Raw genomic sequence first — 72,089 nt, forward strand, 5'->3', positions numbered from 1 at the left:
AGTATTGGGTTCCAAAATGCATAAGCTCGTTGGACTATAGAATCCATGAGCTACAACTTTCTTCATAAATCCGTCGTGCCACAAGCAGAACCCAGTTTCCGTATTTCGAAACAAACGAGTCATTATGGAAATTTTGATTTCCTGAATAAAATTGACCACACCACCACCACCACAACAACACACACTTACAAAAATAGTAAGTTTTAATCAAAAACTAATACAATCAAATTCATCAATGTATATGTTCTTTTTGATAGGTACACTTGTGTGTTTGACAGTCCTGTATGCATTATATTTATTAAAGGCCTGAAAAGATGGCCAATTGAATGAGAAATATAAATTAAAAGCGATGGTAAGCTGGAAGATATATTCACTGATCAAATGTAACTACATTTAAACGGCAGAAATAATATATACGGTGTAGATACATCTTCAGACACTAATGATCTTGACTGAGTATCAATCCCATTTAGGATAAAATATAAGCCAACTCTGCGTAAGTAATTTTGTTTCGTCTATATTTATTTTTCATTTATTTACTTAGATCTGAACATTGAACGCGATAATGGCCCATATCTATACATTGTTTTCCTCTGTAGCGTATACATAGAAGGTATCTTCTCCTGAGGTCCTAAATCCTAACTGCTCAAGCTCTCAACGATCTTAAATCTTATATCGAATTCATAACTATTTTAATTCTTAATATAAGCTAATAGTTTATGAAGAGCAGATACAGGAACAACACAAAATCAATAAAATCGGCAGTTAGCAGGTTTCCTGAGGGGTGATACAATTTTTAATTTAAAAAAATGAAACTTTTACATATTTGAATCTCTTAAAGCGGGTTGGTTACTCTCTCTCTCTCTCTCCATATTTATTTCGTGTACTAGAAGTACCATTTGTTGTTGTTGTTGTTGTTTCCACTAGGCACTCTAATGTAACGATATCCGATATATGAAATTGGACTAAATAAAGATTAAGTTATAGTCGAAATTATGACCTGGAGACAATCGTACAGTTCTAAACAAAAAAGAATACTTGATACTACTGAGAAATGTATTCATGCTATTCTAACGTATTGAAATAAGAACAAATTGACGCTTTTTTATTTTGGAAAAATAATATTTCATTAAATTATTAAGGATTTCCTAATTTCAAATTGAAACAAAAATATGAATATGATTAAAAAATATCCATCAGGTGGAAGATTTCAAGGCTGTTTGTTTATATTATTATTATTATTATTATTGTTCTTGTTGTTGTTATATTATTATTATTATTGCTAATTTTTAAATCCTGAACGCGGTGATGAAGTTTGCCAACATTAGTTTCAATTTGTCATTTTATTATGGCTCTAAAAGTTGCATTTTATCAACTTTGGCGCACTGTCTTCATTCTCTTCTCCATTTTCGTAATCTGTAAGGACCCCACCCCCCATTTTTTCTTCTTTTTTTCAGTCATGGTTCTTGTTTCTTGTTTCAAATCTACAATGTTGTCGGACATAAGGTTTCCGTCTCCAATATTGAAGCAAAACGCATACGTAATTCGACCGATTGACGAAAATAACAATCTGCAATGCTTACCATTTGAAAAGAGGCAATTCTCACCAGAATATTCTGTTCAAAATAATATTAATTTTGGACACAGGGGATACCACCCCCGCGTTTTTATGACTCGCGATGTGTCGGCCTATTCTGCGCACAGCTTTGAAAAAATGTAATGTTTATCTATCGGGCTATGCTTAGAAATGAACTGCATATCTTTGGACTGTTTCTGTCAGCAGTTTGGTCGAGTAATTAGGGCAGGTTTATAGCTAGTTTTAAAAATTTCAATATAACAACGCCAATAAATGGCAAGAGATATTAAGCAAACTAAACCCGATCTTGTACCAAAATTGTTAAAGTTCAACATTTGTCATTTAAAAAAAGCTAGTATGTGGTAGAGAGACAACAATGAATAGGGTGTAATGTGCTTACAATCTCTTATCTATGGGGAAAAAAATTACTAAAGAATTTAGAAATAAACTATACGCTGGAGAATTATGTTCTATAAAAACAGTAGCAGACGATTTTGTACGTGTGGGATAAGTTCTTGAAAAATTGGAAACTTGGTTTAAGATGCAGATTTTTTTTTTAAAAGTATACATTTCCATCTTTTATAGAATGATTTAATTGTATGGTTCTAACAGATACACTGTAAATATGATTTTCTGGGTTACAGGTTCAAGATTGCTTAATTGATTAATTACTTGGATTTACGTCGCGTGCGCCCAAAAGGGCGTGTGTGACGGGTTTATTCCCGCACGGCGGGATGCTAAATGTTCCTGGGGGAAGGAATTAGTGCCACATCCCACAGGCGTTAATGTGCTCAAGTAACACTGCTAATTTAGCCGGCAGGTTGAAGATGGTCGTGGAGTCGGTCTTCATGTTGACATTTAAAAATCACATTTTCTTGTGCATTTCGAGTCGAAATGTGAGATATTTATGAACTTTTTGAACATCACTTTTCTTAATTAAAGTACGATCGTTCCTACTTGATACAAAATAGATTTTTGACAAAAAATAACACGTGATCCAATGTTTACAGCAATGACGCATCGTTGCGCAGAACTACACGACGCGCAGAATTGGCCGACATGGTGGGTATAACTGAAGCTGCACGAGTTGTATCCCTTGGTATAACAGCTGTATGGAGGAATTCTATCATTTGGATGAAACGAAGATAAAAGTAAATCTCCAGGGTTACATGAATTCTTTAGACAGGAATTACTAAATTTATCTTATTTTAAAGTACCATATATAATTTTCAATGTATTATATAGGACAAAGGCGTACGGTTAAATAATTGTTTTCATGATTAAATGTGAAACATAAATTCGAGGTTGTCCCGGATTTTAAAGTTAAAATTGTAGTTGATCGAAAGCTGTATGAGAAGAATGCAATTATAGCACCTTGACTGTGGTATTTTTCCAAGTTAGTTTTGAGATTTCCTCAAGATGGATTCGCAATATTTCATAATTTTTCACATTTCAATAAAAATATTCACAGTGATGTGGACATTCGGTGAGCATTTGGGATTTACCTGCTAAACATGCACGAACTTTGAAGATTGAAACTCACTGTTTGAGAAAAATCCACCATCCAGAAATAACTTGAGGTTTCTGAAATTGAAATTTCTTGTATGCTTACTGGGTTAAATGCATACCATTGATTCTTCTGAACATTTTCTTTAGAACCTGCAACGGGCATAAATGAGGGTGAGCAAAGAAAAATCCTAAGTAACTCTAAAGTTATTAACAAAAAACATAAGATCTGTTTCCTCTTACTCAATCTCTATACCTATATATATTCCTTGAAAATCCAAAGAATTTCATCGCTTATGAGATTGCAGTTATTAATACATAGGAGTTATTAATATTATTATAATTTAATATATTTTCAAACATTACTCTATGTACATCTTGATTAGGTTCAGGTTAATATTTGTTCCACCTGAGTATTTTCTGCATGAGTAGATTTACCTCATTCTATTAATTAATTTTTAACCTATATTCCTACAGTTTCTGTTTGTAGTAACATTCCTACCCATTTAAATTGCCTACCTTCGACTTAGACATATTCAATAAAGAATTTTGTCTACATCCATTAACATATAAAATTTTATGAAAAAGATCATCCTTGGATGAAAGAATTAAAAGTACTTGACTTAGAAGGCGCCATTCCAACTTGACCATTGCATTGTGACAGAAAAGATAGGTCAGGATACATTAGATTTCCAAAATCTGGTCAGGAGTCTTGACCTCAGAAGAGGAAGGATTATCATGGACTTTATATTTAGCATGAAGACTGACATAAATTACAACTATTTAAAAATTACATTTTTTATAATATTAAAATATACACATCATCATATCGAATTAGTCCTTCACAGTGACTTGTTGCAATTCATAATTTTTTTGTATGTACAGCAAGCATTTTTAGGACTTTTTAGGAGATCATTGCTCGATTGTATTGGCGACAGTCCTCATAATTGTTGATTTCAACACTTAGGAGATCATGTACTTTTACTAGATCCAGGTTTCCTCTAGAGTCAGCCTGAATTTTCCTCAAAAACAAAAAACGTCCTTTCAGTGTCTCTCGGTAAAATTAGATTAATGACTGCCTGCCTGAACTGCTCAAGATTGGTACTGTTTGGATAAAATGTTTTAATCAGGGGTCACACTACCAAGTGAAGTGGGTGACTAAACAGCCTAAACAATGAAAACTTCACCTTTTTCTGTTAGGAGAGTGAAAATGACTTAGCCATATGAATTTTTAGATGTACATTGAGTGACAGTATGCATTGATATGCTCACTCACCTTAGACAGTTATTTCCAGTGAAATGTAGCTCAAGGTGAAATGTAGGAATTAAGCTCTCAAATAGTTGGTGTTGATTTCAATTGCGCCAACAAACAAACTCTTGCACATTCACAGGCATCAGTTATTGATAGCTGATTGGCCACTAACCCCTTCCCAAAATAAGTTATAGCAGGGATGTGTTACATGTCATTTGTTATTGCAACAATCTGTGGCCGTTTTCTGCAGGTTATCATTTGATGATAAAAACATACAAATTTGTGTTTTGAAACTTAAAGAATAGATTATAAATAGCAATTTGTGTTTTAAGAACAGAATCGGTAAATGAAGATTTTAATTGCCGTGTGTGCATTATGTTTTTCATAAATAAGATTGAAACCGTAAGTGAACCTGTCTGGGTGAATTAATGGCAGACATCACTGTGTCTGGGAAGTACCACTTTGTTAGATTGTCTGTTTTCATAAACATTTGGGCAGATATATTAAGGAAAATATTCATTCCAGAATGCAGAGTCTAAATGCTATGTTATTCAAGATTTAGAATAAAAATGCAATTATGTAGGTCCCAATGTATGGACAATGCTGTTTTGTGGAATTAGAGAAGCACTGTAACGTCAAAGATGTTTTCACTCATTTTTGTGAAAATACGGGGTGGTATTATAGAAAGGTAGACAGATGTTCTTTTTAAATGTTCACTTTTTTTAAAGGGAAATATTTGTTGATATTTAGACAACTTTTTGGTTTTTGCTTTTTTCTGTTACTTAGTTTAGAGTCATACCAATAGATTTACATGAATTGATATTATTATTATTATTATTATTATTATTATTATTATTATAGTTGCACAATTAGGATTATGATTTATTATGAACAATAAAATATTCATAAAATAGTCACTATGTGAGTGGTTTTATCATTTACATGAGAACCTTTGCATGATTTTTGAGCCAAGGAACATTATTTTGACTAGATCTGAAAACATGCCTCCAGAAATCGGAGATTATGTTTATCTGTACACTTGGCAACTAGTGTTTCAGCATGTGTAACATTTTGATGCAGATTCTGCAAACATGGATTTCGGTGATGGCATATTTGTTGTTGCCTTTAGTATGCTTTCATGAGATGGGGTTTCTGCATGACACAGGATATCATTCTTAGATCTTTAACGTACATTAAAATCAGCTTTCCAGGAAGTGCAGAATGCATATTCATGACCCTTTGAACTTCATTGGAACCACTAAATTCACTGTTGAACCAGCATTCAATTTTGTGTGAGATTTTGGTTGCTTGGTATTTTGGCTTTGGCATGCTTAGGCATTTCAATAAACTTTAAATTTGAGCTCTTGAGTAATCCATCTGTAATCAGTTAACATCTTTAATACTGTCCCCATTACTTTTGATCATACATACTGTAGACCATAATCCATCTCAACAACTTTAAGCACCAAAGTAAAAAATATCCTTGTGAGAGAATCTAAGCAATGCATATTGTTTTATGCTGATTGAGCTCTTTAGTAACCCAACCATAATCAATTGACATCTATAATTCATTTAGAATTACCTTTGCTCATGGGGCCCTGGTTGGCCAAGTGTTCTGTAGTGTTCACCTTTACAGATCGCATCTCACCTCTGTCAGCATGGGTTTGAGTCTCTGGCTCTGCCAAAATGAGTATGTAAGAAGGCTTGCCAGTAGCTTCTGGTGGGTTGGTGGTTCTTAAGCGTTTTCCCAGGTTATTCCTCCATCAAATGTACTTGCTGCCATGTATAGCCTGTCATGTACTGAAAAATGGTGTTAAACCTATAACAGCCAATTGGTGTTTGCTCATAAAGTTTAATCAAACTCAACAAACTTAAAACAACAAAGCCAGCTGACCAAGCCAACAGGATCAAAGGTGAAATTAGCAACTGCATTGTCTTGCCATGCTTAAGTCAGTTCACAGTCATGTGGTCATTGGCAATATTACTGTACTAGAACTAAAATATGAAAAATTTACAAACAAAATTAATTTTTCATCAGATATTTGCATGCCTGGGAGACTTTAGTGAGTAACAGGAAGAACAGGAGACACCTATAAACTCTGGAGGAAAATTGTCTGATCTGGGAGATTGACATGTATGCCGTTACAGATCAACTCCATACATATGCATATTGAAGTGAGAGAATGACGTCATCACATGTTGTGATTAGTGTCCAGATTTTGTCTTGAGTTGACCATATGAACAGTTGATAAACACTTGAATCTAAAAGTGCTCTCAGAACATGACAGTTTGTATCTGTAGTGGTGAGTACAGGATAGTACCAAAGAACATTGTTAATATATTTTTTACCTTGCATTCCCTTTTCGGAGTTCATTGTGTACTTTTTTCTACTTAAGATAATAAAGTGAGCATTAGAGGTTCATTGATGTTTAGAAGATTCTGATGTCCTTTGGTTGCTATATGTAGGAAATTTTTTATTTCAGAAGCTGTCTAGACAGAACCTTTTATTCAGTTGAAAAAAGCTCAAAATTCAACCTCAGATCTCTGACGAGTGTTGCTTTTTGATCCCATATGGGACTTAAGCAACCCTATCACCCTTGCCCACATTTATTTCATATGTAGTTTTTACACTCACAGCACTGATTTCAGTCTTGCACATATCCTCCAGATATCACATAGATGGGATCTAATTCTTGCACATTGCATTGAGTAAGTTTTGTTCATCAACTTAGTTTTCAGGTTAGTTTAATTTATTGCTAGTGTGCTGTAGTCTGCATCCTCTCAGTTTAAGCGGATATTACCGATGTTAAACATGGCATTGTTACAAAAATGTCAAGAGCGCATCCCACAGGCTCTATATCAAATATTATTTATCCAGTAATCTTGAGTATTTTTCTTTGTGACAGTTTCCTATTCTTCATTTTTAGCTCTACTGGTGATAAACCAGGAAATCTTATAGGATGGTTTTTTGTCGTGTTATCAGTCATCTGTGCATCCATTAGCACAAATTGGTGATAAACCAGGAAATCTTATAGGATGGTTTTTGTCGTGTTATCAGTCATCTGTGCATCCATTAGCACAAGTTTATTATCACTACTTCTTCCAAACTGCTGCTTATTATGTCCTGTTGTTCCTAATTGAAAACGGTGCAAATATGGCATAAAAGTTTCCACCACAGCTGCAAATTTGAAAATTTTACTGTTGCTTAAGAGTATGGCTCAAATTCAGCAGTTAAAAGGAAGAAATAGTCTTAAATTCCAGGAAATTCTTTTTGGCCAATAGAGCATCCATTCCTCCAATGGAATAATACTGCATGACCAAACAATGGCCAGAGGTGCATCCTACACATTGATGGACTAATATTGGATATCCAAACCTTTGATAGAGTAATATTGCTTTTCCAAACGATGCCCAGTAGAGCATGCTACCCTTCGATGGACTAATATTGCATGTCCAAATGATGGCCAGTAGTGCATCCAACCCTTCAATGGAGTAATATTGCATGTCCAAATGATATCCAGTATTGCATCCAACACTTCTATGGAGTAATATTGCATGTCCAAACGATATCCAGTATTGCATCCAACCCTTCTATGGAGTAATATTGCATGTCCAAATGATGGCCAGTATTGCATCCAACCCTTCTATGGAGTAATATTGCATGTCCAAACGATGGCCAGTAGTGCTTCCAACCCTTCAGTGGAGTAATATTGCATGTCCAAACGATGGCCAGTAGTGCATCCAACCCTTCAGTGGACTAATATTGCATGTCCAAACGATATCCAGTATTGCATCCAACACTTCTATGGAGTAATATTGCATGTCCAAATGATGGCCAGTATTGCATCCAACCCTTCAGTGGACTAATATTGCATGTCCAAACGATATCCAGTATTGCATCCAACACTTCTATGGAGTAATATTGCATGTCCAAAAGATGGCCAGTATTGCATCCAACACTTCTATGGAGTAATATTGCATGTCCAAACGATGGCCAGTAGTGCATCCAACCCTTCTGTGGAGTAATATTGCATGTCCAAATGATGGCCAGTATTGCATCCAACCCTTCTATGGAGTAATATTGCATGTCCAAACGATGGCCAGTAGTGCTTCCAACCCTTCAATGGAGTAATATTGCATGTCCAAACGATGGCCAGTATTGCATCCAACCCTTCAGTGGACTAATATTGCATGTCCAAACGATATCCAGTATTGCATCCAACACTTCTATGGAGTAATATTGCATGTCCAAAAGATGGCCAGTATTGCATCCAACACTTCTATGGAGTAATATTGCATGTCCAAACGATGGCCAGTAGTGCATCCAACCCTTCTATGGAGTAATATTTCATGTCCAAATGATGGCCAGTATTGCATCCAACACTTCTATGGAGTAATATTGCATGTCCAAACGATGGCCAGTATTGCATCCAACCCTTCAATGGAGTAATATTGCATGTCCAAACGATGGCCAGTATTGCATCCAACCCTTCAGTGGAGTAATATTGCATGTCCAAACGATGGCCAGTAGTGCATCCAACCCTTCAATGGAGTAATATTGCATGTCCAAACGATGGCCAGTAGTGCATCCAACCCTTCAGTGGAGTAATATTGCATGTCCAAATGATGGCCAGTATTGCATCCAACCCTTCAGTGGACTAATATTGCATGTCCAAACGATATCCAGTATTGCATCCAACACTTCTATGGAGTAATATTGCATGTCCAAAAGATGGCCAGTATTGCATTCCAACACTTCTATGGAGTAATATGGCATGTCCAAACGATGGCCAGTATTGCATCCAACCCTTCTATGGAGTAATATTGCATGTCCAAATGATGGCCAGTATTGCATCCAACCCTTCTATGGAGTAATATTGCATGTCCAAACGATGGCCAGTAGTGCTTCCAACCCTTCAATGGAGTAATATTGCATGTCCAAACGATGGCCAGTAGTGCATCCAACCCTTCAGTGGACTAATATTGCATGTCCAAACGATATCCAGTATTGCATCCAACACTTCTATGGAGTAATATTGCATGTCCAAAAGATGGCCAGTATTGCATCCAACCCTTCAATGGACTAATATTGCATGTCCAAACGATATCCAGTATTGCATCCAACACTTCTATGGAGTAATATTGCATGTCCAAACGATGGCCAGTATTGCATCCAACCCTTCTATGGAGTAATATTTCATGTCCAAATGATGGCCAGTATTGCATCCAACCCTTCTATGGAGTAATATTGCATGTCCAAACAATGGCCAGTAGTGCATCCAACCCTTCAATGGAGTAATATTGCATGTCCAAACGATGGCCATTATTGCATCCAACCCTTCAATGGAGTAATATTGCATGTCCAAATGATGGCCAGTAGTGCATCCAACACTTCTATGGAGTAATATTGCATGTCCAAACGATGGCCAGTATTGCATCCAACCCTTCAGTGGAGTAATATTGCATGTCCAAACGATGGCCAGTATTGCATCCAACCCTTCAGAGGAGTAATATTGCATGCCCAAACGATGGCCAGTAGAGCATCCAGTCCTTCAGTGGACTAATATTGCATGTTCAAAGGATCTATAACACAGAGCAGATCATATTTCGTTGTTGTTGTTGTGGGGTTTAACATCATTTTCAGCACACTATAGGCTATGCATGGCGGCCAGTATTAATGGTGGAGGAAGAACCCAAGAAAACCCCGGGAAGAACCACCGACCCACGAGAAGCTACTGGCAAGCTTTCTCACATCCCCACATTGGCCGAATCTGAGACTCGAACCCACGCAGACAGAGGTGAGATGGCAGTGATCCGTAATAGAGAGAGCTTTAGACCACTTGGCCACTCGGGGCCCCAGATCATATTTCAGAATTATTGTGTTAACATGTGTAAAGCCCAGGTTTTTGATTTGTTATACTTGATCATGAGTTTTATTATAGTCAATTCTCTTTCAAGAAAGTTCTCCATTGTATGAATTTGTCAAGATTTTCTTATGAATTTCAGCAGGTAGCTAAGCAGACAAAATGTTGACAGCATGGCCATTAGCTGTTTTTTTGTTTCAGGGTTTCTTATGGAACATGTTTAGTTTCTGTAAATTCATATTGAAATAGTATCCAAGACATAGATTGTGACATTACATGAATGTTTCATATGGAAAATAAGTACCTTTGGAATGATTCCATTAATTCCCATGAAATTCTAAACTCATTAGAGAATGTGCACAACCTCATGTAGTTTCTATTGTTTTTTGTTTCAGTATTTGTTTTTGTATGATGAAGATTTATTCCATTTGAGACGTACACACCTGAGTCATGTCAACAGAGGTAGTACAGGCACTGTCCATTATCAAGGTCATTTGGTTCATTGCAGCAGGAGTCCTGGTAATTATTTTGCTGAAATGTTGATCTATATGAATTATGTATACTGCTACATTTAAATCCTTGTCGGGTGTCAGGAGTAAAAGTCAATCTGAAGACTGAAAAATTTTCTTTTTGTGTTTGGAAAATGTTTGACCTATCAAACATGAATGGTAATTTAAAAAAAAAAATGTCTTTATTTTCTGAGGATAATAATTAAGCACCTTCCATATTTTTCTAATGCTGATTAATATACATACTACATTCATATATACATCATTTTAACTTGTAGTCTTATCTAAAACTTGGAACATAATGACATTAAATAGTTGAGAAGGATTTGATGTAAAAGAATAGAAGAAGAACAAAATATAGGTTGATATCTAGGTTGGTTTCTGGGTTAGTTTTTAACATTACTTTCAAAACATTATTGGGATATATCTTGCAGAGGAATTGGGAGCTTAGTGTGTTTCTGAAGGACACACAAAGGTGACCTACCTTGACGATAATGGGAGCTAAGTGCCTTTCCCAAGAACACACTAAAGTGATTTGCCTTAACCCTAATAGGAGCTAAGTACCTTTCCTAACTATTCATGTACTGATAAACTAAAATTTGTTTAAAGTCTTTAAAGTTAACTGTCTCAACATTAAATTCTGCAAAAAGCCAACTTATTCTATACATACAATTGTAGTCCCATATCCCATCCAACATTGATCAGTGACCATCAGCAACAACACGGCACCAGAAGGAGAGTCAGCATATCACTTTGATGGATTGCAAGGCTTTGATATCTGATTTAAGATAAATCAAGACAAATGAAAGCAGTCCTCTTCTATTTCAAAGATGTTACTCTTATCAGTCACTTTCTGCTTCATTCTGTTTGCATTGAAGAATCTATAATCATGGCACAGCGATAGACACCTTCATTAAAAAAAAAATACAGGGCACTATAAATTGTTTAAAATACCATTTGTACTTTTACTTACTTTTGTTCAACAAATAAATTAATGTGTGTGTGCGTTTTGGATTTTTAACATAGCTTTAACAGTTTTTCAGTGATATCGCTACGATGTCTGCAGTGTAACAGTTAGTGATGTCAGGCATTGGGGCATAATGCCACAGACATGTAGCATGATGTCCCACCCAGTCACATTATCCTGACACCAGGCCGACCAGTCCTAACACTAACCTCTTAATTCTGAGCACCAGGCGAGGTAGCTGTTAGTACCATTTCTTAAAGTCGTTGGTATGACTTGGCCAGGGTTTGAACCCATGACCTCCCGCATCTGAGGCGGGCTTTCTAACCACTAGGCCGCTTGAGCGGTAAACAAATTAATAACCATGTCTCTGTTGGGGGTTGGGGTTGGGTGAGATACCAGCTTGGTTTGGAATTTTGCCAGTTCTATTTATAGGTGATTGTAAGTCATGTCATCTAGCAATGTTGAATTTGATGGCTTACACTCACTCAAAGCATGGAAACACATTAACTATATACTTTAGAAGTTGTTAATTATGTATGGAGTAAGTTGGTGACTGACTGTGACAGTATTGGAATGCAGTTACACTAGTTTGTTGTACAAAGTATCATGAATTTTATCCTATCTGTAATTCTGTCAATATTCAGGTTAGTGTCATTAAATGTAGCTAAAAGTACCTAATTTGTTTTAAATATTTAGTGTAAAATGAATTAGGTATATTTAGCTACATATAATGATGCTGACCTGATAATTTATAGAGTCACAGATAAGATAAAATTAATGAATCTGTGTGGAATGAACTATATTGTGATGGTGTTGACATATCACACTGTCCATTATGAATGCAACTCCAGTAATGGTCAGAAATGCATACACTCAATTTTCTTACTCTAAAGTATTGCTTACAAAACAATTTTCTCCACTCTATGCAAGTGATAAACCATGCATTAATAAGATTGGTTGATTAGCATTTGTACCGGTAAAAGTTGGTCTTGTACCAACTTTTTCTGTGCTTGCAGTGTAGTAGTGGAAACGCCAGATCATTCATTGTAAAATTTCTTTGAGATGGACATTAAAAGTTGCATTTCATCAAATTAAGTGGGTCCACATGTTACTTCAGACCGAAACTTATTCCTGATGTAATGGGGTTTTTGACTTAACAGGGGTCTAGATAAGCTGGGAAAAATTAGCATAACAAAGAAGGATTTTTATGGGACCAGACCAAAACACTCAAACGGGTTCTCAGGATAACCAAGGTTGAGATAAGAGGGTTTGACTGTACTAACCAGTCAGTAGATGTGGCTTTTGCTGAGTCAACAAATAATCCAGAATTATACCTAACAATGTGTTTTAATATTTATATTATTGCTGATTAACATTCAATGCATTCTGGATTGACATATGTAAGCATATGAAAGTATTTGTAAGGTACTCAGCTGATACCAAAATGACAGAAATTAGATGATGCAAGAGAAACTGCAATTGCAATATGATCAAGAAAAGAGGATACAAAAATACCAGAAAGACTGGGAAATGGAAAACAAATGGCTGTGATTTTGTGCATGATATACACCGAGTATTCAGAGAAATTTGAAAGTGTGCAAGGTATTTAATTTGTGAGTTTTGCCAGTGAAATACACTTTGGAGGGAGGTATATACCTTATCCTCCAGAAATTCGTTAAATTCCTGTGATAATTGACAAATCATCATCATATTCCTGTTTTCAAGCTCAGTGAGAAGAAATGGATCCTGGGAAGGCCATTAAATAAGTACTGGTACATCATGTGACTCAGCACAAGGAATGACAGAACAAGTCCCTAATGGGTGTCATGTCTGAACAATGAGAATTCTTTTCGTCTCTCCTTGGCCTCTAAGAGGAAGGGAGACTCATCACTCATACATGCTACATGCAGGGGATCATGCAGATCATTGGTGGTACATGTTGTTCTTTCCTTTGAAAGGAAGGAGGGGGGGTACACTTACCAAAATGATTAAAAGGGTACATAGGAAAGAAAGAGACATCAGTCCAATTTCCTATCATGGGACTAGGTATGAAAGCAGGTCCTCCTCCCACCCATTGCTGATGTTAATCAATAGCCAGATGTCCTGAGACAGAAGAAAGATGCACGTTAGAATATGGGCTGTTGATATAGATCAGACTGACTTGATGCATATATTTTAAGAAATTTCAAGAATAGGGAGTTGATTCATCCAGCATGGATGAGGTATTTTCATCTTGGAAAAGTTAGGCTTAATAATACTGATAGATAATTATTACATTATTAAATTATTAAATTAGTTTTATATTTTTGACCTTTATACTAGTAGACTATTAAGATTTGACATGTTTTTGTTATGTCACCATATACAACAGATAAAAGTATATGTACTAGGATTGGGGTATTGTTTTGTTTGACAAGTGGAAGCACTTGACTGGAAGATTTTAATCAAACTAAAAAACTTGATTGGAATGTTGATAAAAAGCATAGTTATGTTTATAAAGTGGTAAGCTCTGTGATTTTTTTTATCAAAACTCACAAAATCTTTTATAATAAAAGAATAATGTTTGAATGTATTATTTTCTGACTGGTATTTCACAAAAAGAGCAATGCCCAGTAGTCAGGATAACCACTTGACCTACTCATCCTGACTGGATACAAACTGGCTGGTTAACTGAGGGTTATGTAAAAGACATTGTTTACCTTTTTCTGACTGAAGAATAAATATTAAGATTATTTTCTTGGTCTGAGTCAAAGACATTGTGTTTACAATGTTCTTTAGTATTATTTTAGTAACAGGCCTTCTAATTATAAATAAAATTTTACCTTTAACATTTGGAACCTTCATGAATGAAATTTTCTATTAAGTAATAGTTTTTTTATTATAGAAAATACTAATTGTAAACTAGGTCAGTTCAATCATGTTTACTGGAAAAATTATTTATTTCTGCAATAACATCTGAAGCAGAAATCAGTCTTGTTGTTGTGTCCAGCAATTCAATTTTGGCTGGAATTTATTTATTCAAATTATTATTCACTGGAAATACAAAGTGCTAATGTAAAATAATGTTCTTGGAAACAGACTTAGATTTATAGTTAGATTCAAATAAGGATGTATTCTTGTATATTATTATTGTGATTCAACAGTGGACTGTTGGCACATCATTACTATTCAGGCCATCACAGACATATCAACACTTTCAGCATTGGCTTTATTTTGGAATACCACTTTCAGAACTTTATTCTTTAGGATTTGTGTTAGTAATTCTAGGATTATTTGTGGTTTAATTTGGAATACTAGTTTCTTTAACATTTTCACTTTGTATTCTAGAAAATAAATTATTTGTTGAATTTTACAAAACTGGTTGGATTTTGCTCTTTGCTCTTACTTTGTTTGAGATGATATATTCATGACAATTTTCATTGTCACAACTGATTCCCACGAACTTTCACAAAATACATACTATAGTAATCCATTTATGGAGCACAGTGTTGAGATAATAGTTGATTGGTCAAAATTTAATAGGGGGATAACCTTTATTAAATTTGTTTTGAAAGTCCTATGCCATGCATCTTGTGACAAAAGATAATGTTTTACAGAATTCCTTGTTTTTTTTCAGATTTTCTTCTTGATATTTTTGTTTGTCAAGAGACAGATTATGAGGTTCACATTTAAAGCAAGCTACACAGCCATTGGCCACAATGCTCCTAAGGTAAGGAGAATTTATATTTTTGGTAAGCAGCAGTAATGATCATGTATATTAACAGAGTGATACAAATTGAATAGTCCAACATCAGGGACTACTCTGTATTGGACAATTGTCTAATGGTATGAGTGTAGACCTGGGTAAGTGCATTTTCTCAAAAATGTCATTAATTTTGTTAGTTTGATTGTGCACCTCATTTTTGTTAAGGTTCTGTTTTGAATCTGGTATGATACTCTTTTGGATCAGCATGTTCTGCTTTACCATATCCTTTTCAGCATACTCTCTTGATTTGATTTTTAGTATGTGTCACTACATTGCATGTTGAATGAAGTTGGACTTAAAAATAGGTAAACGACTTGCAGAATGAAGTTGGACTTAAAAATAGGTAAACGACTTGCAGAATGAAGTTGGACTTAAAAATAGGTAAACGACTTGCAGAATGAAGTTGGACTTAAAAATAGGTAATGATTTTACTTATCAAGGCTGTTAACAAATTGATTTTATTGTAAGAAAATAGATAGGTCAGCTAATGTATATATTCAGTGTTTTTTTTAAAAAAATATGCAGCTGGCAGGACACTAGATATAGATCGATAATCTGCCTGTTTCCTTAAATTACAATATTGTTACTGATATCGGGAAAATCTTTATTTATTTTTGTTTGAAAAACATTGAGTAACTCCAGTATAGTGTCTTTTTCCTCAGGTTACTGGAGTATACAAATGTAAGATGATGTACATGACATATAAGCATTGTATTCTTTTCCTCTAAATCTGCATTGAAAGCCAATAGCTCATAACAATTTTACATACTATATTTGCTGACCTATAAGTTGATACTATTTTACTGGAAAGTCTGGGCTTCATGTTCTACTCTGAATCGACTCGTATATGGATAATGTCATTAAAATCATTTTAATATATGTCATGTACTTTTATTTATATATAATTTTTTCCTCCAAAGTATGAAAATATATTTTGGGGAAGAAATCATGTATGAAAAATTATAGGACCCAACATTGAGAAGGATTTTAAAATATTTACATGATTATCAGTATTAAATTTGCATGCATCAGATGTAATTGTGCTAACACAGCATGCACTTGTAAAATGTGTAAATTTGATTACATGTATTTGTATTAGAATAGACAAGTTAAAAAATGAATAACCTTGACAAAGACAGGTATTCCATTACATATTTCTTCTTGCACCTTGTGATCAAATAAAATAAGCCTTGATATGAGAAAAAGAGAGAGGTTTCAGGACGATTGTAATCTGTATTGTTCAGTTACCTGATCATTATGATCTTACTCATGTACAATGGCAATACTGTATTTCATGATCAATTAATACCTCTGATTAAACAATTCCTTCTAGTTTTAATTACAGTATACATTGTCCCAAGAACCACGTGACTTTGCAGTGTTATGTACATGCTAATTGAATATGTTACTGCTTTGGCCAGGCCATTCCAGCTGACACCTGTTTGGGGGCAAGATTTGGTAGACAAGATCAAACTAGTGAGGCTACCATTAGAGAAATGATGCTGCCCATCGGGTATTGTAATTACAATACCATGTAATGTCAGCTGCTCAGCTAGTGACACCTTTTGTTTTTGCTGATGGAAGTGTCGGAACAATTCAAAGTAACTAGTATAAGCAAAGATCAAAACCCGATGCCACCTAACTACAGGAAGTGTACATGCTAAATGGTCATTCATGGGATTTAACCTAAATGGAATCTATATGGGTATAAATCTTGTGAATATTTAAACTTTGAAACTGAAGGAGTATGGTATATATTTTAATAGATTCCAGTTATTATTTTATTACTGTTTTCTCTCTTTGACAAAAGCTTCAGCTAGACAGGGCTAGTAAGGTACAAAATAGCATGAAGAAGAGCTGAAATCTCTCTCATATTGGGACATATTTTATTCCAGTCATAAGGTGCAATAAGAAAAATGCAATGGAATACATATGCTTCTCTCTTCAAAACAAAGCTATGGAGAAAAAGCATTTTAGCATCAGTGATACAATTTCTCTATTGCTGGTAATCTGCAATAGTATACAGTGATACCATTATATTATTCATGAAATCAGAAGTTACCAATGAAAAGACAAAGCCATGGTATTGATCTGGACTCATCCTATACTCCACATCAACTTATATATGGATGAAGGATGGAAAATTTACAAAAGAAGTGTTTAATGTAAAGAAATCTTATAATATTTAACTCCAGGTCTTTATTTCATTTATTTTTAAGTGATAGGAATACTGGTCTCAATGCTTTCAGTGGAGAAAATAAAGAGTTATTGTAAAGTTAGTGAAAAATAAATCAACTTATCTTTTCCTGCATATTGAAGTGAAATCATAATTTACCTGATCGGCCCTCATACTAATGTTGACCCTCAATATCAAAATTAAAAGTTCATTATAGCAGACCTAGTTGTAATTCGTTACTGTTTGATTTATAAACTTTTCATCCTATTCTCACATGCTGCATGATGCAAAATAAAATATTCTTATGTAATTTAAACTGTTAATCTCCAAGAATTATAAAATTATGATTAAAGATAAATATAAAAATAAAATTCTGCATAATAAATTATTTTAAAAATCTTGCTTTTTTGTGATATAAATTGAATAATTGTGAAGTATATTGGAACTAATTTCTTAGCACAAACCTAATTTGACAAGATGAATCAGACTTGCATAGAATTTTTATCAAACTATATGTTTTGATAGGACTAATTTAGATTTAAAAAAACCTAGGACAAGCCAAAACTTCTTTGCATAATGATATAAGATTTGCTGGTAATTTTAAGTAGAATGATTATTGATTCAGACGCATTGATTATTTGATAACATTTTAATTCAAAAGTTTCAGTTTATATCAGTCATGAAATGTGGCTTATACTTGTTTTCTTTGGAAGACATTACTCTTTTGTACAACAATATTTATGTTGCAGAGTCTGACACTTTTCAAATTAAAAGACACTGCTTTAATAGATAATGCATGGGAAGTAATTCATAGTCAAGAAACAACTATTCAAGTTGCATTGATTCAAACAGCATTGTAATAAAATACTTTACCATAATTCTCCTATTTGTTCAAATTACATTTATTGCTAATTTGAAAAAAATTCTATATCAAATTTAATTATGTATTGTTGGCATGCAAATGTTTAGTTAGAGTGCAATGGAGTTGAGTTTTGTGAAAGTATGACCTGTTCTTGATAGGATCATAAGAAGCAAATAAGTGCAGATATGATTATTTTATCATGCTTCCACATTTGCCCCTAATGAATGTAATTTCTTTTATTTTTGAAAAAGAGATTGCAAGCATGACCTGTCTGAATTATTTTCATATAAAGTTATGAATCAGAAATGTTTGACCACTGTCTTGTATTTGCTCAAGTCAGATAGAGGTTTTAATTTTGATTTTCTTGGGTCCAATGCAGGTTTTTGAGCATGTGTTCAACAAATTACTGATTTGTCTTGTATAGTCACATGGTGTCAGTCAAAACATTTGATTGGACTAAAATTTAACATGTATAATTAAAAAAGGTTACTTGGTTATCTGTTCTTGCTGAACAGTTGACTTTCAGGGTGATTAAATTGCTATATCTGTAATTATAAATTAATCAATGTTTTGTAAGGATTTGGACCTTGGAGTAGGAACCACTTTACCAGCACATGGTGGAGCTGGGTATCAAACCGGGGACCACTTAGGTTAAAAGTACCATGTTACTATGAAACTATTCAGAGCTTATATAAATATTTTATTCCACCATGATTGTACATGAGCCTAAAACTGTTATGGGGTTTGATGCTTAAACACATGCCAAGGAATAGAGTGTATGCAATTTGTACTTACTTTACCACAGGTAGAATATGTCATGTTTCACCTTCAGCAAAGTTAAAACATTTGATCTATTCTTGAGCCAGTCAAAAGATTCTCCTTCACCCCCTTTTCAGATATTTTAGTACATAGAGACATATTTCAATAATACATTTCCCATTCCAGAAGCTTCAGATGGAAATTCAAAGGCGTCTTGAAAGGGTTAGTTACATCAAAGGGGAACCCAAACTTCTCACAGGGAAGATAGAGGAGATAGCCAGAACAAGTAATGTATCAAAATGGATTTTATTCTAATCTTCCCGTATACTTTTTTTTCTATCAGACCCAGTTAGATACAGTGAATCTTTATGTCATAGATAGGACAAATAATTTGATCCAAAAGGGATAACTTATTTTTCTTAGGAGCAAGTCTGTGACACAAATCTTAACTGAAAATGAGGAGGGTCCCAGAAATTAATTGACAAAAATGACCCCAATTATTGCAAATACTTGAAAATATTTGCTAATATCATATTTCTTCTGACCCTTGATTTATCTTGAACCTTGCAAAGAAAGCTTCTATAGTGATTTATGTAGCTATTGAAATAAAATTTGACATTAGGTCAAATGTTTTGAAGAGCAATAACATTTCTTGCCAATGGATGATACTAGTAGAATTTTAATAAAAATAAAGATGTAAAATATTGAGTCTTTATAGTGTTGTTATAATAATTTATCAGATTTTTAATTTCTAAACATTTTTTAAAATGTTATTTTATATTAAGCCTGATGTTCATGTGAATATTTGTTACCAATTTCAGCTGAGAATCATTATTACTACAGAATGAAAGCTGTGGATGCATTCTCCCAGTTTGGTAGGTACATGTACACATCTTGATGTTAGTCAGTTTGGTAGGTAAATGTACATAATCTATCTAGGTATATGTACATATCTTGATATACAGTTGGTTTTATAGGTATATGTACATATCTTGATATAAAGCCAGTTGGTAGGGATATGTATATATCTTTATGTCCAGGGAATTCCATATGTGCATGTACACATTTCGATATGAAGCCATTTTAGCAGGTACGTGTATACACTTTGACATGCAGACAGTTTAGCAGGTAAATTTAATTATCTTATCACTGAGTTGGTTTGGTAGGTACATGGAAAAACATCTTAAAATGCAGCCAGTTTTGTAGTTACATATACACATCTTGATATGCAGACAGATTTGTACATATGTGTAAAGAGGTGCATTTCTGATGTGAAATCATGGATGACATGTAACAAGCTGCAGATGAATGATGATAAAACTGAGGCCATTCTGATCACAACACAAAGACTTTCTCATTCACATCCTTTACCTCAAACAATAAATATCAGCAGCACCAACATTAAATTCACACAGTCAGTATGAAACCTAGGTGTTACTGTGGACAGTAGTCTCACATTGCACCAACATGTCATGAACATATGCAAGGCTGCATATCTTGAGCTGAGACGCATCAGCTCCGTTCGCAAATATCTTTCAGTTGATGCCACTAAAACACTTGTGTGATCATTAGTACTTTGAAGACTGGACTATTGTAACTCAATTCTGTCTGGTTCATCTCAATATCTACTCCAGAAACTTCAAAAAGTTCAAAAACACAACTGCTTGGATCATATTTAGAGTACCATGATCAGAGCACACCTCCCCTATGCTCTGTACCCTACACTGGCTATCCATTCGATCCAGAATCAAACACAGAATTTGTTCTCTATGCTACTTTTCACTTTTGGACTCCAGTCCAACATAGCTATCCGACCTCACCCACGTGTACACACCAGCAAGATACTTACACTCCTCTTCTGACAATCGTATACTCATTCTTCCCACTATGAAAATGAAGTCATATGGACAACGTTCTTTTGCATACCAGGGCCCAGCAATGTGGAATGAATTGCCCACTGAACTTAGACACAAAGACACAGTGATCACATTCAAGAGTGCTCTTAAAACTCACTTATTTCGACTGCAAGAACAAACTTAAAGACCTATTAATGTTTCCTACCTTAAACATTTTCAGCATATTTTTTATGTTTCCTAATTTCATGGTGTTTGTTTTTTACAATCATATCATTATATTTGTTTTTTATGTTATAGGTGTTGTCTAATGTTGTAAAGTGCTTAGAGCTTCTAAAGATTAGGCGCTATACATAGTCCTCATTATTATTATTATTATACATATTGATATGCAGCCAGTTTTGTAGCTACATATACACATCTTGATATGCAGCCAGTTTTGTTGGTACATATACACATCTTGATATGCAGCCAGTTTTGTTGGTACATATACACATCTTGATATGCAGCCAGTTTTGTAGCTACTTATACACATCTTGATATGCAGCCAGTTTTGTTGGTACATATGCACATCTTGATATGCAGCCAGTTTTGTTGCTACATATACACATCTTGATATGCAGCCAGTTTTGTTGGTACATATACACATCTTGATATGCAGCCAGTTTTGTAGCTACATATACACATCTTGATATGCAGCCAGTTTTGTAGCTACACATACACATCTTGATATACAACCAGTTTTGTAGCTACATATACACATCTTGATATACAGCCAGTTTTGTTGGTACATATACACATCTTGATATGCAGCCAGTTTTGTTGGTACATACACACATCTTGATATGCAGCCAGTTTTATAAGTATATATACTGTTATGTGTATTTAATCTGTACTATAATTATCAATGGAAGTAAACATGTTTATCTTAATCTGAGTCTAGGATATTGGTATTCTCCATCGATAAATCTGTTGTACCTAATGTTTACCATATTCTTTATTTTATTTTTATCAGCAGATTTTATCTTGTTGACAACTTCAAACTTTTGACCCGCCTCCAGGTTCTATTGTTGTGTTTTACTTTTTTATATAATGTTGTTTACTTGAGAAATTACTCATTCTTGCATAGCATCTTGTAGCAGAATCAGTCTTATTGTTGTTTTCGGTATTTTGTTTTGAGTAGAATTATTTATTCAGATTATTATTTACTGGAAATACAAAGTTCTCATCACTAAAATTCTTGGACAGGAACATTAGTTTGGAATTATAGTGAATTCAGACAAGGACAGTTTTCTATTATAATATTGTGATACATCAAAAGACTCTTAGCACATTGCAACAATCCAGGCTATTGGCACATTACCATGTTTATGACTACAAGCACATCAACACATTCAGTTTTGGAATACCATTGGAATTCAGTTCACAACTTGTATGATTATAGTTGAAATGAAGAAAATATTTTCCTTATTGTTTCAACAGCTTTTATAGCTGCATGTTCTTGACACATTGTATGCATTATACTTTGTTTTCTATTTCGATATTAGGAAAATCTTCTTATGGTTATAATTGACACTATGACTTGAAATATTCATTAGCAAATAGCAAATAACCAGAAGTTTATAACATTTGTACAATAACCCCCACTCCCCCTTGGAATGAGTCAATGATGAGAGTTTTCCTGTATAATGTATCAAAACTGGTGTCAAGGCCTTATTTAATGCATTACAAAGTATGGATAAAATAAATATGAGTTACAGCAGACATAACTTTTAGAATTTCTCATGAATAAAGCAAGATAGAACATTTGGAGACAATTTGATGGAGCAGTGATGTATTTAATTTCTTTGAATTTCTTATGGAAGACATTAAATGAACCAAATATCGCTAAATTATTTTGAAATCATGATAATGAAATAACAAACTGAAAGCTAGATGCATTTTGATTCTATCAAGTATCTTGTAAGAACTATTTGGTCTAGGGTTAGAATCAGCTTGATATTACAATCTGTTTGGTTTGGATCCACTTGGTATTTCATTCCTTTTGGTCTAGGGTTATAATCAACTTGGTACTTCATTCTGCTTGGTCTAGGGTTTGAATCCATTCTACGTGACAGAATGTTTGGTCTAGGGTTATAACTCATGTGATACTACAGTTTGTTTGGTCTAGAGTTACAATGAGGTTGATTCTTCATTACATTTGGTCTAGAGTTAAAATGAAGTTGATACTTCATTATGTTTTGTCTAGGGTTACAATGAGGTTGATTCTTCATTATGTTTGGTCTAGGGTTACAATGAGGTCAATTCTTCATTATGTTTTGTCTAGGGTTACAATGAGGTTGATTCTTCATTATGTTTTGTCTTGGGTTACAATGAGGTTGATTCTTCATTATGTTTTGTCTTGGGTTACAATGAGGTTGATTCTTCATTATGTTTGGTCTAGGGTTACAATGAGGTCGATTCTTCATTATGTTTGGTCTAGGGTTACAATGAGGTTGATACTTCATTATGTTTTGTCTAGGGTTACAATGAGGTCAATTCTTCATTATGTTTGGTCTCGAGTTACAATGAGGTTGATTCTTCATTATGTTTTGTCTAGGGTTACAATGAGGTTGATTCTTCATTATGTTTGGTCTAGGGTTACAATGAGGTCGATTCTTCATTATGTTTGGTCTAGGGTTACAATGAGGTTGATACTTCATTATGTTTTGTCTAGGGTTACAGTGAGGTTGATTCTTCATTATGTTTTGTCTAGGGTTACAATGAGGTCGATTCTTCATTATGTTTGGTCTAGGGTTACAATGAGGTTGATACTTCATTATGTTTTGTCTAGGGTTACAAAGAGGTTGATTCTTCATTATGTTTAGTCTAGGGTTACAATGAGGTCGATTCTTCATTATGTTTGGTCTCGAGTTACAATGAGGTTGATTCTTCATTATATTTTGTCTAGGGTTACAATGAGTTTGATTCTTCATTATGTTTTGTCTACGGTTACAATGAGGTTGATTCTTCATTATGTTTGGTCTAGGGTTACAATGAGGTTGATTCTTCATTATGTTTTGTCTAGGGTTACAATGAGGTTGATACTTCATTATGTTTTGTCTAGGGTTACAAAGAGGTTGATTCTTCATTATGTTTGGTCTAGGGTTACAATGAGGTCAATTCTTCATTATGTTTGGTCTCGAGTTACAATGAGGTTGATTCTTCATTATGTTTTGTCTAGGGTTACAATGAGTTTGATTCTTCATTATGTTTTGTCTACGGTTACAATGAGGTTGATTCTTCATTATGTTTTGTCTAGGGTTACAATGAGGTCGATTCTTCATTATGTTTGGTCTAGGGTTACAATGAGGTTGATACTTCATTATGTTTTGTCTAGGGTTACAAAGAGGTTGATTCTTCATTATGTTTGGTCTAGGGTTACAATGAGGTCGATTCTTCATTATGTTTGGTCTCGAGTTACAATGAGGTTGATTCTTCATTATATTTTGTCTAGGGTTACAATGAGTTTGATTCTTCATTATGTTTTGTCTACAGTTACAATGAGGTTGATTCTTCATTATGTTTGGTCTAGGGTTACAATGAGGTTGATTCTTCATTATGTTTTGTCTAGGGTTACAATGAGGTTGATACTTCATTATGTTTTGTCTAGGGTTACAAAGAGGTTGATTCTTCATTATGTTTTGTCTAGGGTTACAATGAGGTCGATTCTTCATTATGTTTGGTCTCGAGTTACAATGAGGTTGATTCTTCATTATGTTTTGTCTAGGGTTACAATGAGTTTGATTCTTCATTATGTTTTGTCTACGGTTACAATGAGGTTGATTCTTCATTATGTTTGGTCTAGGGTTACCATGAGGTTGATTCTTCATTATGTTTTGTCTAGGGTTACAATGAGGTTGATACTTCATTATGTTTTGTCTAGGGTTACAATGAGGTTGATTCTTCATTATGTTTGGTCTAGGGTTACAATGAGGTCGATTCTTCATTATGTTTGGTCTCGAGTTACAATGAGGTTGATTCTTCATTATGTTTTGTCTAGGGTTACAATGAGGTTGATTCTTCATTATGTTTTGTCTAGGGTTACAATGAGGTTGATTCTTCATTATGTTTGGTCCAGGGTTACAATGAGGTCGATTCTTCATTATGTTTGGTCTCGAGTTACAATGAGGTTGATTCTTCATTATGTTTTGTCTAGGGTTACAATGAGGTTGATTCTTCATTACATTTGGTCTAGAGTTAAAATGAAGTTGATACTTCATTATGTTTTGTCTAGGGTTACAGTGAGGTTGATTCTTCATTATGTTTGGTCAAGGGTTACAATGAGGTCGATTCTTCATTATGTTTGGTCTCCAGTTACAATGAGGTTCATTCTTCATTATGTTTTTGTCTAGGGTTACAATGAGGTTGATTCTTCATTATGTTTGGTATAGGGTTACAGTGAGGTTGATTCTTCATTATGTTTGGTCTAGGGTTACAATGAGGTTGATTCTTCATTATGTTTTGTCTAGGGTTACAGTGAGGTTGATTCTTCATTATGTTTGGTCTAGAGTTACAATGAGGTTCATTCTTCATTATGTTTGGTCTAGAGTTACAATGAGGTTCATTCTTCATTATGTTTTGTCTAGAGTTACAATGAGGTTGATTCTTCATTATGTTTTGTCTAGGGTTACAGTGAGGTTGATTCTTCATTATGTTTGGTCTAGAGTTACAATGAGGTTCATTCTTCGTTATGTTTGGTCTAGAGTTACAATGAGGTTGATTCTTCATTATGTTTTGTCTAGGGTTACAATGAGGTCGATTCTTCATTATCTTTGGTCTAGAGTTACAATGAGGTTGATTCTTGATTATGTTTTGTCTTGGGTTACAATGAGGTTGATTCTTGATTATGTTTGGTCTAGAGTTACAATGAGGTTGATTCTTCATTATGTTTTGTCTAGGGTTACAATTAGGTTGATATTTCATTAAGTTTGGTCTAGAGTTACAATGAGGTTGATTCTTCATTAAGTTTGGTCTAGGGTTACAATGAGGTTGATTCTTGATTATGTTTGGTCTAGGGTTACAATGAGGTTGATTCTTCATTATGTTTTGTCTAGGGTTACAATGAGGTTGATTCTTCGTTATGTTTTGTCTAGAGTTACATTGAGGTTGATTCTTCATTATGTTTTGTCTTGGGTTACAATGAGGTTGATTCTTGATTATGTTTGGTCTAGGGTTACAATGAGGTTGATTCTTCATTATGTTTTGTCTAGGGTTACAATGAGATTGATTCTTGATTATGTTTGGTCTAGGGTTACAATGAGGTTGATACTTCATTATGTTTTGTCTAGGGTTACAATGAGGTTGATTCTTGATTATGTTTGTCTAGGGTTACAATGAGGTTGATTCATCATTATGTTTAGTCTGGGGTATCAGTGAGGTTGTTTCTTAATTATGTTTGGTTCTGAGTTAGAATGAGGGTGATTCTTCATGATGTTTGGTCTTGAGTTAGAATGAGGTCGATTCTTCATTATGTTTGGTCTCGAGTTACAATGAGGTTGATTGTTCATTATGTTTTGTCTAGGGTTACAATGAGGTTGATTCTTCATTATGTTTGGTATAGGGTTACAATGAGGTTGATTCTTCATTATGTTTGGTCTAGGGTTACAATGAGGTTGATTGTTCATTATGTTTTGTCTAGGGTTACAGTGAGGTTGATTCTTCATTATGTTTGGTTTAGGGTTACAATGAGGTTGATTCTTCATTATGTTTGGTCTAGAGTTAAAATGAAGTTGATACTTCATTTTGTTTGGTTTAGGGTTACAATGAGGTTGATTCTTGATTATGTTTGGTCTCGAGTTACAATGAGGTTGATTCTTCATTATATTTTGTCTAGGGTTACAATGAGGTCGATTCTTCATTACATTTGGTCTAGAGTTAAAATGAAGTTGATACTTCATTATATTTTGTCTAGGGTTACAGTGAGGTTGATTCTTCATTATGTTTGGTCTAGGGTTACAATGAGGTCGATTCTTCATTATGTTTGGTCTCGAGTTACAATGAGGTTGATTCTTCATTATGTTTTGTCTAGGGTTACAATGAGGTTGATTCTTCATTATGTTTTGTCTAGGGTTAGAATGAGGTTGATTCTTCATTATGTTTGGTCTAAGGTTACAGTGAGGTTGATTCTTCATTATGTTTGGTCTCAAGTTACAATGAGGTTGATTCTTCATTATGTTTTGTCTAGGGTTAGAATGAGGTTGATTCCTCATTATGATTGGTCTAGGGTTACATTGAGGTTGATTCTTCATTATGTTTGGTCTAGGGTTACAATGAGGTTCATTCTTCATTATGTTTGGTCTAGGGTTACAGTGAGGTTGATTCTTCATTATGTTTTGTCTAGAGTTACAATGAGGTTGATTCTTCATTATGTTTTGTCTAGGGTTACAGTGAGGTTGATTCTTCATTATGTTTGGTCTAGAGTTACAATGAGGTTCATTCTTCGTTATGTTTGGTCTAGAGTTACAATGAGGTTGATTCTTCATTATGTTTTGTCTAGGGTTACAATGAGGTTGATTCTTCGTTATCTTTGGTCTAGAGTTACAATGAGGTTGATTCTTGATGATGTTTTGTCTTGGGTTACAATGAGGTTGATTCTTGATTATGTTTGGTCTAGAGTTACAATGAGGTTGATTCTTCATTATGTTTTGTCTAGGGTTACAATTAGGTTGATATTTCATTAAGTTTGGTCTAGAGTTACAATGAGGTTGATTCTTCATTAAGTTTGGTCTAGGGTTACAATGAGGTTGATTCTTGATTATGTTTGGTCTAGGGTTACAATGAGGTTGATACTTCATTATGTTTTGTCTAGGGTTACAATGAGATTGATTCTTGATTATGTTTGGTCTAGGGTTACAATGAGGTTGATACTTCATTATGTTTTGTCTAGGGTTACAATGAGGTTGATTCTTGATTATGTTTGTCTAGGGTTACAATGAGGTTGATTCATCATTATGTTTAGTCTGGGGTATCAGTGAGGTTGTTTCTTAATTATGTTTGGTTCTGAGTTAGAATGAGGGTGATTCTTCATGATGTTTGGTCTTGAGTTAGAATGAGGTCGATTCTTCATTATGTTTGGTCTCGAGTTACAATGAGGTTGATTGTTCATTATGTTTTGTCTAGGGTTACAATGAGGTTGATTCTTCATTATGTTTGGTATAGGGTTACAATGAGGTTGATTCTTCATTATGTTTGGTCTAGGGTTACAATGAGGTTGATTGTTCATTATGTTTTGTCTAGGGTTACAGTGAGGTTGATTCTTCATTATGTTTGGTTTAGGGTTACAATGAGGTTGATTCTTCGTTATGTTTGGTCTAGAGTTAAAATGAAGTTGATACTTCATTTTGTTTGGTTTAGGGTTACAATGAGGTTGATTCTTGATTATGTTTGGTCTCGAGTTACAATGAGGTTGATTCTTCATTATATTTTGTCTAGGGTTACAATGAGGTCGATTCTTCATTACATTTGGTCTAGAGTTAAAATGAAGTTGATACTTCATTATATTTTGTCTAGGGTTACAGTGAGGTTGATTCTTCATTATGTTTGGTCTAGGGTTACAATGAGGTCGATTCTTCATTATGTTTGGTCTCGAGTTACAATGAGGTTGATTCTTCATTATGTTTTGTCTAGGGTTACAATGAGGTTGATTCTTCATTATGTTTTGTCTAGGGTTAGAATGAGGTTGATTCTTCATTATGTTTGGTCTAAGGTTACAGTGAGGTTGATTCTTCATTATGTTTGGTCTCAAGTTACAATGAGGTTGATTCTTCATTATGTTTTGTCTAGGGTTAGAATGAGGTTGATTCCTCATTATGATTGGTCTAGGGTTACATTGAGGTTGATTCTTCATTATGTTTGGTCTAGGGTTACAATGAGGTTGATTCTTCATTATGTTTTGTCTAGGGTTACAGTGAGGTTGATTCTTCATTATGTTTTGTCTAGGGTTACAATGAGGTTCATTCTTCATTATGTTTGGTCTAGAGTTAAAATGAGGTTGATACTTCATTTTGTTTGGTGTAGGGTTACAATGAGGTTGATTCTTCATTATGTTTGGTCTCGAGTTACAATGAGGTTGATTCTTCATTATGTTTTGTCTAGGGTTACAATGAGGTTGATTCTTCATTACATTTGGTCTAGAGTTAAAATGAAGTTGATACTTCATTATGTTTTGTCTAGGGTTACAATGAGGTTGATACTTCATTATGTTTTGTCTAGGGTTACAATGAGGTCGATTCTTCATTATGTTTGGTCTCGAGTTACAACGAGGTTGATTCTTCATTATGTTTTGTCTAGGGTTACAATGAGGTTGATTCTTCATTATGTTTGGTATAGAGTTACAGTGAGGTTGATTCTTCATTATGTTTTGTCTAGGGTTACAATGAGGTTGATTCTTCATTATGTTTTGTCTAGCGTTACAGTGAGGTTGATTCTTCATTATGTTTGGTCTAGAGTTACAATGAGGTTCATTCTTCATTATGTTTGGTCTAGAGTTACAATGAGGTTGATTCTTCATTATGTTTGGTCTAGGGTTACAGTGAGGTTGTTTCTTCATGATGTTTTGTCTAGGGTTACAATGAGGTTGATTCTTCATTATGTTTGGTCTAGGGTTACAGTGAGGCTGATTCTTCATTATGTTTGGTCTAGAGTTACAATGAGGTTGATTCTTCATTATGTTTTGTCTAGGGTTACAATGAGGTTGATTCTTCGTTATGTTTTGTCTAGAGTTACATTGAGGTTGATTCTTCATTATGTTTTGTCTTGGGTTACAATGAGGTTGATTCTTGATTATGTTTGGTCTAGGGTTACAATGAGGTTGATTCTTCATTATGTTTTGTCTAGGGTTACAATTAGGTTGATGCTTCAGTAAGTTTCTTCTAGAGTTACAATGAGGTTGATTCTTCATTAAATTTGGTCTAGGGTTACAATGAGGTTGATACTTCATTATGTTTTGTCTAGGGTTACAATGAGATTGATTCTTGATTGTGTTTGGTCTAGGGTTACAATGAGGTTGATACTTCATTATGTTTTGTCTAGGGTTACAATGAGATTGATTCTTGATTGTGTTTGGTCTAGGGTTACAATGAGGTTGATACTTCATTATGTTTTGTCTAGGGTTACAATGAGGTTGATTCTTCATTATGTTTGGTCTAGGGTTACAATGAGGTTGATTCATCATGATGTTTAGTCTGGGGTATCACTGAGGTTGTTTCTTAATTATGTTTGGTTTTGAGTTAGAATGAGGGTGATTCTTCATGATGTTTGGTCTTGAGTTAGAATGAGGTCGATTCTTCATTATGTTCGGTCTCGAGTTACAATGAGGTTGATTGTTCATTATGTTTTGTCTAGGGTTACAATGAAGTTGATTCTTCATTATGTTTTGTCTAGGGTTACAATGAGGTCGATTCTTCATTATGTTTTGTCTAAGGTTACAATGAGGTTGAATCTTGATTATGTTTGGTATAGGGTTACAATGAGGTTAATTCTTGATTATGTTTGGTCTAGGGTTACAATGAGGTTGATTCTTCATTATGTTTGGTCTCAAGTTACAATGAGGTTGATTCTTCATTATGTTTTGTCTAGGGTTACAATGAGGTTGATTCTTCATTATGTTTGGTATAGGGTTACAGTGAAGTTGATTCTTCATTATGTTTGGTCTAGGGTTACAATGAGGTTGATTCTTCATTATGTTTTGTCTAGGGTTACAGTGAGGTTGATTCTTCATTATGTTTGGTCTAGAGTTACAATGAGGTTCATTCTTCATTATGTTTTGTCTAGAGTTACAATGAGGTTGATTCTTCATTATGTTTGGTCTAGGGTTACAATGAGGTTGTTTCTTCATTATGTTTTGTCTAGGGTTACAATGAGGTTGATTCTTCATTATGTTTGGTCTAGGGTTACAGTGAGGTTGATTCTTCATTATGTTTGGTCTAGAGTTACAGTGAGGTTGATTCTTCGTTATCTTTGGTCTAGAGTTACATTGAGGTTGATTCTTGATTATGTTTTGTCTTGGGTTACAATGAGGTTGATTCTTGATTATGTTTGTTCTAGAGTTACAATGAGGTTGATTCTTCATTATGTTTTGTCTAGGGTTACAATTAGGTTGATACTTCATTAAGTTTGGTCTAGAGTTACAATGAGGTTGATTCTTCATTAAGTTTGGTCTAGGGTTACAATGAGGTTGATTCTTTATTATGTTTGGTCTAGGGTTACAATGAGGTTGATACTTCATTATGTTTTGTCTAGGGTAACAATGAGATTGATTCTTGATTATGTTTGGTCTAGGGTTACAATGAGGTTGATGCTTCATTATGTTTTGTCTAGTGTTACAATGAGGTTGATTCTTGATTATGTTTGGTCTAGGGCTACAATGAGGTTGATTCATCATTATGTTTAGTCTGGGTTATCACTGAGGTTGTTTCTTAATTATGTTTGGTTTTGAGTTAAAATGAGGTTGATTCTTCATTATGTTTGGTCTTGAGTTAGAATGAGGTCAATTCTTCATTATGTTTGGTCTCGAGTTACATTGAGGTTGATTGTTCATTATGTTTTGTCTAGGGTTGCAATGAGGTCGATTCTTCATTATGTTTTTTCTCGAGTTACAATGAGGTTGATTCTTCATTATGTTTTGTCTAAGGTTACAATGAGGTTGATTCTTCATTATGTTTTGTCTAGGGTTACAATGAGGTTGATTCTTCATTATGTTTGGTCTAGGGTTACAATGAGGTTCATTCTTCATTATGTTTTGTCTAGAGTTAAAATGAAGTTGATACTTCATTTTGTTTGGTTTAGGGGTACAATGAGGTTGATGCTTCATTATGTTTGGTCTCGAGTTACAATGAGGTTGATTCTTCATTATGTTTTGTCTAGGGTTACAATGAGGTCGATTTTTCATTACATTTGGTCTAGAGTTAAAATGAAATTGATAATTCATTATATTTTGTGTAGGGTTACAATGAGGTTGATTCTTCATTATGTTTGGTCTAGGGTTACAATGAGGTCGATTCTTCAGTATGTTTGGTCTCGAGTTACAATGAGGTTGATTCTTCATTATGTTTTGTCTAGGGTTACAATGAGGTTGATTCTTCATTATGTTTGGTATAGGGTTCCAGTGAGGTTGATTCTTCATTATGTTTGGTCTAGGGTTACAATGAGGTTGATTCTTCATTATGTTTTGTTTAGGGTTATAGTGAGGTTGATTCTTCATTATGTTTGGTCTAGGGTTACAATGAGGTTCATTCTTCATTATGTTTGGTCTAGAGTTACAATGAAGTTCATTCTTCATTATGTTTTGTCTAGAGTTACAATGAGGTTGATTCTTCATTATGTTTGGTCTAGGGTTACAATGAGGTTGTTTCTTCATTATGTTTTGTCTAGGGTTACAATGAGGTTGATTCTTCATTATGTTTGGTCTAGGGTTATAGTGAGGTTGATTCTTCATTATGTTTGGTCTAGAGTTACAATGAGGTTGATTCTTCATTATGTTTTGTCTAGGGTTACAATGAGGTTGATTCTTCATTATCTTTGTTCCAGAGTTACAATGAGGTTGATTCTTGATTATGTTTTTTCTTGGGTTACAATGAGGTTGATTCTTGATTATGTTTGATCTAGAGTTACAATGAGGTTGATTCTTCATTATGTTTTGTCTCGGGTTACAATTAGGTTGATACTTCATTAAGTTTGGTCTAGAGTTACAACGAGGTTGATTCTTCATTAAGTTTGGTCTAGGGTTGCAATGAGGTTAATTCTTGATTATGTTTGGTCTAGGGTTACAATGAGGTTGATATTTTATTATGTTTTGTCTAGGGTTACAATGAGATTGATTCTTGATTATGTTTGATATAGGGTTACAATGAGGTTGATACTTCATTTGTTTTGTCTAGGGTTACAATGAGGTACAATGAGGTTGATTCTTGATTATGTTTGGTCTAGGGTTACAATGAGGTTGATTCATCATTATGTTTAGTCTGGGGTATCAGTGAGGTTGTTTCTTAATTATGTTTGGTTTTGAGTTAGAATGAGGTTGATTCTTCATTATGTTTGGTCTTTAGTTAGAATGAGGTTGATTCTTCATTATGTTTAGTCTAGGGTTACAATGAGGTTGATTCTTCATTATGTATAATCTAGGGTTACAATGAGGTTGATTCTTGATTATGTTTGGTCTTGAGTTAGAATGAGGTTGATTCTTCATTATGTATGGTCTTGAGTTAGAATGAGGTTCATTCTTCATTATGTTTGGTCTTGAGTTAGAATGAGGTTGATTCTTCATTATGTATGGTCTTGAGTTAGAATGAGGTTGATTCTTCATGATGTTTGGTCAAGGGTTGCAATCATATTAATTCTTCCTTAAGTTTGGTTTGGGTTCGAATCGACTGAATGCTATATTCTACCTTGGTGTCGAGTCAGACATCGTATTGGGGTCAGGTTCAGAAGATCATTTCAGTGATGGGTTAAAACTGTGATTCCTCCATGTGTCATGTGTGGACATCAAAGAACAATTCGGAACTTGGAGGCCCAAATTGAACAGTTGGAACAACGATCAAGTTAGCACAGGGAAGGATTAATAATGAGCAAGTAACATCATGTGAAACAGCAATCCAGACAGAGCCCCAAACAGACATCCAGACAGATCCCCAAACAGTAACAATATTGTTTGTTCAGACATGGTCAGTCCTAATGCCAGTCAAGAGAAAATGTTAATTGACCATACAGGTAAAAACTGATTTTCCAAAATATGCCAGCATTGCGAGTGACAGTACTCCTCTCTTGAACAAGTGTCACACCTGCAACATCAACAACAGTACATCTCTATCCTCTGGTCAGACAAATCTATTGCCAGCATCAGCAACTGATTTTCCAACAGCACACACAAATTTTTCAACACCAGCTCCACTAGCTCACACAAATGTGTCAACACCAGCTCACTTCACTAGCGCACACAAGTAAGACATCAAATTTAGCACCTCTTCCTAAGTGATCTGTGTTTGCAGTATGAACCAGAATCCAAGAGAGGTAATCACAAGCCAGAAGATAGGACTCTTATAATTATCTCCTCAGTGATGAAAGGCATTGCACAAAGGAGACTTATTAAAACAGATGTACAGAATTGTAGAGGTGTAACAGTCAATAACATTACCAAATGAATAATGATTACAGACCTAACCAAATACAATCAAATTATAAGTTTAGTAGGTGGAATTGACATTAGTGATGGATGGACACTGTATCAAATTAGAACAGGTTAAAATGTTTATGCTGCTAGGTCATGCTGCTGAGATGATATCAGGACTACCTTTTCATGTGGACACCGTTGTGAAACTGTTGTTCTTGTTGTTGTTGTTCTAGGGTTTAACGCCATTTTTCAGCACAGGATAGGCTATACATGGTGGCCAGTATAACTGGTGGAGGAAGAACCCTAGAAAACCCAGGGAAGAACCACCGACCCACGAGAAGCTACTGGCAGGCTTTCCCACATACCCACACTCGCCGAGCGTTAGACTCGAACCCACGCAGACAGAGGTGAGATGGCAGTGATCCGGAATGGTGAGCGCTTTAGACCACTTGGCCACTCGGGGCCCCTCGTTGTGAAACTAATCAATAATCTGATAATTGACCTGTGTGAAGACTTCAGCCTACAGTACATACCACAAGAAACTTCTTTCTTTCTCAAGAACCAAGATGTTGTCAATGTGGACCTGTACCACAGAGACAATGTTCATTGAGTAGAAAAGAAATCTTGCAGCTACTAAGGAATATTAACACGTATGCCATCCATTTTTAGGCATTATAATGAAGAATATTGTCACTGTTTAGGATGCCCTAAAAAACTGGACAACTGGTGCACATACAGTGGCATGGTAGTAAAAACTGGTCAAACTAAAATTATACTTCTCTCAACATGATAGAAAAGAACAAATCTTTATAGTAATGAACTATGTCTGACATGGAAAGATTCAAATTAGCAGATGGTATGTCATGATAGTCTACTTGGTGTTTTGGTTGATAATAACCTATCAAAGACTGAACATATCAAACACGACAGTAAACAAGTTGCTTCAAGTTTTGGTTTCTCATTAGGATGTCCACTCTATTTCTTTCGTCCATACTCAGTATAGCCAGTGGCTTCAGAGATGTAGTTAAAATGAAAATGAGAACAACTGTATTTGTACTCAGGAATGCCTCTGGGCATCATTAAATATACTATCCATCTATTTGTCACTAATTGCATATTGCAAGTATATGAACTATTTTAAACAATTACGGGCGATTGTTGACATGGGCAAGAGAAAGGAAAGAATATGTATAAGTTGTATATACATTCTGCTATTTATATGATTATGCATATGTGTGTGTTTGGATGTTCCTTTGTCTGGGGGCCTCAGTTTAGAGTAGTTCTTCAACTAATTGTCACCCTCATTAAACAAAGCCATCATTAATATGATTGCCTTAAAGTTGGAGACACAGTGGACACCTGGGTTTAGTATCAGTAATCTTGATATGTCCGGTGTAAGTCTATTTCTATTTAAATTTTTCACTCAGTTTCATTCAAAACAGAGCAATACATATTGCACCTTTTTCACAGTGGAATTATTTGAGATAACATCAGTATCCAAGTGAATATAGGTTCAGAAAGATGAACACATTTAATTTTTAATTTGATTGTCAATTTTTGTTTTTAACATCATTTGAAGCCACTGTTTGGAATTTGAACTGAGAGGCACAAACTTGGATTCCATTAAATTACCCTGACACAACTTTATACTTAATGATTATTTCAGTGTTACACATATGTACTGCATATGAATATTGACATTATTTCAGTGTTACATATATGTAATGCACATGGCGAATATACAGACTTTTATTTTTTTGTACTGTGTTTTCCAGTAATATTTAATAGAGTTTAGACAGTATTTTGTAATACATAATGAACATTAAATATAAAATCTGTGTTGTAGATGAAGTGTTGAAGAGTGAAAATGTTAATACCAGAGGGCGCCATCCTAGCCAGACTGTGAGGAATTATCTCCTGACACTATATCCCCAGTACCTGCAGACTGCACCTGCAGATCTAATACACCATTTTGCTGATGCTTACGAACATGCCAGACATGGTCCCAAGGTATATATGTATAGTGGTCCCCCTAATAAATGGCACTGTGACCAGCAACCACCCACTTTTTAAGGCTACAATCCCATGGCACTGATGAATTTGTTCTCAAAAGTACCCCTCAAGTAAAGCCATCTCTCTAATGCAACCAGTGGCCGGTGTATTAATGCAAAAAATGTAAAATGTGCTCCTTACAAGCGGCCACATTTTATTTTGAAATGTGTCAGGAACCAATATTTATTTCATATGGTATGGTAGGTAATCCAGTTATCTTTACTGATGTCTGTTTCCCATTGTCTGGTTCTCCTTACTGAAGGAAGTGTTGGCTAAAGTACATGTGCTGCTAAGGTTAATATTATATCATTAATGCCAGTGTTTATAGGAATTAGGGTCAGCAATGTTGCGATAGAGTTTTGGGCTTCACACAACAGTTGAGTTTTGTTTAATATCTTTTGATGATTACGACTGGACATAACTGTCAAGATCATAACATGATCAACATAGGAAAAGTACAGATTTTGTGGATTAATACACAGAGAATTGACCTTGAAAAAATCAGGGTACAAGACAAAGACTGAAAAATCTTGTGACAGTACATACATCAATTCCTTTATAAACAAGGCATTTTGTTGACTCTGCAAAAGTTTCATCTACATAATTAAGTTGCAGTACTGAGCAATTAGCAACATAGGAATAAATCGTTATACAATTTTAACATGTCATAACATAAATAGAGAATTAATTCTTTAGAAGAAAAAGGAAAAGTTATTCAACTTGACAATGTAAAGAGTTCAAAAGTTCTTGATGAAAATTTTTATGTTGGCAAGACTCAAATATACAATATCGTAACATATAAGGAGAATATTCTTCATCAGTGAGAAAATGGAGTAAATGGAAAGAAAATTATTTTAAATGCCATCAATGTATGTAATTCAAATGATGTTTTCAAATGGTTTTGCCTTGTCAAGTTTAGACTTCGTATTTCATGTTTATGAAGTAGAGCTATTATTGTTAACTTGAAATAAGTCAGTTCTTAAGACAAAAAGAACCTTTTAGTAATTAATGCTACTTTTAAATGAAAATATTAAATGCTTTGAAGTTATTTGTTGCTTTCTTACTACATACGCATACTTGTCACAAATTAAAGTCCCCGTCTGGAAAGGCCACCTGTCTTATATGTCTACTTTCCTGGTGCAGAAAAGGTGGCCATATAAGATGTGAACCACTGTATAATCATCACTAAGTACCTGCTTCATTGTAGTTTCTAAAGTCACCTATATTCACTAGGTCAGTGAGATTGTCCCAGGGTATATATATAGTCATCACTGACTGCTTCATTGTAAGTTCTCAATGACATATACACATGGTAGAGATCAGTGACATTTTTCTCTAACCCACAGGATCACCAAAAGAAGATATTGAGTGATCCTGCCTAAATTTCACTAATCATGACAAATTCAAGCAGAAGACAGTTCATTTTGATACAAGATTTATTATTTATCAACATCAATTAAAAAAATAACAATTGCATTTCACTGTCATGACTCATGAAAAGTTGACAGTTCATGTACTGTATCTAATTCATCATCACACCTAGGCCCATAAGGTATAGTCTTTGGATGTCTGATTCATCATCACATCTAGGCCCATAAAGTATAGTCTCTGGATGTCTGATTCATCATCATGTCTAGTCTCTGGATGTCTGATTCATTGTCAGATTTAGGCCCATAAAGTATAGTCTCTGGCTGTCTGATTCTTCATCACACCTAGGCCCATAAGGTATAATCTCTGGATGTCTGATTCATTGTCAGATTTAGGCCCATAAAGTATAGTCACTGGATGTCTGATTCTTCATCACGTCTAGGCCCAATAGGTATAGTTTCTGGATGTCTGATTCATTGTCAGATTTAGGCCCATAAAGTATAGTTTCTGGATGTCTGATTCATCATCACATTTAGGCCCATAAGGTATAATCTCTGGATGTCTGATTCTTCATCACGTCTAGGCTCATAAAGTATAGTCTCTGGATGTCTGATTCATCATCACATTTAGGCCCATAAAGTATAGTCTCTGGATGTCTGATTCATCATCACATTTAGGCCCATAAAGTATAGTCTCTGGATGTCTGATTCATCATCACATCAAGGTCCATTAGGTATAGCCTCTGGATGTCTGATTCGTCATCACATCTAGGCCCATTAGGTATAGCCTCTGGATGTCTGATTCATCATCACATCTAGGCCCATTAGGTATAGCCTCTGGCTGTCTGATTCATTGTCAGATCTAGGTCCATAAGGTATAGTTTCTGGCTGGCTGTTTTTTAGTCAGGCAGTAGGTTCCAGCTTGATAGCATCCTTGGATTACAAACATTGATGTCTGATGACTTAAGTAGCACCATCATTAGACCTGTTTTGATTGCAGATGTACATCACAAATCCTTCTCATGTTTACGATTGACACCACACAATACATTGTAGGTTTATAAAAACTTACATAAATATTAAAACACATTGCTTGGTATAATTCTGGATTTTTATATTTGGGAGAAACAATTTTTTTCATTTGGTAAAACACTTGATGAGACCATATACCTTTTTCTATTATCAGTAATGGAATCTGTGCTTGGGGGCAGCAAACTGGCTGGTACATTGTGCCTAAAGACTGTTTTGACAATAATCACATTCATTTACTTGATGAGTGGTTTAACACCAGTCCATTTGTGTTGTGAGCATTTATTTACATCATAAAGTGCAGGATTTTGGTAAGTCAGTTAAACAAGAATGGTAATGTTTTGACTCAGAATCACTTCTGAATTGTTATGACAGTGACTGGCAATACTTTGGTTTTGTAACAGTTCATTTCTATGTTGCTAGTTGTTCAGTACTGCAACTTAATTATGCAGACAAAACTTTCGTACAGTTGAAAAAATGCCTTGTTTGTAAAGGAATTTGCTACATGTACTGTCACATGACTTTTCGGTCTTTGTCTGGTACTCTGATTTGTTCAGGTTAATTCTCTGTGTTAATCCACAAAATCTATATTTAGCCTATGTTGACCATGTTATGATCTTGACAATTATGTCCAGTTGTAAACATTAAAGAAAAAACCAAGAAAAAAAACGACTGTTGTGTGAAGCCCCCAAAAAACTCACAACATTGCTGACTCCATTTCCTATAAATGTTGGCATTAATGATGTAATATTAACCTTAGTGGTACATGTACTTTAGCCAACACTTCTTTCAGTAAGAAAAACCTGACAACAGGAAACAGACATCGATAAAGATAATAGGATTACTTACCATACCGTATGAATAAAATATTGGTTCAGGACACATATGAGAATAAAATCTGGCCACTTGTGAGGAGTTAACTTTTACAGTTTTGCACAAATATGTTAGCTGCTGGTCACCTTAAAAGAGTGGCCTTTCTTGAAGGGTATTTTTTAACACAAATTCGTTGGTGCCATGGGATTCTGGCAATAAAAAGTTGGTGTCTGCTGGTCGGGGGGGGGGGGGCATTAATGAGGAGGACCACTGTATATGATTGATTACCTGTTTCATTGTATATCATAACTGACTAATTGCTTCACTTTATATCATTAAGTGGCTTATGTACACTAGGAGGAGATCAGTGATATGTTCCCAAGGTATGTATATGTCCATCATTGACTTTCTGTTTCACTGTATATTCTGAAGTGACCTATATACACTAGGATGAGGCCAGTGATATGGTCCCAAGGTATGTATGTGACCATCATTGACTTTCTGTTTCACTGTATATTCTGAAGTGACCTGTATACACTGATGAGCCTAGTGATATGTTCCCAAGGTATGTATGTGTCTGTCATTGACTTTCTGTTTCACTGTATATTCTGAAGTGTCCTGTATACACTAGGATGAGCCCATTGATATGGTCCCAAGGTATGTATGTGTCCATCATTGACTTTCTGTTTCACTGTATATTCTGAAGTGACCTGTATACACAAGGATGAGGCCAGTGATATGGTCCCAAGGTATGTATGTATATAGTCATGACTAATTCCCTGTTTCACTGTACATCCTAATGTGACTTGTATACTAGGATGAGGTCAGTGTATGACTGAGATTCTTTTATCTTGCTGTTCTGTACATGCATTGAAGACACATAAGTTACAATTTGACATTGTTGTAATTCTAAAAGTAGATGTGTCAGTTTTTTAGCACAGATGTTTATTTCCCAACATGAAGTATATGATATTGTCAAAATCTCTAAAAGTGAACAGTGTAACAAGATAGATAATAATTCACCAGTATTAATTCATTATAACCACAGAGTGTAACAAGAATTTCCACCAATATTAACTCATTATAACCACAGTGTAACAAGAATTTCCACCAATATTAACTCATTATGAACACAGAGTGTAACGAATTTTCACCAATAATAACTCATTATGAACACAGAGCGTAACAAGAATTTTCACCATTATTAATTCATTATAACCAGAGTGTAACAAGAATTTCCACCAATATTAACTCATTATGAACACAGAGTGTAACAAGAATTTTCACCAATATTAACTCATTATGAACAGTGTAACAAGAATTTCCACCAATATTCATTATAACCACAGAGTGTAACAAGAATTTCCACCAATAATAACTCATTATAACCACAGAGTGTAACAAGAATTTCCACCAATATTAACTCATTATGAACACAGAGTGTAACAAGAATTTCCACCAATATTAATTCATTATCACCACAGAGCATAACAAGAATTTTCACCAATATTAACTCATTATGAACACAGAGTGTAACAAGAATTTTCACCAATATTAACTCATCATGTAGAATGCTGCTTTCAATAAGTATACTCCATTATACAGACTTGTATGCATTTTAATTTTCAATAAATAACAATTATGATAATAGAACTGCAAAGAAACATAATAACACAATAACAATAGTTCTGTGGATAAAAAAGCAAGAGAATACAAATGTGTTCACTGTGATTTTCAATCAACCCCCCCAAAATCGTGTTTTTCAGTTAGAACATTTTAGATGGTAGAGAATTCATAGTTATTTGGGGTGGGGAAACTGAATTAAAAATAGCAATCTTTTGTGTACATTTTGCTGAGCTTATATACTTTAAGGGTTCCACAGTTACCGGATATTATACAATCCGTCAAGTTGTACATATCGCAGGACAACATTTTCCAAAGATAACTCAGTTGGAAAGAATTTTGGACAGTGCACAAACTATTGCCTGCTTTCCCGATATATTACAGATTCTTGATACCTCTAATTGTCTTTCTAACCCGTTATTTTTTTCCAGGTGTTTGATAAGCAGCAATACAACAAGTACATGGAGATGTTGGAAGAACTTATTTCAAAGTAAGTTTACAGCCACCACAACCAATTACACTGATCCAATTGTGATAATGATGGTGGTGATAATGATGATGTAATGGTAATGATAATGTTAATTATGATGTAAGTGATAAAGATGATGTGGTTGTGATAATGATATTAGTGATGATATTGACTATGGGATGGTGATGATGGTGGTGGTGGTGATCCTTCTCCATTTCTTCTAGCTTTTTATCCTTTTTTATTTTCTGTTATTTCATGCTGTGTAGAATATATTATGGCCAGAATTTTATTTACACTTGTTAGGAATATGGCAGAACTGTTCTTCCAATTTCAAAACTTGTATGACATATGATCCAAAATTGGGAAGGATATTGAGGTTGACATGCTTTCTATAGTGAGAGAAATATTAATGATCTGTAAAGATTGTAAGTATTAGTAATTATTGGTATATCAGTGCAATAGTAATGCTCCATAAAGATTGTAAGTATTAATAATTATTAGTAAGTATTAGTAATTATTGGCATATCAATGAAATAGTAATGATAGATAATGATTGTAAGTATTAGTAAGTATTAGTAATTATTGGCATATCAATGCAATAGTAATGCTCCATAAAGATTGTAAGTGTTAGTAATTATTAGTAAGTATTAGTAATTATTGGCACATCAATGTAATAGTAGTTTTCCATAAAGATCATAAGTATTAGTAATTATTGGTATATCAATGCAATAGTAATGCTCCATAAAAATTGTAAGTATTAGTAATTATTGGTATATCAGTGCAATAGTAATGCTCCATAAAGATTGTAAGTATTAATAATTATTAGTAAGTATTAGTAATTATTGGCATATCAATGAAATAGTAATGATAGATAATGATTGTAAGTATTAGTAAGTATTAGTAATTATTGGCATATCAATGCAGTAGTAATGCTCCATAAAGATTTTAAGTGTTAGTAATTATTAGTAAGTATTAGTAATTATTGGCACATCAATGTAATAGTAGTTTTCCATAAAGATCATAAGTATTAGTAATTATTGGTATATCAATGCAATAGTAATGCTCCATAAAGATTGTAAATATTAGTAATTATTGGCATATCAATGAAACAGTAATTCTCCATAAAGATTGTAAGTAATAGTAATTATTGGCATGTCAATGTAATAGTAATACTCCATAAAGATTGTAAGTATTAGTAATTATTGGCACATCAGTCCAGTAGTAATGCTTTTTTAATAATTGTAAGTATTAGTAATTATTGGCATATCAATGCAGTAGTAATGCTCCAGAAAGATTGTAAGTATTAGTAATTATTGGCACATCAATGCAATAGTAATGCTCCATAAAGATCATAAGTATTAGTAATTATTGGCATATCAATGCAATAGTAATGCTCCAGAAAGATTGTAAGTATTAGTAATTATTGGCACATCAATGCAATAGTAATGCTCCATAAAGATCATAAGTATTAGTAATTATTGGCATATCAATGCAATAGTAATGCTCCAGAAAGATTGTAAGTATTAGTAATTATTGGCACATCAATGCAATAGTAATGCTCCAGAAAGATTGTAAGTGTTAGTAATTATTGGCACATCAATGCAATAGTAATGCTCCATAAAGATCATAAGTATTAGTAATTATTGGTATATCAATGCAGTAGTAATGTTCCATAAAGATTGTTAAGTATTAGTAATTATTGGCATATCACTTAGGTATATGGTGCCAATTAAAATAAATTTCTAAAAATGCCAATCCATAAGGAATGGTGAAAGAACACAATGCTCAAACAAATAAAAGCTCACTTAGTAGAGCAGTAGACTTGTAAATTAAATCCAAATGTTGCTGATTGGATATCTGCCAGGTCAACAGCCTTGGTGTGTCCTTGGGGAAGTCACTTTGGTTCTCATTTCCTCAGCATGATCTAGCAAATAATGTGTTGAAGTGTTATTAACAACCAATCATCCCACCAGCTCAAATGAACGTTAAAGTTAACATTTATGGACTTAGTCATACAGGGTGATTTTAATATGTTTGCTGGTGCACATTATTGATTTGCTTTCAGCTTGAAAGTTGGATTGCAAGAAAATAAGCAGTGTGAGGACAGTGTTCAATTTAACGCGATTAGTTTACTTGAAACAGAAGTGACCTTTAACCCATACAGTAAAAGCAGCAAGACAAAAACTTCTATTCCGTACAATCACATGGTGTCCAGTGAAAGGATGCAGACTGGATTCCGGAACCAGTCTAGATACAGAACACGAGCAAGTAGCACAGAACAAGAGGGACTACTTGAGAGTAACCAGTCTAGTCAACGGAGTAGCATTGCAGAGCTTGATGCAAGCATAGAGGGCAGTGGTGATCAAAAGCTTCTTACTTTGGGTGATGAGGAGAAAGCTTGATAGGATGTCGTAAAGTCATGTAACTGTACTGTAAATTTGAGTGATGATGATAGAAGTGTACAGGTTGTTGTAATGTTTGGACTCGGAATTGACTGAGGAATAAGAAGGTTTAAATGAAAAAGCAATCAGTATCCTTGCTCTCTGTCACACAGTTTTTACGAATGCAAATGATGATGGGATGCAACCTTAATTGTCATTAGGGGATGCATCATTAGTTGGTTATTATGATGATTACAACTAAAGATAAGTTCTGAAGATCCATGTATGCAGTAATATTCATGAAAATGCATGTAAAAAGATCAACTATTTTTGATAGGATTCAAAAACTATTAACCCCAACTGTTGGAGGGATATCGTGTAATATGTAATATTAGATTTATCAAATACAAACTGAACCTTTAATTTCCACTGACACTGAGTTTTTGTAAGAGAAACATGGAACAAATGATAATACTAGGTTCAGGAAAACAGTTCGACTTTGTGCATTGAAATTCTTATCTGACACTGACATTTAGAAAAACATTTATGTCTGATATTGACATTACAATAAAAATCTTATCTGACATTGACATTGTAAAAGATACCATGTCAGACATTGACATTGCAATAAAACTCTTGTCTGTCATTGACATTGCAGTAAAGGTCTTGTCTGTCATTGACATTGGGATAAAAATCTTGTCCGACATTGACGTTGCAAAAGAATCTTGTTTGACATTGACATTGGGATAAAATTCTTGTTTGATAAAGACATAGCAATACAAATTGTGTCTGACACTGATATTGGAATAAAAATCTTGTCTAACATTGACATTAGGATAAATATCTTGTCTTACATTGACATTGTAATAAAAATCTTGTCTGACATTGGCATTGCAATAATACTCTTGACTGACATTGACATTGGGATATAAATCTTGTTTGGTCCTAACATTCAAGACATTTTTCCTTATAAAATCCTTACAAAGTCCTTACACAATGTTTTCATGTAATAGTGTAAATCGTGAAATGACAAGTATGATTGGTTTGTTTCATCAGTACTTTTTTTTGTTTGAGTTAGAAAGGTTTTATTGTAAGCCCTAATTGTAGTGTAGGATTCAGCAACAGCCTTTGAGAAAAACCTCATCTAGAAATCTTGCTGTGTAAAAATACTTGCCTTTATTGATAAATTTCATATTACTCCAGACATCAGGAATAAAACCACTACCTTGCAAATCCAGCCTTCCCATCAGTAAATGATGGGATCATAATAGGTTTGGAATAAATCACTACCTTGCAAATCCAGCCTTCACAATCTTGTTTTTAGCAAGAAAGGTATTGAGGTTGTCTGCCCACCTATGTGGAAGTCAGACAAGAGTGATCTACCCTTGTACAGATTTGGTGTCAAATTCTGTCTATATATCAATTGTCACTTATTCTATTTCACCAATGGAGTAATTCTGGGATGTTTTCTCACAGTGATTTATACTCCAGTTATATTTTTTTCTTATATATTACACAGTTAATTATACTGCAGCTATATTTCTCTTTGTTTCTTTAGATTGATGTATATACTCTAGCTATATATATGTCTGTTCTTACACAGTGAATTATACTCCAGCTATATTTCTGTCAATTTCTCGCAGAGGGAAGTATTCTCCAGTGTGTTTTGTGGACTCATGGTACTAGTTCAGTTCCCACAGTAAACCTATGCAAACACCATGATATTAAAAATTCAATAACTTTAAATTTTTGAGTGTTCATGATCGTAACTATGTTTATCAATATAGATGAAACCTGGCCCTTGAATGGCCAAGTGGTCAAAAGCTCTCTCCGTTACGGATCCCTGCCATCTTACCTCTGTCTGCATGGGTTTGAGTCTCAGATTCGGCCAATGTCGGTATGTGAGAAAGCTTGCCAGTAGATTCTCATGGTGGTTCTTTCTGGGGTTTTCCCGGGTCCTTCCTCCACCATTAATACTGGTCGTCATGTATAGCCTACCATGTGCTGAAAAATGGTGTTAAACCCCACAACAACAACAACAACATCAGTAGATGAAACCTGGGTGTCAACTTCTGTATAGAGAAAAGGATATGAGCTGCAGCATTTTCTTGACCTACACGTGCTTTCAATTCTGCACCAAAGAGTCAGGAGCTAATTTTAGTAATGATGGTTCCAAGCTCAAGACTGTTAAAGGACCGAAATTACATCAAGAAAACAATGTCTCTATTTTTTCAGTTACAATTAGGATAAGTTCTCAAAAGATTATTTTTCCTACAAAATAACTTTCATTATCAACCAATCCTGGCCAGCCAGACCCATATATACTCTATTTTATGTTCACCCATTTCCAGGCTGGTTCCCATTTTTATACAGTTAGTACCATTTGTCCTGTATCCACCCTTGATTTTCTTGACAGACTTAGGAATAGTAAGTAGTTCAATGCATCAGTATGCAGTGTGCATACTTCTGCTTGTCAAACATTATATTAGTGAATATTAAATTATGGTGCAAGTTCATGTTCACCAATATAAAATGGTGAATTTCAGGCAACATTTGAGTATTTGAGCTTTATTCAAGAAAATCAGAAAAAAATTAAAATAAAGCTGTCTTAATCTGGGAAATATGATATTGCTTACCATTATTACTCTATAAATGGTAAACTGTATAAACTTTATATATGTGATTGCCTAGATATAAACCAGTGTGCACAACACTCTGCCTAACATAGACAAATCTACACACTCTACACACTGAACCCCCTCCCACGTTCTTGGTAACAGTTGATATATCTGAATGTGTTTAATATCCCACTGAAAGTCACTTGTTTTTAAAAGGTATTAATTTTGCTTGTTATCCACAAATAGAATCATATGATTGAATTTATAGTACATTTGATTGCTGTTGCGTATCTGGGGTAGCTGTCTATAGGATTCACGTTAATAAATTAAATTCAGTTCCCATAGTAAACCTCTGTAAATACCATGATATTAAAAATTCAAAGTTCTGAGTGCTCATGATCACACCTGTGTTTATCAGTATAGATGAAACCTGGATGACAGCTTCTTTGTAGAGAAATGGATATGAGCCACTGCGTTTTCTGGACAAACGTGTTTGAAACATGTGCTTTCAATTCTGCACCAAAGAGTCAGGTGCTAATTTCAATAATGAGTGTTCCAAGCTCAAGTATGTTAAAGGACTGAAATTCCATCAAGAAAACAAGTTCTTTATTTTTTTAGTTACAACTAGGATAAGCTCTCAAAAGAGTCTTTTTCCTATTATAAACCAATCCTGGCCAGCCAAAACCATATATACTCTATTCTATGTTCACCCATTTCCAGGATGGTTCCTATTTTTCCATACAATTAATACCAAGTGTCCTTCTGCCTGTTTCTCACACAGTGAGGTCGAGATGCTGCCAGGGCATACACGTGCACAAATGATGCAAAAGCTTTACAAATTCATACGCTTAGAAAGCAGTGATGCACAAGGGCTCCAACAAATTAGTTTATAGTTGTGCTTTTAAAAATGTTTTCTATACAATGTACAATTTTTCTTTAACTTTTAAAGCATTCAGCATAACATTCATTGCACGGATGGTAGAGGTCTTGTAACACTTGTCACAACATGTCTTTTTTTAGGTTGGAAACTACACATATCAGGGTTCCCATGCTACCGGTAAATCGGGAAAAAGTTGAGAGAAATGATAATTTTTTCCCGACCGTGAAAAGACCTTGAATTCCGCAAATATTGATGAAAGTCGGGAAAAAACCGGGAATTATCTGCCACAACTTGACGCCTGATACAATCACGTAATTGAGCAGTAACTAAACTGATCTTGAGTTAAATAGAGTTCTAACCAGAATATTCGGAGGGTGCAGTATGGATTATTTGGTTGCTTGCAATAAACATATATGCTGAGTAAATCCAAATGCCCAGTGGATTAGATTCATCTAGTAGACTTTTATTTTCAAAGTCAGCTCGATATCCATATCTTTCTTTATATGGAAGCTATGAAAACCAGTCTAGCATCACACGAGGCCAACATGGTGATGGCAAAACGTAGCCGCTTACCGGATGGCCTAGCAAACTTTAAACGTTGTTAGATCGAGTGATACATGCATGAAATCGATATGAAAATTACTTATTTTCTCAGAAATTGCGAGTATTAAAATTGTTATGTCTTTAATCTCCTGAAAGACCAGATAAAACTACGTCGTTGATGAAATGTGACTTGGTACTCGCAATTTGCATTGCTAGTCGCATGAGTACACAAATCTTACAACCCACATTTTCAAATATTGTAGAGAAAAAAAAATAATAAAAAAATTAAATGAAAGTCGTATACTGGTTGTAATAAAAATACAAAAACGAAAGAACAACAAAATTATCCATATTTATATATTCCGAGAACAAGTTATGGAGTTTTATTGTATCACGTGACTACCGCGTTGACATGTGCTCTCTGCTTGATAAATCAGACTGGCCAGATTGCTGGTTTTTAAAAAAATTATCTGACTTTTATTTAATACAATTGAATTTCTGTACAACAACCTTATAAAGGAGTTTATTGTTGATATCACGAGACTATTTGACTTCCGATGTCATTTGAGATTTGTGAAGTCATGTGACTAGTAATGCAAATGGCGAGTACTGGGTCAGGCTTCATCTACGCCGTAGTTTCGTCTTGTCTTTCAGCGGATTAACGACATAATGATTATGTTACTTGCCATTTCTGAGAAAATAAATCATTTTCCTATCGATTTCATTCAGGTATGAGTCGATGTAGCATGTTTTTTGTATATGCAGTTGCAATAACCACACCCCCTAACATAAATGTTCAAATATGAAAATTGGGGTGGGAATATTCGGAGGAAACACCGGTTAGAAAACTGACTGCTATTCGTTTTAAGTCAAATTTGTAGTCCAGCTTGTTAAATATCAGCAGAAATGAGAAATTGTCATCCCTTGTATTATATATTAAAAAACGGTACGAGCCCCTGTATCAATACAGGTTTGGACACTGGTTTAATGAATTACAAGAAGAAAAGTTGATTTTACAGAAAATTCATCGCTCCAGTGGCCTAGTGGTTAGAGCATCCGCCTCTGATGCGGGAGGTCGTGGGTTCGATCCCTGATCGAGTCATACCAAAGACTTACAAAAATGGTACTAACAGCTGCCTCGCTTGACGCTCAGCATTAAGAGGTTAGTGTTAGGACTGGTCGGTCTGGTGTCAGGATAATGTGGCTGGGTGGGACATCGTGTTACATGTCTGCAGCATGATGCCCCAGTGCTAGACATCACTATAAACTGTCACACTGCAGACATCGTAGCGATATGACTGAATTTTTTTTAAAACTACGTTAAAAATCCAAATGATATCACATCACTTGCATTTGTCCCTTTCATAAAAATGCATCTAAAATTTTTTTGTTATAAAGCTTGCTTGAAAGAAAACTAGAGAGCAACCAAATGCCGGACTTTCTACTTTGCTTTGAGATTGTCCTAATATTTATATATATCAGTTACCAGTTTTATTCCTGTAAGCTTGTTTAGATATGAAAATTGTTAATGTTATTTGTTGATCGAAATAAAGATGTTTCAGCTATCAAAAGTCTATACCTAATAATATGGAACTTAAGTGAACCCAGCAGTTCTAAATCATTTTTGAGAATGATGTTTGAAATGCAGATTGTTTATCAAGTTGTCACTGTTTATAATCATTGGATTTTTCCAATCAGATATTTTTGCAGTTTGATGGAAAAAGACCCCACAATTTAACTAATCTGTTTTTTATTCAGAAGCAAATCTCTTTTCGATTGGTCCCTGCAGCTGGAGTATTATGTCCTTTTCTTTTTTTTTTTAAATTTAATAAAATGTAAGGAAAGGTGGAAAAATGAAAATAAGTTCTGATAAAATATATTTTTTGATAGATTTTGATTTTTTATTTTTAAAAAAGAATGCCTTTTGAGTTTGTATTACCTGTGGGTTGATCTTAAGGTGCACACTTAATGGAAATTTAATATTTCTGTTAAATATTCACATTGAGAAGCAAGAATTAAATAATGTAGATAAAGTCTGAAGTTACTGAATTATGCCCATAAATGTTTGATGAATTGATTAATACAAGTCATGCCTAGCAAAGATTGTTTGACACTTGAATATCACAGTGGTACATACCACCACCCTTAGTTTCCTTCCATGTTATTATCTATAACAACACATAAGCCACCACCTTCCACTCCACCACCTATCCCTCCTCTGATAGTTCTATGCCCACTGTTTTACCTGTCCAGAGGTGCCTTGTTTCGCTGTCATTGCATAGTTTGTTACATATCATTGGATTGGCATTGATCTGTACATTCATGGGTGTGTCACATTTTCAGGAGGTCACCGGTTTGGACCCTGGCCAAGTCATACCAAAGATTTATAAAAATGGTACTAGCAGTGCATCACTTGGTTTTCAGTATTAAGAGGTTAGTTTAGGACTCTTCGGCCTGGTGTAAGGATAATGTGACTGGTGGGACATGATGCTACATACCTGTGGCATGATACCCAAGTGTTAGACATAACTATAAACTGCCCCACTGCTTTATTTAAAATCCCAATCACAAACACGTTCATGAGTTTTCAACAATACTCATTTTTGTGAGGTTATGCAAAAGCACTCTTTTTTAAAGGTTATTTAAAAAGCTTTCCTTTTAGTGAGACTTTTCTTTTTATGAGTAAACATCTTGTTTATGCCTGATTACTTTTGTTTTTAAATATATGATGGATTCTGCTATATCTACACTTTTGAAATTTTATATTGAATGCATATCCGGCAGTACTATCTTATCATACACAAAGGTGTTTGATACCATGGACAGACCATGCGTGAGTGATTTTTTAACATCCAGATATTTGTTTCTCTCACCCTTCATTTCGTTTGCACAAATGCAGTCATTAAGCAGGATGTTGAATTAAATCCTAAATAGTCCTCAAAGTTCTGTCACAAGTACCCCAAAAAGAGTATTCAAAATGAGTTTAAGTGGTGTTCCAAATGAAGTCCAATCAAATGTGCTTATGTACCAGTTTTATTTTGTGGAATAGTTTTGCTGTGCTAACAGTCTTGATGTATCACAATCATATAAGCCAGAATGTCTTTAAATGAATTCACAATAAAATCAAACACTACTTCTTAATCCAAAGTTTATGAGTAATTTGTAATTCCAATGGAAAATTGAAATAAATGAATCATCTCAACTAAGCACTGTTTAATGACACCACTAAGACTAATGTTTAAGCTAGGAATAAACAATTCATAGGCAATTATTCCTTTTCTAATAAACAGGCACATGATTTGAACCAGAACGAGGATCAAATAATCATTTTATTATATTCTTCTTATCAACAAGGTCGGGACATTTAGCAGCTAACCAGTCAGAAATTAGGTCATCTGATTTTCCAAGTAGTGAATCCTACCAAATTCGTCAGTGCGATTTCTTTTACAAGTCAAAAGGCCACAATAACATGTTTACCAAAGGAAATTTCCTCATACCAAAGTATAAATTTCATTATCTTGAAGCTATGTCATGTGTTTCAAATTTATCATACATAATATAGATATACATAACAATATGTAAAACTATATTAGTATACCTCTTACCCTATGGTCATTAACCATTTTACATAAAGACGTCTGGAACAGTTATAGGATTGCTATGCAATAATTGGGTAACCACGACCTAATTTATTAAGAAATGTTTTTGTTTTTTTCTAATAAATATAAGGTATGAACTTTTTGTATTTACGTTAACGCGGATAGCTGTTACATTTTAGTGAATATTTGTTGATTATATGGAGTAGGTAATGGGAAGATATTTCTAAAACTGAGTAAATAGCCAATTTACAGGAGCATACATCATAATGTACTGTTTTCACTAGCTCTTATGATACCATGGATTAGTTTCGTAAAGCGGAACCTTTCTAATATTCTAACATGAGGACATTCTCGTTATATTCCAAAGTAAAAGTTTTTCGTATTTAGGTATTTGGGTTGTGCAAAAAAACCATGCAAGAGTTTCGTTGTGTGAGGTCATTAGTCATTAGAGGAAATGGGGGAAACATGCATCTCATGTCAGACTCGCACGGGAATTGTTTGATATGCTGGATATTGTGGCATCCTTGCGAGTTACATTATTTTTCATTCTGTTTCTTATTAAAGTTTCGATGTATATAAGTAAATAATTCATCAAAAAGTTTAATGTACGTTAATCAACCAGTTGTGGATACTTAAAGAATAGCCTATATTCTGCGAATAGGTAATTTCGAATAGTGGAGATTAGCTGTCTCTTGAGATGCTTTTAAGTATAAAAAAGATTATACTGATACGAGTAGATGTATGCATCCTTTTACTGACTGTTAATTACCAATCAATCGATATAATCGCGCGTAAAATCTTTTCGTATTCCCATCCAAGTTTTGTAACTCGTAATATCTTCATACGCTGGTCAATAAGAAACATTTTTAGGCGAATTATCGCTCTGAATTTCTGTTGAAAGGCTACTAAATCTAATTTGGCACGTTATTTATTTTCATTACGTTCCCCAGTGTAAGACAAATTATATTTATTGGAAGAAAGAACAAATTGATTCTCAAAGCATTGCGTACTACTTATATCACAATATATAACATGAAAATCTGTCATGTCTTTTTATCCTTTCTGACAAAGGCATAGAATGAGAGAGAAAATGGGTAAAAAGGCAAGAGTACTCAACTTCAGAGAAGAAAGACCACCGCCCCCAAGACCGCGCCCCAAATATAGAACGCGTTTCTGGTTATTGAAAAGAAACTAAGTAGTGAATTCTACTGACCATCCTATGTCAAAGATTAATTTTTACATTCTTGACTCCCAATCAAACCATTTCTGTCTCATTAATTCCTATGTAGGAATCACGTATTTAGACCCAAACTCAAGAGGATTAAATCTTCTGTGAAGTCTTTTATCCTAAGATGCAAAACGTTCTCAATTTGAATAATTGCTCACACAGCTCAGAACGTATTTGATTCGATCGAGTTCTATCGGTGCGATATACAACGTGTGTGGTGACCGAATACAATCTTGTGGAGTAGATAAAAGAACATCGGTTACACACACACACACACACACACATATATATATATATATATATATATATATATATATATATATATATATATATATATATATATATATATATATATATATATATATATATGTGTGTGTGTGTGTGTGTGTGTGTGTGTGTGTGTGTGTGTCTGTTTGAATTTTTTTTATATTCCATTACATGTTATTGTATTGTAACATTATTTGCTGGACTTGAACTTCTCCAAAATTGAGTTCAATTCTGTTTGACCTGGGTTTTTTTTTTTTTCATATAATTCGTTATTTAAAGAATATCGCTTTCCTGAAGAATTCTTGATAACTTTTCCATAGATATTCATGATAAGTTATTATTTTATCTGTCCAAACTAAGTAGAGAGACGGCAATCGAATGATGTATTATGTCACACTAAAAGGCAGTCTAAATGGGAAAATGAACTAAATCTGATATCTATAGTAATAATGTTACTACCCCTTTTTTTAAAATATAATTTCCGGTACATTCAACAGTTGTTACGTTCAATCAGACTTTCCTCTGTTAACTGTAAATGTGACATAATATCAGACGAAGTGTACTATAAAGACAACGAACTTTCAGAATTGTCTCGAAAGAAATAGCAGTAGCAATTTGTTTGGATTACAACAAAAAGTATGAATAGTTGTTAGCATTGCTTGAACCAATTATATTACGGTATTTTGAATTTTTCTTCTGTCCTTAAAGTTGTTCGAACAGAATAAATAATGACTAGAGACAGCAGTATACATTAAAATCGGTTATTTTTATTTCCATGCGACGTTTGGAGATGATATAATGGAATTATATGTTTTGCAGGCTTTTGATTTCTATAAAAGTTATTAAAATTAATTAAAGCTTAAAATCAGTATATATATATATATATATATATATATATATATATATATATATATATATATATATATATATATATATATATATATATATATATACAATAAATGAAGATATTTTATTTTATAAAATTTTATAGAATAAAATTAAATTAAATTACAAATAGTAATAAGGTAATCGTAGAGTGACAAACTTTGTAGCTGTGTTATTTATGTTTCTGTTTATAGCTTTGTTATGTTATAGTGATCATTTGAGGAATCGGTTTTGAGGTTAATAGTCTTAAACCGAATAATTTTCTAAAGTAGCAGATTTCTTAACATCAAAGAATTCTTAGGATATTCTCACCTACAAAGGTAAATTCTGTGTTTTAGGTGTTTCTGTCATCTTTGATTTTATGCATCATGGAATATTGATATAAGGCATTGATATGTGTGCTGACAACTCGTAGGAACGTGAAGCATAAAACCAAACACAAATAAACAAATAACAACACGCAAGGGTGAAATTAAAATCGTGTGAATGTATGGTCATTAGTTGATCAGAACATACTCTGAGGTATTAGCCTATATCAGAGCTCCTTAATTTACATCTGTTTTGGAAATAGTGTAATCAATGGCGTATGCAAAACGCGCGCACTGTGTTCTACATAGTTTATTTTTGCTTGGTCCTGAGGGCGAACTTATGCTAGTTGCTGTTAGATCCCTGGCGTGTTACAATAGGTTTGGTTAGTCTATAAATTGCTCATCTTAAACATTCTAATGGTATGGGAGTTCATTGTAGAGAACTTTATACCGTACATTAAGAACTATTTTCTCAAATCAATGAAATTTGTTTTGGGAACTGCGAAAGAAGATGTAAGATACCAACTGTTATCACCATAGCAACATTATCTGTAGTTATTTATATTAAAAAATGCAGACATCCACCTTTGATGGCCCCGTTTCTGCAATATAATTTGAAAGAAAGGAAGAAAAATTATTGCAAACTAATATATGATTACACCATCCATTTGAAAAGAAACTATATCCATGAAAATTGCAATTCGGAAATAGGTAAGTGCAGTTAATGCAAATGCTTTAACATAGAAGACAGAAACAAACAATGCAAACAATAAACATAAAAGAAGGCACTGACCTAGTAAAATTTTTATGCCACCTGTTTAGGCTCGAATAAACAGTAACACAAGAAAGAATGAAAACAACAAACTTTGAAAAATATTTTTTTTTTATTTCCCTAGAAAAATTCAGTAAAAATGAAAAAATATGAACTTACAGTTTTGGAGAATCAAATCCAAAAATAATCCAAGAATAACATTTTTGAAGTCCTAATAACAAAATCTTATAATGTTTTCAAGTTCGAGTCCCGACGAAGAATCCAACATGGAAGACGTTGACGTATGATGAAATATGTAGTGTTGAGGTCTACAGTTCCTTGTAGAAACAAGAATTATCACTCCGGTTTTAGAAAGCTGAATAAATGTTTATAAGGACTGTCTTTGATTAAGAATCTCACATGAGCACATGTATTTTCCAGGAAAAAAGAATTAATCCTTTATAAATCTAAGTAATTTGAAAAAACTCCAAACATTACAACATACACATTCTAGCGTAAGAAAAAGCCCAGCTGCAACTGAGAATAATTATCCAAAACAGAGGTTATATCGTCTTCTAAAACGTAAACAGGGGGTCACGTGATCATGTTCTGGAAGCTCATAGAAATTAGGTAATTGTTAAAGATCACGTCCACCCAGCATGGCCCTGACGAAAGTCAATTATTTTACTCTAAGAAATAAAAAATAAAATTGTTTACATCTTAAACACATAATCCAATCATGACCTCGACAACAAGCAATCATTCTAAAATAAAAATAGAACTTGTTTACGTGGTTGCTACAAATTTTGAATCAAGGTCAGGATTTAGATCAACACCTATTGTTTATAAAAACGAACAGTCAAGGTCAAACTATTTTCTGAAAAAAAGTATCATCTCTAGTGAATAAATTTACATTACAATAGCATGTAATAAAAATAAAATTTAAACTGACAAATAATTAAATTCAAATAAATGTATATATATATTACACACAGTGTACATAAAATAATACATTGTTATACACGGGAAAGTGAGTATGCTATTAAATTATCCTTTCCCTTGATTTCAAGATTATATTCCTGTAACAACAAATTCCACCGTTGTAGCCTTTGATTTTTATTTTTCATCTTGACGATGAAAGTAAGGTGGTTGTGGTCACTAAATACAACTAAATTAAAATTCAAACTGTTGTAATGCCAATATCAAAGCCAAACATTCCTTCTCGACTGTTGAATAATTTCTTTGGTTCTTATTTAATTTCTTAGAAAAATAGCACACTGGATGATCAATACTATTTTCATCTTCTTGAATCAAAACTGATCCAACCCCAACAGCACTTGCATCAACAGACAGTTTAAAAGATTGGCTGAACTTTGGAGCTGTAAGAACTGGGGCGCTTTGAAGTATGACTTTCAACATGTCAAAAGCAACCTGACAATTTTCAGTCCAAAGGAACTTGTTTTTCTTACTCAATAAATTTGTCAGGGTTTCAGCAATTATAGAAAAATTGGAACAAAATTTTTGATAGTATCCGGCCATCCCCCAAAAATCGCATCAGTTGCTCTTTATTAACAGGCACGGGATATTTCACTGGGCTATATAAAATAATTCTCCAGCAAGTATTGAATTTCTTTTTTCAAGTATTCCTGTTTGAGAGAGTTCATCCTGTACGGATGTTGTTTGACAGGTATAGAATTTACAATTTCAACGTCATGGAAGATTTTGTTGGTTCTTGTAGGAACATCTGGAAATAAGTGCTCATATTCAAATAATAGCTGTTTAATTTTATTTTTTTCTTGCTCTTAAAAATGTGAACGTTTCTGGTCTAGATCTTTCATAATGTCTGAATTCCGAAGATTTGTCACTCCAATATCAGTAAAATCCGATGATATTCCTTCACTTAAATCTTCACTGAGTGGGATAGGTACAACTAAATTCATTGCATATTTAACCTGGCTATCCCTTTCAGTATACTCTTCAAGCATGTTAATGTGACAGAGTTGTTTTTGTTTACGCTACCCAGGAGTATTTATGATGTAATTTAAATCATTTATTTTACTGTCAACTGTGTAGGGACTATAGTACTTAGCCTGAAGAGGATTTCGTGGTATTGGGAAAAGAGCCAGGACTCTTATCACCAGGTTGAAAACTCCTTTTCTTCGAGTGGTTATCATATCTTTACTTCATTTTGGATTGAGTAGAGTGCGGATTTGCTATTACGACCTCACAAGCTTTCGACAACTTATATTTAAAATTAGAAACATATTCAAGAAGATTCTTTTCAGAATCTTCATTAGAAAGAAGTTTCTCTTTCGATAACTTCAATGGTCCACGCACAGTATGTCCCAAAACCTGTATTGGTTACCTGACGCGGTCTTAGATAAGGGACCAACACAATCTACCATAATTCTACTAAATGGTTCATCAAAGGCAGGAATAGGTTGTAGATGAGCCTTGGGAATTTTCTGATTTGGTTTTCGTACGATTTGACAATGTATGACAAGATCTACAGTATTTGCCAACATCACTTTTAATTTTGGCCAATATAAGTGAGTTAAGATCTTGTGGTAAGTTTTATTGATTGCTAAATGACCAGCTAATGGAGTTTCATAAAACAGACTAAGAATTTCCTGTCTGTAAGGTTTCGGAACTACATTTTGATAGTTCACTGACCATTCGTCATCAGCAGGTACCTCGGGAGGTTTCACATATGAATTCCATTTTTAATGAAATAACAGACAAGAACTTCAGTAGCTTCAGTTTCACTAATGGCCTTTTGAAATAAACATGAGATCTCAGGATCTTTTTCATGTTCAACGACAAGTGATTATCGTTTATCACCTTGATTAGAATAAAGAGACTCAGTCTTTAAAAGAGGATCACTGTGATCAATACCTTCTGATTGATCCAAACAAGGAGTGAAAGTGACCTCATCAAAAGCCTGACCAATACACGTGTCAGCTAAAGGAATACTTGCCTTATCTACATCATTCGCAATGCTTTGTTTGCCATAGCTCTATAACTGCACAAGCTGGAAAAAAATCAGGGAATTCTTTTTCCATTGGATCGATTTTATGATCCATATAAGGCTTGTCAGTTACAAGTAGATTACCGCAACCTTGTCTCCAGCTAGGTCGTTGCCTAGCTATAAATGAATGCCTTCAACGGGTAAAACAGAGACTGCTCCAACTGTTACGGTTCCTGAGACTAAGTCTGATGAGAAATTTACACAATGGAGAGTAACACTAACAAAGCCGCACTCTACTCCCTGAATAAGAACACTCTCATTAGAAGATGACCTATCAGAATAAAGCAAAGTACCTGCCAATAAAAGACTATGAGAAGCTCATGTGTCCCTTAAAATTTTAATAGGGATGGGATTGGTCGAATCAACCAAGAGTGATATAGAACCTTTCGATATGAACGGTTCATAATTTTCCATAATCAATTCAGACTGGGGTTTATTAGACCCAACACATGTAGTGCTTTCAAAACATGAGCGTGACCTTTAGGTTTGGCCTTAGAAAAATAGCACACCGGACGATCAACATCATTTTCGTATTGTTTGTAGGTGTAAGAACTGGTGCGCTTTTAGGTATGGCCTTTAACTTATCAAAAGCCTCCTGACATTTTTCAGTAGAAAGAAACGTGTTTTTCTTGCTCAATAAATTTGTCAGGGGTTAAATAATTATATACAAATTGGAACAAAATATCCGACATTATCAAGCCATACCTAAGAATCTCATCAGTTGTTTTGTACTAACAGGCACAGGGAATTTAAAGATAGCCTTGACCTTAGCAGGTATAGGTTTAACTTGTCCATGTCCCACGACATGTCTTAGAAATGTTACACAAGCACGGCAGAACTCAGTTTTGGATAAATTAATTGTCAAACTTGCATCCGTGAGTCCGTCAAAGAATTTCCGAATTATTGCTCAAAGTTCTTTCCAGGTGTCGTTGTAGATGATGACATCATCGATGTAAGCATAACAATTATCTAGACCAAAGGTGATGATATTCATTAGACCTTGAAAAATTCTTGGCGAACCCTTCATCCCAAACGGCATCACTTTATATTGATAAAGTCCATCTGGAGACACGAATGCCGAAATTTCCATTGCTCTTTCCGTTAGTGGAATTTGCCAAAATCCTTTCAGAAGGTCAAATTTGGTGACATACTTGGCATTTCCGATTTTATCAATCCAGTCATCGATTGTTGGTAGTGGAAATGAATCTGTTTTAGTCACGCTGTTCACCTTCCTATAATCAGTGCACATTAGGAGAGTTTTATTTGGTTTCGGAACAAGGATACATAGTGAACTCCAATCACTTTTACTAGGCTCTATGAAATTATTCTCCAGCTAATACTGAATTTCTTTTTTCAAGTAATCCTGTTTAAGAAGGTTCATCCTGTATGGCTGTTATTTCACAGGTATGGAATTTACAATTTCAACGTCATGGAAATTTTGGTTTTTTTTATAGGAACATCTGGAAATAAGTGCTCATATTCAGGATACAATTGTTTAAGTTCATTCCTTTCTTGTTGTTGTAAATGTAAAATTTCTGGTCCAGATTATTCATAAAGTCTGAATTCCGAAGATTTTTCACTTCAAAATCAGTAGAGTCCGATTGTATTCCTTCACTTAAATCCTCAATCAGTGGGACATGTACAACTAAATTAATTGCATCTTTCACCTGGCTATCTCTCTCAATATACTCTTTTAACATATTTATGTGGCAAAGTTGTTCTTGTTTTTGGCTCCCGGGTGTGTTAAGATATAATTTAAATCATTTACTTTCTTGTCAGCTGTGTAAGGTCTATACTACTTGGCCTGGAGAGGATTTTGTGGTATGGGCAAGAGAGCCAGAACTTTATCACCAGGCTGAAAACTCCTTTCCTTTGAGGTTTTATGGTACCTTAATTTAATTTTTGACTAAGTAGAGTGCACATTCGCTCTTGCAACCTCACACGCCTTTGACAACGTATACTTAAAATTGGAAACATAATTGAGAAGATTAATTTCAGTATCTTCATTAGAAAGAAGTTTCTCTTCAAACAACTTCAATGGTCCACACACAGTGTATCCAAAATAAAAAAGGCTCAAAGGGATTGAATCCTAAAGATTCTAGAACTGATACCCTAACACAAGTAAATGAATGCCTTCATCCCAATCTTTACCCGAATCAGAGAAATATGATCGAATCATATTCTTCAAAGTCTGATTGAATCTTTAAATAAAAAACTTTAGCTCTCAGAGTGATATGCAGAAGATTTGAATTGTTGGATGCCTAATTCGTACATAACTTTGCTGGAAAATTCCAGACATAACATTTGACCCTTGATCAGATTGGACCGATTTGGGAAGGCCAAGTTGAGTTATAAATTTTTTTTTTATCAAAACTTTTACAATTGTTTTAGATTTAATATGCTTCAAATGAATTGCCTCTGGGAACCTTGTTGACGCATACATTATGGTCAACAAGTATTGGTTACCTGACTTGGTCCTAGGTAAGGGACCAACACAATCTGCCATTATTCTGCTAAATGGTTCGTCAAAGGCAGGAATAGTTTGCAGATGAGTCTTAAGTATCGTCTGATTGGGTTTTCCTACAATTTGACAAGTGGGACATGATCTTCAATATTTACAAACATCACATTTAAGTTTTGACCAATATAAGTGAGACAAGATCTTGTGATAAGTCTTACTAATCCCTTAATGACCAGTTAAAGGAGTTTCATGGGCCAGGCTAAGTATTTCCTGTCTGGAACTACAATTTGATAGTTCACTAACCATTCGTCACCAGCAGTTACCTCGAGGGTCTCTAATTTCTCCTAAGAATTCCATTTTTAATGAAATAACAGACTGGTACTTCAATGGCTTCAGATTCACTAATGACCCTTTGAAACAAAGAGGAGATATCAAGATCTTTTTCCTTTTCGACAACAAGTGATTGTCGCATGTTACCCTGATTAGAATAAAGAGAACAGGTAGTTAAAAGATAATATATGTGATCAATACATTTTGATTGACCCAAACAAGGAGTGAAAGCGAACTCCTCAAAAGCCTGATAAATACATGTATCAGCTAAAGGAATACTTTCCTGATCAACATCTTTTTCAAGAGCTTTCTTTGCCATAGCTCTAGTAACTGCACAAGCTGAGTATACATCATGGAATTCTTTTTCAATTGGATCGACTTTATGATCCAAACAAGGCTTGTCAGTTACAAGTGGATTAACCACAACCTCATCTCCAGCTAGGTCTCTGCCTAGTAATAAATGAATGCCCTCACCGGGTAAAACATACACTGTTCCGACTGTAACGGGTCCTGCGACTAAGTCTGATGACAAATGTACACAATGGAGAAGAACATTAACAAAGCCACACTCTACACTCTGAATAAGAACACTCTCATTAGAAGAAGACTTTTCAGAAAAAGGCAAAGTAACTGATAACAAAAGACTCTGAGAAGCTCATGTGTCCCTGAAAAGTTTAATAGGGATGGGATTGGCCGAATCACTCAAGAGTGATATAGAACCCTTCGCCTTAAATGATTCATAATTCTCCATAATCAACTCAGACTGGGGTTTATTAGACCCAACAAATGTATTGCTGTCAATACATGACCGTGACCATGTCCTCTTAGAAATAAGAGCATTTGAAAAAGGTCTGTTTTGATTCTGGTGCTTTTTTGTTTCGATTTGTAGCAATCACACATAACGTGTCCTTTCGTCTTGCAACAGGTAGTAGTAGGAAGAGACAAGGAGTTTTGATCAAGTTTACCAGAAGCTTGATTTCTGAAAGTTGTGCCAAATTGAGTTTTAGAAGGGTTTGTATTATATTGAAATACTTTTCTCCCAGAAGACTGCTGAGTGGAAGTACTATACCTGTCAGTAGTACGAGCAGCGTTTTCCAAGGTTTCGGCTTAATGCTCATCAGGATAAATCTTAATGTCACTATGGATACAGTTATTGAACTCTTCAGGTAATGCAAGTTTTCTAAGACTTTCATAATCTTGATCAACATTCTTGGCTAAGCAGCATCTCTCAAATAACTGCTCTTTTTGTCTTGCAAATTCGACATGAGTTTGTCCAGTTTCTTCTTTTTAGTACCTGAATTTTTGCCGATCAATCTCAGGGACCGACTCATGACTTCTTAAGATGCATTCCTTAACCAAATCATAGTGGGCATTTTGCTGTACTGATAGGGATGCACACACACACACACACACACACACACATACATATATATATATATATATATATATATATATATATATATATATATATATATATATATATATATATATATATATATATATATATATATATATATATATATATATATATATATATATATATATATATATATATATATATATATATATATATATCGGGCTTTACCAAAATGTGCGCACAGTAGTAATTGAGTCCAATGCTCCCCTGACCATTAAAAAATTTCAGCAAATTTTTGAAAGTAAGGAACATACTTGTCTACAACTTTTTTTTTTCTACAAAGAGGCACAGACCTAAAATTCTTAGTAATATCAAAACTTGAATTTGTAAATGAAGTGGGAACAAACATTTCACTTGCCACCTCTATTTCTTTTATTCAAAATTGATATTACCTCTCTTCCTTCTCTCTTTGCATTTGCATCTCTCCTACTTCTCCGATTGTAACTGCATTTGTTTCTCTCTCTCCTGTAACTTCATTTGTTCTTTTTGTAATTACATTTGTCTTTCTCTCTCTTTCTTCCTTATATATTTGCACCTGCATTTGTTCTTTCTGTAACTGCCTTTATATCTATTTCTCCTGTTTCTGTAATAATATTTGTTCTTTCTCTTTTTCCAATAACATGTGTTCTTTTTCTCCAATTGCAACTGCATTTGTTTTTCTTCTTTATCTTTCTGAAGTTTCAGATTTCTTAACTCTAATTCCATGTTGTATTTTGATTTTAATTCCTTTACTTTTATTTCAGAGTCTGATACAGACTTACTGTTTAAAACCAAAACACTTTTACCTAAAACATTCATTTGCACCAAATACTGAACCAAAATATATTTTATTTCTTGCTTTCTTAAGGAAGCTTTTGCCTCAGAAAGATCATATTTTCTGGCAAGTTGAATCAATTCATATTTTTTCAAAAGGTCTAACTGTTTGTTGGATAGGATTTGAAAGAAAGATCTCCACTTTTGATGAAATTGTAAAACAAAGCTTGCTGATTTCACTAAAGAAGCAGCAGAGGGGGCGAATCGGACATTTTGTCCAATCGTTATTTTGCTTAATTATTACTTTCTGCACTCAACGATCTAGTGTCGTCAGCGCCTGGTAAAAAAAAAACGACGTCGGTCCATCCTACACGATGGTGACGTCATTTGGTTTAATTAACACCTTCTGCGCGCCGATCCCCAGCGTCGTCAGCGTCCGGTAAACACATCGACGACCGCGTCGATGTCATCGCCCCCTCTGCTGCTAAGAAGTTATTTACAATGAAAATTATTTACAACTAACCGAATATTTGGTCAAGTCCGATACGATATCGTGTGCGAGGATCATGTAAATTTATCGTTACGAATCCATGTGGGGTCGACTGAGCATGACTAAAAAAGTTTCGAAAAACATTAAAGTCCATGTCACCGCCGCACCATGTCTGCCAAATATTTCGTAGCGTGTGTGTATCAACGCCGTTGAACACAGCAAGAATATTACAGTTGTCTCTAATTACTTTTGGAATCTGAGTGTATCGTTGAGTGACATATATCACGTCAGTGTTTTTATGCCTGCCTCTGGAAAATATCCTAGCTGGGTTTTTTTGATTATCTAACATAACATCATCGTACACGACTAGATTGTTAACGTCGCCATCAATATCATCAATACCCGGTGCATCATTGATATCCGTAATAAACTCAATAACATTTTTTTTAGCGATCGCTGATGCATTCTCGTTGAAATCTTTCAACACCTCGTAGCATCGTTGATCATCCACGCTAGGAGCAACCAAATACAACTTATCCCACTTCATCCATCTCATTATTAAATTGAGTAACAATTGCGTCTTGCCGGATCCAGATGGTCCGATGATAATCATCCGGATCGAGTTTGGTAACGCTGCAACATGCTTAACTGGTTCTCTTGTTTTAGTCGCCGAAAAATCAATTATATTCATATCTCTATACATAAATTATGGATCTATATTGTGTGAAGTGTAGAGTACGTACTGGCACAAATGATATGACAACCGCTACAACAAGAAATAACAGATCGGCGCTTACTGGCAAGTGTGTACAATGCGGTACAAAGAAATTTAGATTTATTTCTATTAGACCCGGAGATGTTTTAAAAAAAAGCGAGGAGGTGACATCGCAGCCAAATTGGCAAAACTCCCCGGAACACCGTGGGCAAAGTATCCAGGAGAAAAACACCTCCCAGGATATAACTACTGTGGCCCCGGAACACGATTAGATATTAGACTCGATGATCAAAATCAGCCCAAACCCGGTGAGTATCCAATAAACGCTATCGATAAGGCGTGTCATGCTCATGATGTTGCTTACAAAAGTAGCGATCTGCAACAGCGTCATATCGCGGATGTAAAATTAATTCACGCATTAAATGCTATTCCTGATAAATCCGTCAAAGAAAAATTGGCCTCATGGTTGGTAAAATCGGCTATGAAAGGTAAATTAATGATGGGCGCTGGTAATTAATAACAACATGGAATCCATCTATTATTCTCCGAGAGGATACTGGAAGGGGAAGGCCGCAATTGGTAAGCTTGCAAGCGCTGCAAAGGTAACAAAGGCCACTGCGGCTAATTGGTTATCCAAACAGGCTATATGGCAAATTTATCTACCACCGCCTAAACAAATCAACTTCTCGCGCTTTGATGTCAGCGTACCTAATGAAGTTCATCAGGCTGATATACTATTTTTGCCGCATGACAACGGTTACAAATACGTGCTAACCGTAGTTGATGTTGCGAGTCGATACAAACAAGCGGAGCCGTTAAAAACAAAGTCAGCAACTGAAGTAGCCGCTGCGTTTGAAAGAATTTATCAAAGAGGTTCTCTGCGCTGGCCAAATCTATTACAAGTTGATCCCGGTAGTGAATTTCGCGGCGCTGTTTTATCAACGCTGAAACATCATAGCGTTGCGATACGACGAGGTCATACTGCGCTACATCGTGATCAGGCAATTGTTGAACGATTCAATCGGACTCTCGCTGAACGGTTATTTGGATATCAATACGCGAAGGAATTCATCCAAGAAAAACGATCTCGTGAATGGGTTAAAAGGTTGCCAGGTGTAATTGCAGCGTTAAATAACGAGATTACCCGAGCAATCAACATGAAGCCCAGCGACGCGATTAAATACGAGTATATACCCGGAAAATCAAAAATAAATAGCGTTTCCAAGCCGATTCTTGGCGATGTCACTGTTAGATATCTATACGAACCAGGAGAGCTTGAAGGCGGTAAAAAAAGAGCTACTGATCCTATTTGGAGTGTTACCACGCATAACATATCAACGATAACACGATCAACTGGTAGACCACCGATCTATAGACTGGATTCAACTGCTCCTCAGCGCGGATTTACACGCGAGCAACTACAAGTGATACCTGACGATACTCAATTACCCCCGCGTGGTCTTAACTAGCGCCGTTGCGTCTATTGCACTCAAGACAGGTCAACCTCACATTGTTTTTGACATGACCGAGACTGTTATCGATCCTGTCCACGGTAAATTGGCGAGCGTCTTTATCCGAATAACGCCAGCGCAATACACAATTACAACTCGCGCAGTGATTATTCTGTTGTTGTCGTAACGCAATTATTAATTCGGCATCAATATCAAAACGCCGCTGTTTTTTTTATCCTGTTGGCGGTAACCCGAGAGTTTTCTATCAATGACGCTTGCATCGATAATGTCGTTGTCGTTGGTGACTCCGTCACTGACTTCGTCAACAACAATTCTTCGAAGCTGATTTATTCTCCGTACTCGGGACACTGCAAGATAGACTAGATTCGACCATTCGATGCGATTATCAACCATCCAAACAATTGTGTCCGTGATGGTCAGTCCCTGCGAGGAATGTATTGTTGTTGCGTATCCTAGCGTCCACGGGGATTTATCAGCACGTAGCGCGTCCTCGACGACACCGATATCAACGAGCACGATATCATTCAGCACGAGAATTTGTTTTTTTGTCCCTGACGCTGTCGGGCCCGGGATTTCAACTTCAATGTTCTGCCGCCGTGTGTCAGCGGGTCTATAACACAACGGCACTGGGCGCGTTGGAAACTTTTCCTTATGCAACGCAAACAACCTCCGCTGAAGTGTGTCCCTGACTATCTTTCTACTCGCTACAATCAAATCGTTTGGTCTCCATGTTTCCCAGAATTCATTTAACGGCGTTTCCGGAATCACCTCGCGGATTATTTCACACTGAATTCTATCCGGCTGTAATCTGATTAGTTTTTTAACCTCGCGCAGTTGTTCATCAAGTGCTCGGTAATCAGTATCGGTTTCTTCATAATAGTCCACAAAACCCCTTAACCAATCATGTGGACCCTCGCCGACAAATGGTGGTGGTTGGCCATGGTCGCCACACATGATCACCGCTGTATTCGCGCGCAGCAACCACTCAAGAAACATTTGTAAAGTATCTAACGAAACAGTACATATCTCATCCCAGATGATAATGTCGGGAATAAATTTTTCACCCATTCGATCAGGAGTCCACTCACCGCCGCTGTATCGAAAAAAGCTGTGATAAGTAACGGCGTCAACATTTCGTTGTTTTATCTCTCGCGCTAGTCTATGGGTCGGTGTAAGCACGATTATACTTGCCCGCGTTCGAAATAATTCAATTGCCCGAGTCGTCTTTCCTGACCCGCCACAGCCGCTTAAATAAACTGTTTTATATCTACAAATTGGATCAGAACACGGTGGTGCATTAGACCATTCTGATAGATTATCACCGCGTAAGTAATTATTTTCAACGGTGACATCTGCTGACGGGGAATAATCGCGTCGTATTTCATTTTTAATTCTCCATATACCCCAACTCTCGTCCGGACTAGTAAACTCGGCTATGTTTCCCTTATACTTTACGTCTATGTAAAATGAATCAATCGCAACTCTAACCGCGGTGTCGGGAAATCTATTTATCATCGAGAATAAATTGATAGCGGCGTAACCCAGCATAGACGCCCTCAAATGTGGATATGCCGGGCTGTCTCCATCGCTGTAGGTAACAACTGTACCCAACCTTGTTCCATTGGACAAGAAAGCTGTTTTGCAGTTCACGTATTTATTTTTTGCCACTGCGTCCTTGATTACGAAATCATATTCTGCGTCATCTATAATCAGCCGTGAGCAATATCGTTTGTAGTCGCAGTTTTTTCCACCTTGTGTGAACTTACCAATTATTCTTCTACCGAGATCTTTTGCCTCGCGGTTTCGTTGGTTGAATATCCTCCTGGACCATTCGATGATATATTCCTCGTCGGCATCAATGTGTTTTCTGGACTCGTCAATTATGCTATCTAGACGCTCCGGTTCTGGTAACCAGACTTCAGTCTGCGCCCGATATGATATTATTGCGTCACTGACAATCAACGATACAAGCATGCTACAATCAATCATATACCGTAGCAGCGCTATTGGCAGCCACTTCTTTTCAGCCATGTGTCTACCGATCCAAATATAGCAACAGCGATGAAGTCCCGCCGCGAACTCAAATGATACTACGCGAGCGAATCCGGTTAAATCAAAATCAGGCAGTGGTCCATTAATAGCAACACGAGTCATTTCATGTCTGGGGTGTCCAAATCGTTTGAAATACTCAGCGGCGGATCCATACCCGAGAAAACTCGCTGGATAGCAGGCAACCATATCAACGGAAATCATAGCGTCGCGGTTGTATTCAGTGTTCCATAGTCCACCGTGATAATATTCCAAACAACTGGATTGTACATCCGGTAGAAATTCCTTGCGCGTTGGTCTCCACGCATTTTTCCTTGCTGCAACATGAGCCGCAACCGATGGAATCGTAAAACAATTTGTTAGCAGTTGTTCATCATGCTCCTCAAATTCTATGGCGGTTTTTTTCATCCTGTTGTGAAATGCTTCAGTGCGATATAATTCACCGTTTGGCCTTACAAACTGATCAAAGGTATCCGCATCGTTTTCAGCGCTGCGAAGTAACCACACTGATACAGGGTCGTTTTTACACAAGTAGGCAATAGCATCAAATAGTTTCCTCTCCGCGAGAAAACCATCCCGGGAGAATTCTTCTCCTAAAAATTCTTCGGGTATATACTTTACTGTTCTATCCCGTGGAAATATTGTGATCGCGGGCGTCCATGCGTGTTCGTTATGATCAATAATTTTGATTGGGGCTCCCTTCGATTTATACTTCGATTCGTATAATACTTCACCGGTTATCGTCGTAACGGTTATTGGAAATCTCAGCGATGTTTCTAATCTCGCTATGTCGCTGATGGTCGCTCCACGCTCTTTTACGGTTAGTTCCCACTGGTTGATTTTGCTACGTCGTAAATCAGTCAATTTGTTTCCTCGACACGCATTTGTAAAATGCTCTATTATTCGTTCTGCTACACAATTTATCCCCGTTGACTGTTTCATCGGTTTCAGTTTTCCGATATCAGGTTTCTTATTTAACGGGTATATTCCATAAACAACTGCTGTTTCAGGATACGCTCGTTCATAGTATGGTTTGTCAATTCCGGTTAACAACCCCGGCTTGGAGTCGCGGCTGACAATGACTGTTTTCTTGTCGCTGAGAACTGGTTCAAATTTATCACGTATGATCCAATCGCCTGATTTCACCCGGACAATGAATTTTACTCTGAAGAAATACTTTTTACCGTCAAGTTGTGATATTATCATTGCTGCGCGGTTGTCGTTCATGGTAGCATCAACAACACCATCAATTCGAAATGTTGACCAACTATGAGATGCACCATCACGTTTGAATTCATCGATACAATCGCGTATTTTATTTAACAGGGTTCTATCGTTTATTAACGCTTTTGGTGTGTCCTTGAGGACTCTATCGAGATTGAACTTAATATTTTTCCGGGGTTTAATTACTGCCAATCTCTCGAACTCATCCATATAATTAAAACAAGTATTTAAATGAAAGAATATAGTATAATGAATCACTGTAAATGGTTGATGATTGGGTCAATAACCCCGTGCAATAAATCATGTAGAGGTGAATTCTGCGGATATCATTTACAAAGCGTTCGTAATGGTTCTCTTGGCCCCCTCCCGTGCTTGGTTTGCCACGTCGGTGTAAGAGGAAAATCGCAGTTGTGTATTAATTGTGGCGGAAAGCGATACAGGGAACTAAAACGCTATTATGACAAGCGAATTAAAAACGCCGTCATTGACCCCACCGCAGACTTCGTCATCAAAACCCCTCAAGACTACGTTGAAAGATTTATAATTAAACCAAATAATAAATTAGACAAGTAGTATTATTATACAAATGGACCAAGAATTTCAGCCGCATCCTGTGCTCGTCAATTACGAGGCGTCTCGCGACGGCATTGTTAGAAATCGTAGACTGAAGAAACCAGTTGGCACCGTAAATAATCACGGGTATTTGATGTTTACTGCTGGAGGAAAAAAATATCTCTGTCACAGAATCATCTATGAATGTTTCCACGGATTAATCGAGAATGGACTTGTGATTGATCATATTAATAGTAATAAGACTGATAATTCTCTTACAAACCTGCAAACTGTCTCTCAGAGTGAAAATAGTAAAAAAGGCCAAACCGGTAAATACCCAAAGAAAGCAAAACCCGTAAGGTCATTTGATACAACAACTCACGAGGAAAAAATATTTCAGTCGATGAATGAAGCAGGAAAATATTTTGACATTTGTATCACCTCAATACGATTTGTTGCAGAACGAGTATATCAAACAGCAATCTCAAAAAAGACCGGGTATAGAATTCGATTTTCATATGTAGATACGAAGTCACCAGCGCCATAGGCGCTGACAAGGCCACCGGCGCTGACAATAAATTGTCCATTCCGGAAGAAAACAAAGTATGAACACCTTCGGAATTGATACACGGGGTTTCATTTTTTTTATTTAAAAACAAGATGTTTTATAAGAATAATGAATATCGAAGACATCAATAATATATTAACTGAGATTTCAAAATTAAAAAATCAAGGAATTGAATTATCTGATGGTCTCGACAGTGAAAAAATATTATCCGATTATGAGATTATTAACGAACAGTCGAAACGGGGGCGTTTTACCCTGGCCCGCGAGTACTTTTTTATAAAACGATTGCAACATACGATTAATGAAAACTTGTACCACAATGACGCAAATGCATTCATTGGACTATTCACTGCCGTTGAAATAATACGAAAAAAACTCGGACGTGTTTATGAACGACGCCGGGAGATTTCTAGTAAAATCAAAAACATTAGAAGGATTATAGACGAAAACTCCGGCGAGAAATTAGAAATTGCTTCGCAATTGCAATAATGGTAGGCGAATCACTTACTACTCGGCTAGCCAGAGAGCGACTAGCAGCGCTTAAAAAGTTCATACCGTTACGAGACAGGGTCCGAGAACAACTTCAAACGCGGCAACAAATGCAAACTGATTTTACTGTTGGAAGCGAACAACTGTTTGCCCCGGTAACTAAAGCGACCAAAGATGTTACGGCGGCAACTGTACCCGTTCTTGGTGCGCTTGAAAAGATAGCGGCAGAGACCGAACAAACAAAAAGGTCTTTAGAAACACTCCCTGCGAAAATAGCGGCTGCTACAACACGGAGGCCACCACCACTCGCTATAACCGAACCACAAGAACCTTATGTTACAATGGCCGACGAGGAAGAACTAGGCGCTACTGCGAAAGAACCAGAAGAAGAAATACCCGAAGAAACACCAGAAGAAGAAATACCGGAAGAAAAAGAGGGGAATATACCCCGTATTGTACTCAAGAAGAGCACAATAGATGAAATTAGAGGCTTCAGCAACAGGGAAGAATTAATTAATTTTGCTGCCAACAATTTTGCTAAGAGCATACGAGATAAGAAGCATATCAATAGCGGTTACGAGAAAAATATAAAGTCGTTAAAGGACTGGGCAAGAATAGTGTATTTAGCGAGTAAACATAAAGATGCATTACCACATCGTAGTAAATCCGATTACGACGCATTCCACAAGGAAGTTAAGAGTATAACACCAAAAAAAGGAAAAGGATACTCTGTTGGTAAAGAATCCTACGGCGTTACCTGTCCTGGTAGTGTTCTCAGTGATATATCACGGCTAGAGGTACTAATCGGAGGAAAACGAGCCGGAAATAACTCTCCGGAAATAATCAATGAGGCCGCTGATATTTGCAAGCGGTTATTTGCAGGCGGTATTATGGACATTAATGCATATCGAACGCTCATAGACGAACTCGTGGATGATTAATTGGAAAACTGGTGTTTTTAATAAGGATGATCATACACTACAACCATGATAAACCAGTACTCGTCTACGTGGTAAACTCGCGATTGCCTGTTTACCGCGCGTACTATGGAGATGGTCTCGGTAGCACCATTGCGGGGTTATTTACAAGAATGGCTCCAAAAGTAGCGCCGTTAGCCAAACAATTAGGAATGAAGGCTATTGATGTTATTCGTGATAAGGGTATTAGTGCTATTGGAGATGTTGCCGGAAAGGCGCTTTCAGCCGCGCGGGACAAACTAATGTCGTTGGTGAAATCCAAGAGATTTTCAAGAAAAAAACAGATGCCATCAACGACAGTGATGCCTGCAAATGTCAGTAAAGTAATAAATAACGCCGTGGAAGAAAAATTAGAGTCGTTGGCCACGACTCAGTCGTTGGCGACGAAGCCATCAATGGCTGAGCCATCCGCCGATGCGGCAACCAACGCGCTCATGAACGCGATAGCGGGAAGTGGTTTAAATTCAAAGAATTTACGACGAAAAAATCGCAATTGAAAACATCAACATGATAAATAATAAAATGTTTGCGCGTA

General features: G+C 35.2%; 1 protein-coding gene across 3 annotated transcripts; it reads left to right on the forward strand.

The window, feature by feature from the left end:
- Positions 1–2,638: 2,638 nt before the first annotated feature.
- Positions 2,639–44,600, forward strand: LOC149800620 (lipid transport auxiliary protein 1-like). Of its 3 annotated transcripts, none has more exons than XM_089954609.1 (8): positions 2,639–2,727; positions 10,594–10,717; positions 15,291–15,383; positions 19,403–19,502; positions 20,038–20,091; positions 36,063–36,226; positions 41,532–41,590; positions 43,635–44,600. In XM_089954609.1, the coding sequence occupies exons 2-8, from the start codon at positions 10,649–10,651 to the stop codon at positions 43,969–43,971; spliced, it is 876 nt and encodes a 291-aa protein (XP_089810735.1). In that variant the 5' UTR covers positions 2,639–2,727; positions 10,594–10,648; the 3' UTR covers positions 43,972–44,600. The 3 variants fall into 3 exon arrangements, with proteins under 3 accessions (XP_089810735.1, XP_089810736.1, XP_089810738.1); XM_089954610.1 differs by lacking the exon at positions 2,639–2,727 and adding an exon at positions 2,787–3,256; XM_089954612.1 differs by lacking the exon at positions 2,639–2,727 and adding an exon at positions 6,413–6,637.
- The last annotated feature ends 27,489 nt before the right edge of the window (positions 44,601–72,089 follow it).

Source organism: Sinohyriopsis cumingii, chromosome 4 (genome assembly GCF_028554795.1).
Source record: "Sinohyriopsis cumingii isolate HCF-2022 chromosome 4, ASM2855479v2, whole genome shotgun sequence".
Classification (NCBI taxonomy): Eukaryota; Metazoa; Mollusca; class Bivalvia; order Unionida; family Unionidae; genus Sinohyriopsis; species Sinohyriopsis cumingii.

Coding starts and splice junctions, on each gene's coding strand:
- LOC149800620 (XM_089954609.1), top strand. CDS start 10,649: ATGTCAACAGAGGTAGTACAGGCACTGTCCATTATCAAGGTCATTTGG. Junction 19,503..20,037: donor AGAGGAGATAGCCAGAACAA/GTAATGTATCAA, acceptor TACCAATTTCAG/CTGAGAATCATTATTACTAC. Junction 36,227..41,531: donor ATGCCAGACATGGTCCCAAG/GTATATATGTAT, acceptor ATTTTTTTCCAG/GTGTTTGATAAGCAGCAATA.